The 70,415-nt window shown below is 35.2% G+C and overlaps 4 protein-coding genes across 5 annotated transcripts; all 4 read left to right on the top strand.

The window, feature by feature from the left end:
- Positions 1 to 10,612: 10,612 nt before the first annotated feature.
- Positions 10,613 to 19,355, top strand: LOC131167658 (probable polygalacturonase). Its single transcript, XM_058126470.1, has 3 exons — positions 10,613 to 11,361; positions 13,115 to 13,446; positions 18,595 to 19,355. The coding sequence occupies exons 1-3, from the start codon at positions 10,760 to 10,762 to the stop codon at positions 19,116 to 19,118; spliced, it is 1,458 nt and encodes a 485-aa protein (XP_057982453.1). The 5' UTR covers positions 10,613 to 10,759; the 3' UTR covers positions 19,119 to 19,355.
- Positions 19,356 to 24,341: 4,986 nt separating this feature from the next.
- Positions 24,342 to 28,345, top strand: LOC131167657 (putative pentatricopeptide repeat-containing protein At3g13770, mitochondrial). Its single transcript, XM_058126469.1, has 2 exons — positions 24,342 to 25,041; positions 25,934 to 28,345. Exons 1-2 carry the CDS (start codon positions 24,558 to 24,560, stop codon positions 27,376 to 27,378), a joined length of 1,929 nt encoding a protein of 642 aa, XP_057982452.1. The 5' UTR covers positions 24,342 to 24,557; the 3' UTR covers positions 27,379 to 28,345.
- A 1,837-nt stretch (positions 28,346 to 30,182) lies between these two features.
- Positions 30,183 to 30,996, top strand: LOC131167656 (uncharacterized). Its single transcript, XM_058126468.1, has one exon. It carries the CDS (start codon positions 30,406 to 30,408, stop codon positions 30,751 to 30,753), a length of 348 nt encoding a protein of 115 aa, XP_057982451.1. The 5' UTR covers positions 30,183 to 30,405; the 3' UTR covers positions 30,754 to 30,996.
- Positions 30,997 to 51,256: 20,260 nt separating this feature from the next.
- LOC131167655 (uncharacterized) lies at positions 51,257 to 60,954 on the top strand. Of its 2 annotated transcripts, none has more exons than XM_058126467.1 (8): positions 51,257 to 51,500; positions 53,867 to 55,149; positions 55,248 to 55,527; positions 55,883 to 56,092; positions 56,277 to 56,450; positions 58,400 to 58,591; positions 58,698 to 58,811; positions 60,314 to 60,954. In XM_058126467.1, exons 2-8 carry the CDS (start codon positions 54,062 to 54,064, stop codon positions 60,656 to 60,658), a joined length of 2,403 nt encoding a protein of 800 aa, XP_057982450.1. In that variant the 5' UTR covers positions 51,257 to 51,500; positions 53,867 to 54,061; the 3' UTR covers positions 60,659 to 60,954. The 2 variants fall into 2 exon arrangements, with proteins under 2 accessions (XP_057982450.1, XP_057982449.1); XM_058126466.1 differs by lacking the exon at positions 51,257 to 51,500 and adding an exon at positions 51,583 to 51,944.
- Positions 60,955 to 70,415: the final 9,461 nt, after the last annotated feature.

Below are 70,415 nucleotides of genomic sequence, written 5' to 3'. Positions count from 1 at the left end.
TTTTCAGGAGGTGCTGATCCTGCAGTCGCCAAGAGTTAGATGCAGGAGATTGAAAAGGTGTTGGCAGTATTGCAATGTATGAAGGAGCAGAGGGTCCTTTTCGCCACCTATAAACTGACAGGGGAGGCCGAGAGGTGGTGGACTGTTGTGAAACTCTTGGAGCAGCAGAGGACGATGCCGATAGCTATGACATGGGATCGATTTAAAGAATTATTCTTTGATAGATATTTCCTAGCCACTGTCAGAGAGGTCAAAGTGGAAGAGTTCTTGAATCTGAAGCAGGGACAGCAATCAGTCCAGCAGTATGCGGCGAGGCTCATAGAGTTGTCCCACTTCACCCCGTATGTTGTTCCTAATGAAATAAAGAAGGCGAGATAGCTTGAAAGAGGATTGAGGCATGGAATATACAAGCAAGTAGTAGTGTTGAAGATACATGATTTTGCTGAGTTGGTTGACAAAGCAGCATTGGCTGAGGCTAGTAAGTGCATGGATACAGAGGAGTAGGGACAGAAGAAGAAATCTACACCTTCGGGCTTCCAATAGGGATCTAGGCAGGGCTAGTGGAGGAGAGGAAACTATGGTAGAGAACAGAGGCAAGAGACTGGAGGCCGTGAGTTTCAGGTGGTGCAGAATTTCCCTTTTTGTCAGATCTGTGGAAAGAGACACTTGGGAGAGTGTCGATAGGGGAGAGTCGTCCGTTATTGCTGCGGCAGGTAGGGACATATGATGCGAGATTTCCCTACACCACCTGTGTAGAGACCCAAACCCGTAATAAGCTAGGTTCATCGACGAAGGAGTCACGTTCGTCAACGAAGTCCTTCAGAGCCTTGTCGATGAGCAAATACCGAGCAGGTAAGAGAAATTTCTAGAATTGGGCTCAGCAACGAAGGAATGGCTTCGTCGACGAGCTATGTGGCGGATTCGTCGACAAAGACGCCGCCTCGTCGATGAGTTTCACTCGGTCAAAGGCCCTATAAATATCCATTTTGGTTGCTTAGAAGTTAAGTTTCTCCCAAAGCTCTCTCTCTCTCTCTAAACCAGCGAAATTCCTTTCTCTCTCCAAGATTCTTCGCCATTTGACGTCCGTTTCTCCTGTGGGCATCAAAGGAGGAAGTTCTACAACTTTAGTGGATCAGATTGTTGTTTCGAGGATTTTTGAGTTTTTCCAAAAATCGAGGTAAGGATTTGATTTCGATTTCAATTGAATATTTGGATAGTAGTCAAAATTATAGTAAGATTATGTTCTGTGGTTTTTAGGTTTTGAGGATCCTGAGTTGTCGGTTTGGATCATTTCCGTACGTAGTTTCGTTTCAAGTTTAAGGTAAGAGGAATTTGATTACAACAGTATTTTGTAAAAACTAAATCACTAAAAAGTTAGGTTTTGCTTATATGTATGATTTAACTGTTTATTTGCTAAATTCTACCAAGTAGAAATGCCAATTTTACAATTTTTTGATTTTTGGTAAAAATATGGATTTTGGCGTATGGTCTTCAAATGTTTTAAAATTTCTTTATTTGTATTATTATGTATGTAGGAGATGCCTAAATCCCTTATTTTTATTTAAATGGTATTTATTACATTATGTACTATATAGCGGATTTTTGTTTAAATTAGTATGACGTATGGACGAAAATGAATTTGTGAACATTCAATATTATTGACATGGATTATGGGAACGGAGTTCCAACTAGTTATACTGAAAATGTGGAAAACAGAGGTCGGTTATACACCGAGTTGTATTGGTGAAAAAGGGTAAATCGAGAGGATGTGTGCTGGTTTATACCCGATGTGATTATTTGAATTTGTGAAAATATTGGAATTGCACAGGTTACTATATTTTGTTATAAACTGTATATATGACTAGAACCACAACTTGCTACCAAAAGAAGTTGAAAAAAACTTCAGTGATGGGGTTGAAAAATACTCTAAACTATTATAAGCACGGTTCCGATACTGGCAGTACAGTGCAACCACACATGAGGGATCAGTGTGGGTACTTAAGATAGTCAACTTGCGTGGAGTTTGTAAACAGCTGGTAAAAATAAACCAGGGGGCGGTTGGACTACAGTAGATGCTCGGCATTGTCTGTACGAACATGACACTGTCAGAGGAATCAGTGCACAACCCGTGCCACGGGGGTAAACAGGCAAACTGGTCATACCAAGCTGGTAGTTGTTCTAATATTCATATGCATGATTTAAATACTTGAATGTGCAGAAAAATCCTATATGTTACAATATTATAAAGAAATGTTCCATATGTATGAGTTTTTATGAAAATATGCATATATGCAGTCACACACTGTTGTAACACTTTCTTCCTTACTGAGAAGTGTCTCACCCCATTATACAACCTTTGTGTTCAGGTCCATCAGGTCGTCAGTCCTCGTAGCTAGAGGGACCTGGGGGATTGTTTTTGGTTTAGCTTACGTAAGCGTTCAAATCATGTATTAAACTTAGATAAAGTTCCTTTTTGCAGGGTTGTAATAACATGTTATGTTCTATGTTTGGATTTATGTAATTGAGGATGTAATAGTAAGCTCTGGTATAAGTCTAGCAGAAATCCCAATAAATGTTTATGTTTTTCCGCAACATTTACATTGTAATTATGTGTGGTTTACACCCGTATGTCCCTATTTAGGGCAGGTTGTCTATGTATCTTGAACAGGTACATGTATTTTATATTTGGGTTAACGGTACTGGTCCGTATAAAAGGCCGGGTCATTACAACCTGGTACCGCTCTTGCTCTAGACCTTACCGGTAAGGCTATCAAGCGCCCCGTGGAGGCCAGCAGAGGAATGTAGCTCTAACGAGGGTCTATGCTTTGACGCCTGGAGATCCCGAGACTGCAGGCGACGTCGTGACAGGTACCTTTAATGTTTTAACATATCAAGTAATTTTTTTATTTGATTCAAGTGCCACCCACTCTTTTGTGTCTGCGGCCTATGTTAAATTATTTAGAAATGAGACTCAGTTATTAGATATAGAATTGTCAGTAGCTACACCATCAGGGTCAGTGATGCAATGTCGTAGGGTGCTCAAGGGTTATCTGATAGAAATTCAAAGGAGAGTACTACCAACTGGCCTTATTGTGCTTAATATGCATGGATTTGATGTAATACTAGGTATGGATTGGCTAGCAGCTAACTATGCTAATATTGACTGTCTTTTGAAAAAGGTGATTTTCAGACCACCGGGGAAGCAAGAATTCAGATTTATGGGATCGCAGGTGAGTTCCCTGCCACAGTTAGTGTCAACCATGCAGGCGAGAAGATTACTTCTGCACGGTTGTCAGGGGATTATGGCCTTTGTAAAAGAGGTGTCAGAAAATGAGTTGAAGATGGGCAATACACTAGTGGTTAAGGAGTTTCCGGATGTTTTTCCAAAGATCTACCTAGGTTACCTCCCTATTGTGAGGTAGATTTCGCTATTGATCTACTTCTGGGGATGACACCGATTTCTAAAACTCCTTACCAAATGGCTCCAGTAGAATTGAGAGAATTAAAAGATCAGCTGTAGGATTTATTGAATAAAGGGTTTATTAGACCTAGCGTTTCGCCCTGGGGAGCACCAGTGTTATTTGTAAAGAAGAAAGACGTGTCTATGAGGATGTGTATTGATTACAGGGAGATAAACAAGATAACAATCACGAACAGGTATCCTCTACCCCGTATAGATGATTTATTTGATCAACTTTAGGGCACACAGATCTATTCCAAGATTGAACTCAGATCAGGCTACTACCAGGTGAAAGTAAAAGCAGAAGATGTCGAGAAGACAGCTTTCAGGACCAGGTATAGGCATTATGAATTCCTCGTTATGCCTTTTGGTCAGACGAACGCTCCTGCTGTGTTCATGGACTTGATGAATAGAGTTTTTCATTAGTATTTAGATCAATTTGTTATACTTTTCATTGATGACATGCTGATTTACTCAAGGAGTTTTGAGGAGCATGAGACGCATTTACGACCGGTACTTCAAATGCTCAGGGAAAATAAGTTGTATGCCAAATTTAGTAAATGTGAATTCTAGCTAGAGAAAGTGTCGTTTCTAGGGCATGTTGTTTCAAGGGATGGTATCAGTGTGTGGCAACATGGGTATTTCATGTGTCATAAGCATATACTGTACATAAATCATATCTGAGAAATTCGTCTGATAAATACTAAATAAACATATTCGAAAGTAGCATACATGTCATGCTATATATCTGTACATGTAAAACATCTTATATCACTGTATAATACATGAAATAAATCACAGGATGGATAGCTAACTGATGCCATGTATTACCCCTGCATGACTGGATTGTTTGGCCCGAAGGTGGGACCTAGCACTGGATGGCCGACCATGCTAGATTAATATAAGTCTGTAAGTACGATGGGTTTGCCCCACCCTGGTCCGGACTGCCAGGGGGATGTCTACAACTCTGCACTAAAGCCACATTGACTGCCAATCTCCCAGAGCCCCTTGCGACATGTGGTAGCACTAACATAATCTGAATACATATATAGCTACGGTACTGTGCTGCTGAACTGAACTAAACTAAGTCATCTAGGTACTAATATCGTATACTGTATTTCATATGCTAAATATAACTGTTTCACCATAGTATCTAACATAATAATATTTTCATAAAAATAACATATCTTTCATTACGACCCTTGCGCTGACATTTCATATCATATCATATAAATTATTGGCCCTTACGCCATTTTATATAAACTATGACTCTTGCGCCATTTCACATAAATTACAGCCCTTGCGTCGTTTCATAAATTATGGCCCTTGCGCTATTTTATAAATTACGGCCCTTGCGCCGTTTCACATAAATTACGAAAAATATAATTCTTATACCGTTTTAACCATTTCCCAAAAACAATAATAGCATGAAGATTCCGAAAATATAATATTTTGCCATCACATAAATCATAAGATTTTATACCCATGTCACACAAATTAAACCATTTTTCCTGATAAAATATATATAAACATTCCCTATAAATAGCAGTAATTTTTCCAAACATAATTTTATATATACATAATTTCTGAAATAAAATGCTGTAGAATAATAAGTATTTCCATGAAAATTTTGACTTAATTTATTCCCTTACCTGATTTCTTGAACTACGCCAATAGGAATCCCAAACTAATGCCCGCAGTGCTCACTCGGACCCTGAATCAAAAATCCTAATTCCATTAAATCAATCCTAAATAAAATACTATTTTAATATTTCCTAGGCCCATAAATTCGAAATAAATAATTATACTCTCAAATATAACTAATTTACCTAATTCCCTAAATCCTACTCTCGTTTTGGAGTGGGGCTTAGGAAACCCAAATTGGAAATTTACTCTGACCAAAATGACGATGATCACGACTAGGACCCCGTGGTGGTACCTGATCGTCAATTTAGCGGCAGATTTAAAGAGAAATTGAGAAAATAGGGAAAAAAATACCTTACCCCAGGAATGGTGCTTACGCCGCTCCCACGACAAATCCGCTCTAGTAGAAATGTCGGTGACGGAGTTAGGAATCCAACAATACCTTCTGTTTCCCGATCAACTGAATATCTGTCGAGAAATTGAAGAGAGGGGGAGAGAGAGATGGAAGAAATGAGAGACGTGAGAGAGAGAGAGAGAGAGAGAGAGAGAGAGAGAGAGAGAGAGAGAGAGAGAGAGAGAGAGAGAGAGAGAGCGCAACTCTCTCTCTGGATTTCAGAGGAGACATCTCCTTCAAGAGGAGTTTATAGTATTATGTAATATTATATATATATATATATATATAAGTAATCATTTTATTTATTTAATTGTTATTATCATTAATTAATCAATTTTATTAATTTATTTAATTAATCAATTAGCTAATTAATTTATTATTAATAATTAATAATTTATTTATTTATTTTTATTTTTTTACATTCCCAAGCATATCATTTTCTAGAGTGTTACAAAGAGTCAGTCTACGGCCTAGGCTTTTAAATTAAACTCAAAAATTTGGCGTTGGTCAACTTATCTAAGGTCTTTTGATTTCCCTACGGTCTATCTACGGTCATTATTGAGCTTTCATTCATACTATGCATGTCATGCATTATTACACACCAAATATAAAAAATTAAATGCAATTACAAAGAGAAATAAAGATCTTTTTCTTCTTCTTCTTTTGCTCCTTTGATCATGGAATACGCCAGGCGGTATGATCTTTATATTCCTCAGGCTTCCATCAATCCTCTTATATGTGTGAGTTCTGAAATATTAACCTGTTCAAGTACTAAGTACACACATTAGTTTCAAGTGCTTTGTTAGCATCAAAACAGGGATCAGACTCAAAAAGTCAACATGCACCAGAGATTCTCTGATTAGGGCGGGTTGCAGTATTTATGGTATCAGAGAGTTTATATGTTTTATCTAGCACTCCGGGCCCACTCTCGGGTTCGGGGCGCTACATCAGCTATTCCTGATGATTATTTGGTATATCTGAAAGAATCTAACTATGATTTAGGGACTAGTAAGGACCCGGCTACGTTTTCACAAGCTATTGAAAGTAATGATTCTGAAAAGTGGATCAATGCTATAAATGATGAGTTGAAATATATGGAACAGAATAAAATCTGGGACTTTTGATTTTCCTGAAGGTTTTACAACAGTTGGGTGTAAATGGATCTTTAAGACCAGACACAACTGTAATGACAATATTGAACGATATAAAATTAGGCTTGTAGTAAAGAGTTTCACTCAAAATGAAGGTGTTGATTACAAAGAGACGTTCTCTCCTGTATCGAAAATAGACTCTCTTAGAAACATAATGACTTTGGTGGCTCTTTTGATTTGGAGTTACACCAAATGGATGTGAAAATAACTTTTCTAAATAGGAATTTAGACGAAGATGTGTATATGGATCTTCCTAAAGATTTAATGATTAAAGGTAAGGAGCATATGGTTTGCAAATTTAAAAAGTCAATCTATGGACTTAAACAAGCTTCCAGACAATGGTATATTAAGTTTAATGATACCATCACGACATTTGGATTTAAGGAAAATACCGTTGATTGGTGTATATATCTAAAGGTTAGTGGGAGCAAGTTTATCTTTTTGATTCTATATGTTGATGATATATTGCTTGCCAGCAATGATCTTGGTTTACTGAATGATACCAAGAGATTTCTTTCTATGAACTTTGAAATGAAAGATATGGGTGAGGTAACTCATGTGATAGGAATTGAAATTTATAGATCACATGGATTGTTAGGACTTTCTCAGATCGGATATATCAATAAAGTTATGGAAAGATTTCATATGGCTAAATGTAAGCCAACTCCTGCTCCTATTTTTAAAGGGGACAAGTTCAATGCAAAGGATTTTCCACAGAAAGAATTAGAAAAGAAAAGAATGGAAAATATTCGTTTTGCATCTATTGTTGGAAGTTTGATGTATATGCAAATTTATATGAGACCAGATATCAGTTTTGTAGTTGGAATGCTCGGGAGATACCAAAGTAATCTCGGAATGGAGCATTGGAAAGCTACAAAGAAAATTTTGAGGTATTTGAAAGGAATGACACACTCCATGCTCATATATCAAAGATCATATCAGTTAGAAGTGATTAGTTAATCCGACTCAGATTTTACTAGATGTGTTGATAGTCGAAAGTTAACTTTTGGTTATTTGTTCCTATTACATGGAGGAGAAATATCATGGAAAAGCGCTAAACAGACTATCATATCAGCATTTATTATGAAAGCTAAATTTGTGGCATGCTTTGAGGCCACAATTCATGCTTTGTGGTTGCGAAACTTTATATTGGGACTTGAAATTGTCGACAGTATAGCCAGGCCGCTGAGAATTTATTGTGATAATTCCGCAGTAGTTTTTTTCTCCAAAGACGACAAATATTCTAATGAAGCTAAGCACATGGAGTTCAAATATTTGGCCGTTAAGGAGGAAGTTCGGAAACAAATTGTGCTTATAGAACATATAAAGACTGAGCTCATGATATCAGATCCTTTAACTAAGAAGTTGGCACCAAAGACATTTAGGGAATATGTTTTTTTTTATTAGTAAATGATAAATTATATTGATCAAATGGATATGTACAGAAACTCTGGGCATACCCGAGAGGAAGGAAGCCAAATAAGACTTCCATCAAAAGTTTATCACTATTACATCAAACCTGGGCATTCCCAGGGGCAATAAGCCATCAAACCAAAACCAAAAATTTACTAAATACCATAATTCAATCAAAAAGGGAAATAAGATACCTTAGAACTCAAGTTATCACTAGAAAGAATGTCATGAGATGATGGATATCCACTTCAGAATGAATCAAGGCGTAGCACCCTCCAACAGCAGGTGTTGTAAGACGATGAACAGCAGAAGGATTCCCAAATAATCAACAACTTAGCCCGGGAACACCATCCACAAGAAAGAAGACCGAGGCGAAGCTGAAGAACAGCACACAACCACCTCTATAAGGTTAACCATGCTGATACTTGAAGACCAAATTACCACCTGGACACTTGAACCAACACCAGCACAAACCTTAACAGAGGTTCAAACCACCTTTCATAGAGAATCAACTCGAAACCTTGCTGAAGAATACCATCCCATCACAAAAGCTGCATCAGAATGTATCTCATTCCATCTCCAGAAGGCGCACCAAAAGAAATAGATAATAGTTCGAAAACCATTGAGAGAAAAGAAGGAGACAAAAACAAAGAGACTCCTACCTTAGAAAAGGCCGGATACCCATTGAAAGGAAAGAAGGAAACAAAGAGAATAAGTTATTTATTTATTTATTTTTTATTTTTTGAGCACTACCCTCCAGGAAAAAGGAGAGTAAAAGCCCTCAAACTTAAGCAACAATCCTTAACTTAGGTTGGGTACACAATCCACAATTAGAAGGAAGACCAAGACCAGTTGAAGATTAGCAACTCGATCACCTCTAGGGAATATGTTGATCACATGGGTCTTTGTTGTAATCCTTGATGTATGATTGTGGATTTTTATGTTTTGTTCTATAGCATGTATAATGATATCAATAATGGTCTTTCTAAACATTTATTCTTGTTTACCATCAATTACGTAATTATGGAGATGAATTATTGTTAATAGGAATGGTCTTTGACAAAAGACATTACAGGGGTATTATGGTTACTTCCTATTATTGATTATAGTTAAATGATTTGCTAGCATTTGTAGTACATGGAAGGAAAGATGTCGTTTCAATGATATTTACCGCCATGACTCTTGTTAGAGAGTTATTTAATTATAATATTATGGTAATTTCACAAAAGTATAATGTTATGCGCATGATCTGGTTATCTTGTAAATCCAACTTATTGTGATTCATATGGACCAAGTGGGAGAATGTAAGAATATGTCTATGTCCAACATGAATATTATATGTCTCATTTGATAAAACATAATGAAAGGTCATAGAATGAAAGGTTATAGTGGATTAACTAAAGAGTTAATGTGAGATTAAAGGTTGAAAGTTGAAGAGTTTCCTATGTATCTATATGTAACTATTGTTATGGGGAGTAGTGATATAGAGATATAATTCTGTATGGAAATATAATAAAAGTAGGGCATATAGGAATTGTCCTCTCTTAACCTTAGCTCTCTCTTCATCAGCCATATTCCTATAAATTTGATGAAGTACGGAAAGAGATCGGGGTGAAGCGAGAGAAACGATTTCTACGGTTTCTACAAGCGTTCTTCTCGGTTGACATACACCTGAACGATTCCGGTTGTGACTTTATGGCTTTCTTATTTGTCCGCATAAAGGTAACATATATGTGAGTATCATGATGATTTAAAGATCCCGTGTCTATAGCAAATAATAGCATATAATTTCTTACATTCTACACTTTTACAATCCAAAGTTTATTTTTTCTAAGGAGATTAGAGCTTGATAACAATGTTATACACACACACACACACACACACACACACATATATATATATATATATATAATGTGATAAAACATTGTAAAATTCACTTTTTACATTAAATTATTAAAAAATAAAAAATATATATAACAAATTAATGAATAAATATTTAAATTTATACATCAGTAATATTTATTCTTTAAATTATAATATCTCTAATACTATAAATGAGATTTGCCAGTTTGATGTTTTTTTTTTAAAAAAAATATCAAATTTATTCTTATAACTACAAATAATTATTTCAAAATACTCTTTAACTACTTACGACTATTCCAAAATACTTTTATAATTTTGTTAAATCTATCCCTATAATTGCTCATAATTACCCAAAAATACCCCTATAACTATCTACAACTATTCTAAAATGACTTTCTACTAATTAATCATTTGTTATTTTCTCTAATCTCTAATATTATAAAAGAAATTCTTCCTTTAATGTCTTCTTTCAAAAATATCAAATTTATTCTTATATGATTACTTCAAAATGCTCTTTTAACTATCCATAACTTTTTCAAAATACCCTTATAATTATACTAAATTTATTCCTATAACTACTCATAATTATATCAAAATATCCCTATAATTATCTATAAAAATATAATAAAGAATAATTTTTAATACAAATTTCGCAAACTCCAAAAAACAAAAGTCGTTTAAAAAAGGTTGTATTAATCTTAAACTTATCCAAAAAAGACTTTTGGCGCAAACAAGGTTAAATAATAATTAATAACTTATCCGAGCAGTCGTCACTCTAACTCTACTGTCGCTGCTAAAAGAGGGAAGCACGAAGGGAAGCAATCAATAGAGACCATGCCACGCATCAACACGACCAGTTCGCTTCTCCAATCAGCGGTCATCATCCTCTTGTTCACCAGTACCCAATCACAGACCCCCACGTCACAACGCAGTCCACCGGCCGACGGCGACTGCCACTCCCGCACCTTCTCCGTCGCCGACTACGGGGCCGTTGGCGACGGTGTCCACTACGACACACGCCACATCCAGGCTGCCGTCGATGCCTGCTCCGCCGCTGGTGGCGGCCGAGTCGTGTTCCCTCCGGGCGCCTACCTGACGGCGACGATCCACCTCAGATCCAGCGTCGTTTTGGCGATCGAAGAAGGAGCGAGGGTGTTGGGGGGTACGAGGATCGAGGACTATCCGGCGGATGCGCGGAGATGGTACGTGGTGCTCGCGGAGAACGCGACGGACGTGGGGATCACCGGCGGGGGGGCGATCGACGGCCGGGGATTGAAGTTCGTGGTAAGACTCGATCCAAGGAAGAACGTGATGGTGAGTTGGAATAGAACGGGAGCGTGCGAAGGAGACGAGTGTAGGCCGAGGCTCGTGGGCTTCATCGGATGCAGGAATGTTCGGGTTTGGAACGTGACCTTGACGGAGCCGGCTTACTGGTGGTGCGCACTTAAACCCTCTCTCCCCCTCTCATTCACCGGTGGTTTTGCGCCGGTTCTTTTTCGTCCGTGTTGCATCCTTCTCTTCAAGACAAAACGACGTCGTTTCATGTGAGGCATAATCCTCCACTACGACGGCGTCGTTTTCATTGGGGATTGGTTGGTTGGTTGGTTGGGTCAGCTTGACTTTTAGGTTTTGAAGTTTGAACTAATTCAAATTTTCACAGAGCGCGATTGGCCCAATTATTTTGCCAGAAAGCATTTTCCTTGCACTTTCTTTAGCATGAATGAAAGGAAAATTGTATAAATAGAATTTCTTTTGTCTTGTTTTGTTATAGAAAAATAAGAAAGAAAATAAAATACAAAAAAAAATTATCTTATAAAATAAAATATAGAAAAAGATTATCTTATAAAATAAAATATAGAAAAAAATTATCTTACATGTCATTAAGCTTTGATTATTTTTCTTCTAAAATTTTAATTATGTTTGAAACTTTGAACTAATTTTATTCTTATTGGGTATGTAAGTATCAAGATAGAATACAGTATAGAAAGTTATGCTCACTTTCATTTCTTCCTTTTTTGCTCCCTTGCACTTTTTTTGTAATAATTTTTTTTGCCCTTTTTGGGAGAGATTTTAAATTTAAATTTGTATAGATTTGAATAGAATATAATACCAAATTGTATTGAGTTTCGTCTAAATCTATTAAAATCTAAAATTTAGGACCCAAAACTCAACTTCATAGGGAAAGATTTTGACCAGCATCTAGTGGTCCTAGCCTAGAGACACAGCTAGGAACCCTTTCTATTCTTTTGGAGCTAGACCTGTAATTTTCTTTTATACCAAATGCTTTGAACCTTCAGGATGTGTTCAAAAGGCCCAAGAGTAACAGATTGCATCAAAAGGATGGCCTTATTTTTCATGTTTTTTTGGACTGTCATCAATGGTAATCTTTTGTAAGATGCCCCATGAAATGAAAACTGTTATTGCAATTGTAGGTTTGATATAGCTCTGGGGTAACCACTGATATAAAAATTAGCTGTGGAGGAAGGTTTAGTAATCCCCCAAAGTCATTTTAGATTCAAAATCAATTTGCTGCTCTGAGAATGTGACTTTTCAATTTTGTTAATGGCTAATCTAAAACTAGTTTTATGTTCTTAAATCACTTTTGTGCGAAAGCTGTTCTGAACAGACATTGAGTGATGGCGTATAATTTGAAATGGCATATTAGCAATGAACAGTTTGGTATCATGTCACTTCAAATTATATACCATCGCTTACAATGATACATTTTTTGTCTCTGGATTATTGTTTAAGTTAGGCTGGCTGTTAGTAAATAAGATTTTAGCTATCCCATTTATTCTATGGCAGAGATATCATTTCAAAACTTGGTCATTTGGATTGGCAGAATGAGAACCAAATTGGTCACAAAGCTTAATGAACAGCTCAAATCATCAGTTATGAGTATTGACCTACTTCATCAGATTGTCTAGTTGCAGTTTTTAGTGTTGTGGGTTGGATGAGAATAGTGCTTGTTTTGTTGCATTGTATTGCTGGTTGGCTTACCTAGCTATAAGGACTTGGGTTTTTAAACAATGGTTTTCCATGATTGTTGTTTTTAGTTCTTCATGATCTTGTGATGTGTGTACGCTACGCCCAAAAGACAGATTTTGTAATTGAAATTCTTTTTACTGGTTCCCTTTTAGCATTCATATATTTATTTGGCATGTCTAATAGATGAGATGTGAACTGCAGCTTGCACATTGTACGGAGTGATAACACATCCATTCATGATGTTTCAATTTATGGAGATTTCAACATCCCAAATAATGATGGGATAGATATAGAGGATTCGAACAATACAGTCATCACAAGATGCAAAATTGATACAGGAGATGATGCCATCTGTCCTAAGACGTCCACCGGACCCCTCTATAACTTGACAGCTACAAACTGTTGGATCCGAACAAAATCTTCAGCAATCAAACTTGGTAGTGCTAGTTGGTTTGATTTTAAGGGTCTTGTGTTCGACAATATCACCATTGTTGATTCTCACAGAGGGCTTGGAATGCAGATCCGGGATGGAGGTACCACCACCTTGATTTTTGCTTGCAGTTTTTTATTTTATATTTATATTTATAGATTTTACATCAAATTCTCGTTTTAGGCATTATTATGAATCGAAATAAACTCTTTGGATTTCAGAAAATGATTGTTACCTAATAACCTTCTTCGGTACTAATGAGAAGTTTTTCCTGAGTTTTTAGCACTAATGCTTTTTTAAGTTGAATTGTGCTACCCCTTTAATATTGAATGTGTTGCTGTCTAGTTTGTATCTATTGAAATCCCGAGTATCCGTGGTAATAGTGAGTAAATTAGGAAAGTGGGTAAAAGTAGAAGATTGTATATTATTTTGTAGGGAATTGTTTCCTTGTTTAGAATATTTGATTGTATTATATATTGTAAGATTGAGATGTACATAATTTAGAATTCAAGGAATACAGAAATTGAATTCCGTTTACATGGTATCAGAGTTAGGGTTTCTCAACCTTAGCTAACTATGGCTAGTGGCACCGTCAATAGCAGAGGGTCAACCTCTTCTAAAAATATCGACGGCGACTCAGAGGCCACATCCGTTGGGGTTCGAATGGGCTAGACGACACCACCTTTCCAATCTCAGTGGAGAAACTAAACGGAAAAAAATTTCCGTGTGGGCTCAATCCATAAAATTAGTGATTGAAGGAAAATGTAGGCTAGGTTATCTTACTGGCAAATGGAGGAAACTAGACTCTACCGATGTTGTAGCCTTGCAAAAATAGAGGACCGAAAACTCTATGGTCATTGCTTGTCTTGTCAACTCGATGCAGCCTTCAATCGAGAAAATCTACTCGTTCTTGCCAACGGCGAAGGACGTCTAGGACGCCGTTTGTGAGACATATTCCGACGTCGAGAGTTACTTGTAGATCTTCGAGATCAAGACGTGATTGTGGTAGATGAGGCAAGGTGAGAGAGGCATTACTAAGTATTTCATGGAGATGACTCATCTCTGGCAGGAGCTCGATCTGAGCATCGAAAAGGAATGGGTGTGCTCCGGCGACAGCGCACGATACAAAAAACGACTCAAAAACGAACGGGTCTTCGAGTTCTTGGCCGGCCTTAACCGAGATTTGGACGACGTACGGGGAAGAATCCTTGGTCGACGACCTCTGCCATCAACCTGAGAGGTGTTCGCTGAAGTAAGGCGAAGGAGAGCCGATTACGTAGGATGCTGAGGCCACAGGCGGATTGTTTCGGGCCTAAAATACCAACCCTAAATTCGAATGGGCCTGTTGTCTCGGCCTTAACTTCAAAAAGCCCTACGGGATCTGGTCAAAAGTCACAAAGAGGAAAATTATGGTGCGAGCACTGTCAAAAGCCAGGTCATTCAATAGATACCTGCTAGGAGATTCATGGAAAGCCTGCAAACTGGAAGCCGAGACAATATCAAAAAAATTGTGGCTATCAGGCTACTACTGATACTTCAACTAAAAAGTCACAAGGTGATTCACAGTGATTTGTGGGGGCCCTCACGATCCCCCAATCGCACCCATACGAAATTATTTGTTACTTTTATTGATGATCATATTCGTATTTGTTGGGTTTACTTGTTGAAAGATAAAACTGAAGTCCGTTCCATTTTTGTTAGTTTTCACTCCATGATTCAAATACAACTCCAAACTAGCATTCAAATTTTACGTATTGATAATGGTATGAAATATTTTAATAACATTCTAGGAAATTATCTTCAAGAAAATGAGTTTGTTCACCAGAGTTCTTGTGTGGATACCCCTTAACAAAATGGGGTTGTTGAACAAAAAAATGGACATATACTTGAAGTAGCTCGGACATTAATGTTCACTACAAATATGACAAACTATTTTTGGGGAGATGCTATCTTAACAGCTACACAACTTATTAATCAAATGTCGAGTCGAGTTCTTTCCTTTGCCACTCATCTCTAGAAATTCCAAGAATATTTTCCTACCTCTCGACTCCACTCCAGTCTTCCTCTGAAAATCTTTGGATGTATTGCATTTGTTCATGTTCATGCTCATAATTGGGGTAAATTGGAACCTCGTGCTGTTAAATGCGTCTTTATTAGTTACTCTCCTACCCAGAAAGGCTACATTTGTTATGACCTTATCTAAAAAAAAATGTTTGTTAGCCTTGAGTCACGTTCTTTGAAACCACTCCTTATTTCCAAAAGCCCTCTCTTCAGGGGGAGAAGTGGAGTGAAGATCGGTTCTTTGATTTCTTTACTACTAACTCTGTGCCATCTACTGCGTCTCCCATTGCTTCATTCCCTGACCCATCTACTGAGTCTCCTATTACATCATTTCCTGACCTGTCATACACAAAAGATCACTTAACCTCAGGGGGAGATGTAGAAAAGCAAAACTTGTTTACTCAAGAAAACCGAATACAAAGAATAGGGAGAATCTCATACCTGAGGCACCAAAAGCGTTGGAATCGGTGATAGCTCTGAGTAACCATGAGTCCACGCCCAATCCCGATCTAGTAATAGATAGTCATGAGCTCTCTTCTGATAAGCCTGTACCTGATGACATCAATTTACCCATTACAGTTAGAAAACAAACTAGGTCGTGTACTCAATATCCCTAGTCTAAATACATGTCTTATAAAAACTTGTCTAAAGGATATTGTGCTTTTACCTCTAACCTTGACAGGATAAAAATTCCAAAGAATATTCAGGAAGCCCTGGAAATTCCTGAATGGAGGGAAGCTGTCATGGAGGAAATGTGGGCCTTGGAGAAAAATGGAAATTGGGACGTAATGAATTTGCGGAGAAGTACGAAGCCAGTTGGTTGTAAATGGGTCTTCATAGTGAAATATAAAGCTGATGGGACAGTTGAACGATATAAAGCCGGACTCATTGTAAAATGATTTACACAGACTTATGACATTGACTACACGAAGACATTGCACCAGTGGCAAACTTGAATACAGTTCGGGTCCTCTTGTCCTTGACAGTCAACTTAGATTGGCCACTATAGCAACTCGACATTAAGAATGTATTTCTAAATGGCGAGTTAGAAGAAGAAGTCTGCATGACGTTACCACCAGGTTTCAGTGAGAAAGGTGAAGAAAACAGAGTATGTAAACTCAAGAAGTCCTTGTATGGACTCAAGCAATCTCCTAGATCTTGGTTCGACAAATTTGCAAAGTAATAAAAAAACCAAGGATATCGACAAAGGCAATTAGATCACACTCCGTTCTTCCAACAGTCTGAAAGTGGTAAGAGAACGATTCTGATAGTGTATGTTGATGATATAATCCTAACTGGGGATGATACAATAGAGATTGAAAGATTAAAGAAAGTCCTAGCTATTAAGTTTGGAGTTAAAAACTTGAGACAAATGCGGTATTTCTTAGACATGTAAGTTGCTAGATCAAAAAAGGGTATTAGTGTCTCTCAGCGAAAGTATATCACTGATCTCCTAACCGAAACTGACATGCTTGGATGCAAACCTAGTGAAACCCCAATTGAAGCAGTAAAGAGGGTCGAAAATTGTGGAATACCAGTTGAATAGGAGAGGTATCGGAGATTGGTTGGTAAGCTAATCTACCTATCACATACCAGACCCGATATTGCATTTGCGGTAAGTGTGGTAAGCCAGCAAATGTATTCACAAAAAAAAAAAGGCTCATCTAGATGCTGTGTACAAGATCCTTAGATATCTCAAGGGCTTTCCGAGCAAAGGACTCTTCTTCAAGAAATGTGAAAGTAAGGAAGTAGAAATTTTTACAAATGCAGATTGGGCAGGATCAGTGGAAGATAGAAGGTCTACCACCGAATATTACACCTTGTATGGCGAAATTTGGTTACTTAGAGAAGTAAAAAACAAAATATAGTAGTTCGAAGTAGTGTTGAAGCTGAATTCAGGGCAGTTGCTCAAGGAATATGTGAAGGACTGTGGTTACGGAAACTCTTGGAAGAGTTACAAATTCTGTTGAAATTTCCTATCAAACTCTATTGTGACAACAAAACAGCCATCAGTATCTCTATCAATCCAGTTCAACATGACAGGACTAAACATGTGGAAGTGGACCGACATTTTATCAAAGAGAAGGCTGAAGAAGGAACCATCTGTATGACTTATGTACCTACCAAGAAACAAACTGCAGATATCTTTACTAAAGGGTTAGCACAACAGAACTTTGATGGTCTAATAGTAAGTTGGAGATGATTAATATCTATGATCTAATTTGAGGGGGAGTGTTGAAATCTCGAGTATCCATGGGAATAGTGAGTAAATTAGGAAAGTGGATAAAAATAGAAGATTGTATATTATTCTGTAGGGAGATTGTTTCCTTGTTTAGAATATTTGATTGTATTATATATATTGTAAGATTGGGATGTGCATAATTTAGAATTCAAGGAATACAGAAATTGAATTCCGTTTACAGTATCAATGTGCACCATACTTGCATAGGAATGCTTTGACTGCTGTCTAGAAAAAGAAACATGGCAAATTGCTTTCAGTATGTGAATTTCCTAGAAACAGGAAGAATATCCTGATGCTGTCAATCTTCAACAACCATGGTTGCTTCACGTGCGCTTCACGACTCTAGAAAAAGGAAGTGAGAGAATAATGGGCCTTATAGGACGGAACTTATTTGATTATCTGGACTAGTATTCCATTGCCGTTGTGTGGGGAAGTGGGAGCTGTGGGTGGATGGCTGAGTTTTTATGCTTAAACTTCCTTTCAAGCGTTCAAAGAAGCAATCAAATTTGAATTTTGAAATTACCTTTGTTCTTGATTTACATTGCTAATATTTTCACCTAGAATTTTTTTAGGATTCGAATATTAATGATGGTGTCGTGGGGCAAAGAGGGGAAGACATTTATACAGAAACCTTCAGCGAATTCTTATAATTGTAGGATCGTATTGTGTATATTTTGAGAGCATGAAAACTGCAGGCATTAGACTCGCTTATGATCATTTTCACCAATGATAAATTTGGTTCTTGAAGACGACAAGAGATTGGCATGGATACATGTCCTTTTTTGGCCTGATTCTAGTTTGTCGTGTTTGTGGACTCTCTTGCTCACTTTTTCAAATTTGATTTGATAGCCAATCTCCATGCTAACTAATGAATATAGTAACATCTTTTGTTTTTGCCCCCTTAACGAATGAACACAATGGGATTACTCACTACTTACCTACGAGCAGGACATGTAAGAGACATTACCTTCTCGAACATGAATATAAGTACAAGATACTATGACCCTTCATGGTGGGGAAGGGCAGAGCCTATATATGTGACAACATGCCCAAGGGACTTCAATTCAAAGGTGGGATCAATCTCTAATATACAGTTCATCAACGTTACTGCAACATCCGAAAACGGTGTCTTCTTATCGGGTTCTATTGGTGGGCTGTTGAGCAATTTGAGATTCATCAATGTGGAACTCACTTACCGGAGATGGACAAACTATGCAGATGGGTTGGCAGATTATAGACCAGGATGCCAGGGTCTTGTTCATCACAGCACGGCTGGGTTCATCATGGAACACATTAAGGGCTTGGAGGTTGAAAATGTAAACATGAGATGGTCCAATCATCGATCGGGAAGGTGGAATAATCCGTTGGATTTCAAGCCTTCAACTGTAAATAATATTTCTTTGCTTGGTTTCCATTCTGGTCTGTACAGAGAACCAGAGAAAGGTCATAGAAATAACTTCAGCTTGAAATAATTCCTGGACGCACTCTAATTCAAGATTTTGCCCATGATTGTTTTGATGCAGCGTGCTTGTTGGTGTTTTGTGCAGGAAAACAAATTGTGAAATGGGTATTGCCCTTAAAATGGCAAGTTCATGTTTTTTGTACTGTACTAAGAAGTTGCTTTGAATGGATTACAAAGTCTGGCAAGGTGTATGAGAATAATGTTCCATTTTAGTGTATAGTATGTTGAGATAATTTACTTTGATAAACTTTCAAGAATAGTGAATTATGTTTTAGTATTTTAGTTAAAAATGTTTTGAGTGAAATTGCAGGGGTGAGTTAACTTTCCCCTTTTATGGCACGTCCATTAAACATGTAACTATTAGGTTACGTTTGATTTGCGGAATACTGATTCTCAAGAATAGATTAGATTAGTAGGTTAGTTACAATTAGTTATATAAGAAATTATGTTATTACTATAAAACAAATAACTATGTAAAACATTTTATGAGTTCATAATAACGAATAGATAAGAGATAACTATTTTCAAATTTTATCGTGGAGATCCTATTTTTTATTACATATTAAATGAAATAATTACGAATACGTAAAGAATAATTATTTTCTTAATTTTTAAAATTTAATGTATATTTCCTCTTATTTGAATGAATAACTATTTTGTCAAATCATTAGAGTCAAGGTTTTGACTAAGTTGAATGTTGATAAAAATATATGGTATTTTGGATACAAGAGGGAATTTAGAATCTTAGACGTGCAAAATTTGAATGACATTTTTTTAATTTAAAAAAAAAAAATTTGCTAGGTTCATTATTTTTAATATACAACATATTCCAATGTTGAAATTCTAAACTCGACAAATATACCATTTTTTTTATTTTGAATTTGATTTCGTGACTTATTTTTATTTTAAAGATATCATGACTTTTGCATTCCTTTTATTTTTCCTAGAAAATATCACATCAATAATAACAAGTTTTAAGCTTCATTAGGTGGGGTCGGTTATATGAATTCTTTTTCACCAATTCACTCAATGCATTTTCATGACCACCTCATTCTAAGTAATTTGAGGTCTATCCTTACTCTTTTTCATGTCAGAAAATATTGCATCACATTTAAAAAAAAAATATGTAATTTTTTCTAAATACATTTCATATTGCATTGAATTTAAAAAAAAATGAAAAAGATATAAAATAACACTGGAATATTAGACACTGAATTTTGTATTGAAAATTTTAAATGCCACGCGTTCCTCTCGAATTTAATTCTTTTGCCATTCAAACCTTATCCCTAATTGATTGTCAATCAAGTAAACATATACTTTTAAATCCTTTAAATTTCTATTTATTCTTATAGAAAAATTTTTAATTCTAACACTAAAAATCCAAAAAGTAAAATTTATGATAACAAGGCAAAATTATCATTTAAAATTCTGATTTTTAAAAACAAAGTCCTTAGTAAGTTTAAACTATATATATATATATATTGCATAAGAGTAAAAATGTCATTTTAATTATTTGAAATATCAGTTGCACATTTAGAAACTTCTGGGGTTAAGTGTAATAATAATAATAATAATATGGATGCATACAACATTTTTAATAAATGTAATTTTCAAAAAATATTTATTTAATTAATGTTTATAATAAATTAAATATGGCAAATAATATTTATGATTTCTAGTAATTTTTTTTAGTTTAAGATTTAATAATTTTTTTTATTAAACCTTTTTATTAGTGACTTCAAATGATCTTTAAGGGTAATTATTGTAATCCTATTTGTAAAATATAAGCTATTACCAATAAATTTGTCTTTTTTTTTTATTATTACTTTTGACCCAACAATTTAAAATTTTCAAATAGTTCTCTTATTGTTTCTCATTAGCTAAATGGAAAAAAAGTCAAAGATATTTAATTTTCCGCAGATTTGATAAAAAGACAGGGACCTTCTCTGATGTTTCAAAAATTTTATTGATGTACTTTGACATTTCAAGAATTTTATGAATCTCCCTTTAGGTTTGTTAAAAAGAGCAAACATCTCCTTGTATTTTGTTAAAACAAGATAAGTCTTTTAAAGGAAGATTTGTCTTGTTTGGACAAATCTCAGTATAAGTCTGTGACATTTTTAAAATTTCATGAAAGGTCTAAGAAATTTTTGAAATTTCAGGAGAGACTAGTATCTTTTACCTTAAAAAAAATTAAAAGGGTACAATAATAAAGAAAAAAATTAATTATTTTAAATTATGCCCTTGTTTTTTGGAAATTTGAAATCCACCCATAATTGCTCCTTCTTTATTCTCTATTAGCCGTCGGCATGTGTGATGCGTGTACTTCATTGCTTTTGAGTGATAATTATAATAAAATAATTCTTTAAAAAATAACAAATAAAAATATTATTTTAAGAAAGTTATAGAGTTATTAGAGTTATTTTTTGGAATATTTATGGGTAATTATAAGAATATTTTTAAAATATACACGGGTAGTTATGGGTTTTAAAAAAGTTTTATGAATAGTTATGGAGACATTTTTTGGAATATTTTTATAGATAGTTATAGGAATAATTTTAAAATATATATAAATAGTTATGGGCACCTTTTTGAAAATTTTAAAGTAGTTAAAAGAAAGATTTTGAGATGTTAAACACTAAAGGGATATATATAATATATATATATAGTTTTTAAACAGAAAAAAAAATATTGAAATTTTGCTTATGGATCCCTGACAACAAGGTTTTAAATGGCTATAGCGGGTAAGGTAACGTCACGGGAAGCAAGAGTAGTGAACTTGACATAACGAGAAGCAAGTGTAATGACTATGAATTTTTTTCAAGCAAAAACAACCTTGTGCATGTAAGTGTACTTGTATGTTTTAGGTCATAGTGTATTTTGGATCCTTTAGTTCAATTAAGTTATTTGGTAAGGGCAAAAAGTTTACATTTGTTTTAAAGCACTATTGAAAGAAAAATGAGGTGTGTGTGCATATTTATACTTCTCATTATTTATGTGTGATAAATTTTCATGTGTGCTAAATTAATTAATTAAAAAAAATACATTATGCACTCCGTTAGTCTATTAGATAGAAAAGACATACGTATAATACAAATATAAAATAAATAAAAAAGGAAAAAAAGATTGAAGTTGAAAAATACATAACACAAATATCAAATTACTTGTTGGAACCCGAACCAAGAAAAAAAAAAGAAAATAAATAAAAGAGAAGGAAAAGTAAGGAAAGAATGGAGATGGTTTGGTTCTACACCAAATCGTCGACGGTTTGAGGCCATCTCAGAAAAGCGTCGACGGTTTCGTCAGCTCAGGAAAACCATCGACAGTTTCTCACGGGTCAACTTCTTTATAAATTGGTTTTAGCTCATTTTTTTTTAGAAAATTCCAAAACCTCTCTCTCTCTCTGCTAGGGTTTCGATTCCCTCTTTTTCGCGCGCGTCTCTCTCGCTTCTAAGGTCTCTCAAGGCTTCGGCTAGCCCTCTGATCATCTCCCTCGTCTTTCTCGATTTGTCGGCAGCTTTCTCCTCGCCGTATTTAGGAACTTGGGAATTGTTCGAGGGAACGGGAAAACAATTTTTCAGGAATAGGTAAGGGAAATAGATTATATCAGTTTTTTCTTAAATTTGAATCGATTAAACTCGAGTATATGAACTCAAGTATGTTATATATGATTTTTTGAATGATTCAGGCATATGAAACTATTAGTTTTACTTATTATACGTATTTGGTGAAAAATCAAAGTGAGTACGATTGATCATCTTCCTTTTCCTTATTAAACAGGTATTTTGATTTGAGTAAAAATTATGAAGATGACTGACCTAGTTTTCAGCAAAAAAATATATTTTTGCAAGTAGTTCAGTATATCATGATTTATCAATTAAAAGTTGTGTGACATGAGAATTATTTATATGTTACTGCACAAGTGAATATGAGTTTTTACGGTATTATACGATGGAAATGTAATTTATACGGATTGATGGAAATACTGGAAATGGTGAAAATTGGATATGACGGCTAAATGCCGGGTTTTGATATGATGACTGTATAAGAGTTTTGATACGACAGGTTTTATACTGAATTACGAAATGAGTTATATAATAGTTTTTATTACTTCAATTGCATTATATGGTTTAAGAACCCTAATGACCAGATGTGATGAGAGCACGGTACCGTAACTAGTATGTGAGATAGTGCAACCACACTATTCTGGATAGAAGTGTTGGTAATGAAAAGTCGATTTGGCCACAAAAGGGTTGTGTACCCGTTAGAGTCTAGACCAGGTTGGGTAGGCAAATCAGACTTGCAGACATGAGGTTTGACTTAGCCTGGTGGTAGGCCAGCTAGGGCTAGGTCCAGTCTTCGGACTGCACAACCCGATCATGGAGGTTTATACATGATGATGTTGTATGTCCAAAGGGGGTTTCTTCCACGCATATATGTGAATTTATGTAAATGTGGTTAGTTATCGAACTTATTTATATTATGAAAGAAATGTGTATTTTCAACTATATAAGTGTAAGTTATTTTGTACAAATGTCATATCTGTCAAATAAGTTAAAGTAAAGAATGTGTTTAAGTTCACTAAAACTCATATTAGCCACACATTGATAGTAATCTATTCTGTCTTAATGAGAAGTTTCTTACCCTAGTATATATATAAATTTTCAGGACCTACAGGAAATCGAGTCTAAGAGTTCCGGGGTGAGACCTAGATGATCTAGCCAAGAATGGGTTTGGTAGGATACTATTTTGTTATGTTTAGTTGTTTTTTAACATTCTGAGTTGTATAATGTTTTGAGAAATTTTAGTAAGACTGGTTGAGAGTAGTATTCTGGTATGTATGGTTGTATAAGTATATTTTACTTCCGTTGGCTGCATGTTTATATTAATTATGAATGTTTATATTGTGGTATCAGAGTTTTATAGGAATATTTATGGAATATTAGCAGTCTGTGCCCGCTGGTTCAGGCCGCTACATTACTATTATTATCAAACTATGTAGTAAGTTAGTATTTTTGAAATTATCAATTAATATATTTTTTATTAAAAAAATAATAAGTTTTATATCATTATCATCCTTATTATAATCTTTCCCCTACCTCATCACATAATATATTGAAAATGATTTATGAAAGGGAGGAAAAGGTGGGAAGAAAAAGTTAAAAATAAAATAATTTTTTGACGTAACAATCTGGTAGCAGTTACATAACGGCCTTAGTCGCCTTTAATCGCCGCTATGGCCGTGATTTTTCGCGGTGTGTGCCATAACTCAAAAAACCGGCTGCCACCATTATTTAAAACCACGCCTGAGATTGGGGAGTCAAGCTCAGGGAAACTCTCCATAGTATAACCGGGGAGGATTCCATTGTAGTTAACGGCCTTTGCATGTCAGTGAGCTGCAAAGGCTAACTCGCCAAGAATTCGTGGACTGTCATGGTTATTTATCAACATGAAAATGCTCAGGACAATCCCTACATTTTTCCATCAACCCAATCATGCATTTTCTTCCGTCTCAACTCAATTTTCTCTACAGCCAAACATCCCCATGTTCCCGCCAGCCCCACCAAATTTGAAAATCCTGTGCTCCAACGGTCAACTGAAAGAGGCCCTTCTAGAAATGGCCGTGCAAGGTCTTGAAGTGAACTTCAAAGGCTATGATTCAATCTTAACGGAGTGTGTGAACCAACGAGCCATTAGAAAAGGTCAAAGAGTCCATGCCCACATGATAAAGACGCGTTATCTCCCGCCTGTGTACCTCAGAACCAGGTTAATTGTCTTCTACAGCAAATGTGAGTGGCTGAGAGATGCACGCAGAGTGCTCGACGAAATGCCTGATCGGAATGTAGTTTCTTGGACTGCCATGATTTCAGCTTATTCTCAGAGGGGGTATACCTCTGAAGCTTTGGATCTTTTTGTACAGATGTTGAGATCAGGTATTATTGCAACTTATATTTCTATTCCATGAAGAAAGTGTTTGGGTAACACTATCGAATTTTAGCACAATCTTCATGGGAATTTGGAATTTATTTTTCTATTTCCTTATGTTTGGGAGAGGCCTTGGATTTGGATTTGTGTGGTTTTGAAAAATATGTAATAAAAAATTGTATGAATTTTTTGTCCAAATCCATCCTTATCCAAATCATCTGAAATCTATACTCCCAAATGCAGCTTTTGTGTACGCAATGGTATTTGCAGCTTCATTTATTTATTTGCAATTTAAGTCATGCAGAAGAGTATAAAACAAAAAATATGTCATTTTCTAGACCCTAAGGCTGTACTTGGATCAAGGATTTTGTTTGAGGAAAGAAAAAAAAAGGAAAATAAGAAGAAATTTTTTCCATTTTATTCTCTCTATACTCGATAATATAAAAAGTGAAAATTTGTTCTAATACGATTAAAAAATAATAAAAATCAAATGTTAATGATATGTAAAATCAATATTCATTGACTTATTGTATATTTTATTTTGATAACCAAACATGAAAAAATGGATACTTTTCATATTTTGTTTAAAACTTTTCCGAGTTCAAAACGAGCTCTAAAGAAAACAATGATCATATTTTAAGTGAGCATATGCAAGCCAGACATCTGAATTCCAATTCAATTGCCATGAAAAGACAATCTGAACTTGTGTGTTTCTTTCAGTTTCTGAATCCCATCAACAATTTCGGCTGTCATGTCTAAACCTCATACAGTCATATCTAGTCTGTGGTGGGATGGGCTTCAGTTTCCATTTATGCACCAATGGCTACTAGACATTGGAGTGATTTTTACTTATTGTTCCAAAACAATATGCTTAGTGATGTTTACATTACATTCTTACAGGTACAAAGCCAAATGAGTTCACTTTTGCAACAGTACTTACCTCTTGTTTGGGTGCTTTTGGGCTGGATCAGGGAAGGCAAGTCCACTCTTTAATAATCAAGAACAATTTTGACACGCATATGTATGTTGGCAGTTCACTTCTTGACATGTATGCGAAATCTGGTAGAATCCATGAAGCTCGGGAAGTTTTTGAAGGCTTGCCAGAGAGGGATGTTGTATCTTGTACCGCCATAATCTCAGGCTATGCTCAATTGGGACTTGATGAGGAGGCTTTGGATCTATTCCGTAAGTTGCAGAAGGAAGGAATGATTTCAAATTATGTTACTTATGCCAATGTTTTAACAGCATTATCAGGGCTTGCTGCATTAGATCATGGCAGACAAGTTCATAGTCATGTACTTCGATCTGAACTGCCTTTCTATGTGGTTCTGCAGAATTCTCTGATTGACATGTACTCAAAATGTGGAAATCTCAACTATTCAAGGAGGGTCTTTGATAACATGCCTGAGAGAACTGTTATATCATGGAATGCGATGCTTGTCGGTTATGGTAAACATGGGATGGAAAGAGAGGTGGTCAAGCTTTTCAAATTGATGAGAGAAGAAAATAAAGTTAAACCAGATAGTGTCACTTTTTTGGCTGTTTTGTCTGGTTGTAGCCATGGAGGAATGGAAGATAGAGGGGTGGAAATTTTTGAAGAAATGGTGAATGGGAAAGACGGGGTTGAACTAGAGATTGAGCACTATGGGTGTGTTGTTGATTTGCTTGGACGTGCTGGCCAAGTAGAAAAGGCTTTTGAATTTATCAAACAAATGCCTTTCGAGCCAACTGCTGCTATTTGGGGCTCGCTGTTGGGTGCTTGTAGGGTTCACATGAATGTTCGTATTGGGGAAATTGTGGCTCATCGGCTTTTAGAAATTGAGCCTGAAAATGCTGGGAATTATGTTATTCTGTCTAATTTGTATGCTTCTGCAGGGAGATGGGAAGATGTTAGGACTCTAAGGGAATTGATGAAGAACAAGGCTGTGGTGAAGGAGCCAGGAAGAAGCTGGATTGAGCTTGACCAAATGCTTCATACTTTTCATGCCAGCGATCGATCCCATCCAAGGAGGCAAGAGGTATTTTCAAAGGTGAAGGAATTGTCTATCAAAATCAAGGAAGCTGGATATATTCCTGATTTGAGTTGTGTTTTATATGATGTGGATGATGAGCAGAAGGAGAAGATTCTCCTAGGCCATAGTGAAAAGTTGGCCTTGGCTTTTGGACTGATTGGTAGCCCTGATGGAGTCCCTGTTCGGGTCATGAAAAACCTCCGTATTTGTGTGGATTGCCACAATTTTGCCAAGTTTGTGTCAAAGGTGTACGGTAGGGAAGTATCTTTAAGAGATAAGAACCGATTTCATCATATCACTGGAGGAATCTGTTCATGTGGAGACTACTGGTGAGCTTTGTTGTCCTGAGAATTAATTGATGCGCAGGTGATGTCCTTGGACACTTTGAAGATGCAATACAATTATTGCATGATGTTGTTTCTGGTTTAGGCTATATTTGTTGTGTCAATCTTTCCATGAAATGATGACTTCATAGTGGCATCTATTTTTCAAAAAACAGCAGTGGGACGCCATAAAAACTGACACATTTTGGGTGAAGATTTTAAGAGCCCTGGGTAACTGGTGTATGTCATGCGTAGTTGGAATGCCAACATGAACAGAAGGCATAGACAAGTATATTGGCTGTGGAATGAATAGGAGAACAGACGTACACCAAATTCTTCTTTTGTGGCTTGCTGGATTCTGACAAGATCATCATGATTGGTGCTAAGTAGAAAATGCTTTAAGCCATGAAAGCCTTATATTGAGATACTTAGAAGGAGATTGATTAAGGGAAGCTATATTCAACCAGCCAATAAGATCAGTTATGTTCGATCAGTAATGTGATACAGCCTTGTAAGCCACCTGCTCATTATAATGCATGCTTGTATTGGAAGCCTCGCTCATTTGGTGAAAAAAGAATTGCATCAAGTGGGTGGATGTTGAGGAGTCGTCAAAATGCGGAAATGGGCTGATCCATATTTATTGCAGCTACCTTGGAATTTCAATGCCAGAATTGAGAATTATATTGTGAGATACTATTCTGAAATGGCAAAGCCATAGAAACTCATAAAATTAGTGTTGCATGCAGAATACAATTGCGGAAAATTCTAGCTCTTGGCTTCTTCTTCTTCTTGAAGTAAATGAGGAAGCAATTTTTCAGAGCTTTCGGAGTTGCTTTTTCTCACGGTGTAATTGTTCAAACATTCAGATGCAGCTGAATCATGTGAAGTGTACAGCACCTAATTGAAATGGTTTTGTGTTTGACAGTAGAAATTTTTGAATGGGCAAAATATTAATACAGACTAATTATTTTTGTGTCTTAAATCAATTAGACCTCACAGAAGGCTTGCTCGAGCTTGTTTTTGTACAAACAACTTGTGATGATTGATCTCATCTCAACCTAGAATTGAACCATGGGACTCTGTTATTTCATTTCCTAGGCATTTGGTGGAGAAAAATTATGAGGAATTTATAGTAATAAGGTATGCCATCCGAACCAGTGTGACTTATTCCCTTTTCATTTTATTAAAACCTATATGGCCTTTCATTCCATTACCCCCCAACAATCCTCTGCAGCATGAATACTAGTGATACCATGAGCCTTTTTTTACACAAGTTCATTTTCACTATTGACTTTTAACTAGCTGGTTAAAATTTGGAACTTATATGTTAGAGGTTTTTGATTGAATTTATAAGAGTAGGGAAAGTGTATAGGATCGGAGATGTGCTTTCTCATGTTGTGGAGTACAAGTTCCTTGTGAGTTTCAAATTGACAAAAAAAGGAAAAAAGCCTCAATGTTCATGTGATTCAAAGCACTAAATTTGTTCAATGTTCATGGGGTTCAAATAACTAAATTGGTTGTCTCTCCTATTTGGGGCTCTTGCCATAACAGTACGCCAAAATAGTCGATTTATGTAATAATTTCATATTTTAATGACTGTTGAGTTGTGCCTCATATTTAGAAGGCTCCCGGTGTAGGAATAAGATAGGAAAATATTGCAGATTAGAAAATACTTCAAAGCACGTTATAATGTCGTTTTCCTTAAAACGTTATTTGCACCCACTAGATCAGTGTATATTGAGTCAGCAAATACATTTCTAGGATACAATGAAACCCATAAAATAATCTGATATCAGTTTGGGTTATACACAAACGAAAACTGACCACAAATACCTTTAAAATAATCTGAACAAATTTTCTGGAATTCTATCTCTGTATAAAATAAAATCCAAATTTGAAAAAAATATAATTTATGAAGCTTTATGTAAGAAAGAGAAGGAGAGAATGATGAATTTTTTGTGTATTTTGTGGAGTTAATTCTATCTTTAAATAGATAGAATTATGTCTTTTCAGAAATGTTGCATCTGTTCAAATTGTGAAACAGATTCGACCTAGTCGCGTCTTGGTTGAGACTCTCAGGAAAATCAATGTTTAGTCGATGGTACCGCATCACTTGATCTTAAAAGATATAAGATTATTTTTCAAGTCATCTAATCATGATCAACAGTCATGATCTTGCAACGATGCAAGCATGCTAAGTGCGTTGCTAGCGCCCTACAGCCCACACTATACGTGCGTGCGGACGGTTCGCACCGTCTTAGGGTGTACTAGAGTACACACTAGCACTATCTCTTAACTAACTTTAAGAAATTATTTCATCTTATCATTTATTAATGACTTTTCCTTTTCCTCTTTTTTCAATGTGGGACAAACTCATATAACATTAAATACTCCTCATGAATGTTTTAGAAAATTCATAAATTGAAGACTTTGAAAACCCATAAAATCATATATTTTAGAAAATATTTCAACGCCGGGCTCTCGATGCACACAACCTACCTAATAAAAATCCATGCAAAGGTGTTACATTATAGTGCTTTTGAGTTAGTGCGTAGCGTGATGATATTGTATAAGGTATTTTATGATTTTCTCATGGAGTTGTAGTTGGTAATCTTGAGATAAATTTCTTGATTTGGCGATTGTGTAGAGACCTTGTGAACATAGGCACACTATTGAAGTATAAAAATTATTATGTTATTAATTCTTATGTTTTTGTCTCAATTTGTTGCATTGTGTGCACAACTTTTGAAGGCTGTTCATGACAAATAGAACGGGTGTATATTGTAGTTATTGCCTTATTGGGGTTTCATTTGGTTTCAAGATTTCAATTTGGTCAGGTGCCTTCCAGCAAGACTAAAAAGTCACAATGCCGGATGAAGACGGCAGGTTCCTAGACGAAAAGACGACGTCGTTTACGACCTAAGCACAGCAAAACGACGTCATCCCCGAAAAGCGAGTTACCCCCTCCCCTAAACAAAGTCGCCCACTCCACTCCTCCTCCATCTCTCTGCCTCGCTCTGTCTCTTGCCGAACATCCATGGCTTCCCAAAAGCCCTTGGCCTCTGCGGCCACCATGCTCCGAAGCCGCCTGAGTACATCGCTCCGAACAAGGGGAGGCGGCGAAGGAGTGAACCGGTGGACTAGCCCCGGCCACCAGGAGCGCCCCAATGGCTATCTCTTCAATCGCACTCCTCTGCCGCCCGGCCAGTCTCGTAAGTGGGAAGACTGGGAGCTTCCCTGCTACATCACCAGCTTCCTCACCATCGTCATCCTCGGCGTCGGCCTCAACGCCAAACCCGATCTCACCCTTGAGACCTGGGCGCACCAGAAGGCCCTCGAACGCCTCGAGGCCCAGAAGCTCGCATTATCCGAGGAATCCGAGTGATCTTTGATCTGGGTACGCTGAATTGGCTCTGCCCTTTTGATATAATCTCGCGTTTTCTTTGGTGGGGTTTGGGGTTTTGATTTCGTATGGGTTTAGATGATGGCGAACACTCGTGTTGATATGGTGCGGATGGCGTAGTTCAATAAGATCCTAGCTGTTGATCTCTGATTTTTAGTTGCTTTGTTTCTCATCTTGATGTTATACAGTATAATGTTTCGAAGAAATTATAATTTTGTTTACTCAGTCTTAGGGTTTATGATGCTCATGTGGGGGATTCCTAGTTAATTTGGAATTATATTTAGAATTGGGTGCCTTTAAGATTCATTTAGTTATATATGTCAATGGATGATGAAAAAACTTCGTTGCGGGTTCATTATGGTTCCAATTTAAATGATGTTTTGTTTAAGCATCTCATTTTGCTTCGGTGTTCACTGGTGAATTGTTTTGGAGTTTAGTTGTCAGTTGTTAACTTCATAGTTTGACACAACAGAATGCGATAGTCCCTTTTATTTGCATTAAGGGTTAACTTATTCTACACAGGGTTGTAGCCAATTATATTTGAGGTTAGTTTTGTTTACTTATATATTTGTTGGTGTCTTAATTCTCAACATTTTGAAGCACTTTTTTTGAGTTTAGTTTACTTGGCTTCTTTAGATTAGTTACAATTGCAGACTTTGAGCACTTAACTGTTGATTAGCAGATCACTTGATCTCTAACCATGAATGTTTGTGCATGCTACATCGACCCATTAATGGTGTTGCATGCCGCGTGAAAGTGTCTCTTGGTGTTGAATTTGTTGAACCCTTGAATGTTAAAAGATAGTAACATGGTTGCATTTATGAACCAAAACCGACCTTTCTGTTAGGGTTAAATTCTCTCTATGTAACGGACTGTTGACTTGGGTGCTCTACTCATTTTGGAGCATCCTTGCAACATTTTAGCTCTTTCTTTATCTCATCCTAGGAACAGCAACTACAGCAAGAGATACTCTGCCACTTTCTTTGCTCCTCATAGATTGTAGACCGTAGACTACTTATTTATATCTACTATGGATTGTCTGCCTTGTGGGATGAAACTAATGCAAAATTTAATATGTGAATGGAAGGATTAGTATAGAAAAATTTATCTTAAAAAATTAATCCTGCCATGCTAAACTATAAGCTTTGGGGATAAGGAAGCTTTGGTATAAAGTGAACATAGTATCCAGGTCATCTAATAGAATGATTGTTAAGCTGCCAGTTCCACATATGCGACCAGAATTTGTCATTTAAAATTGTACAACAACAATAATAAGCCAAGTCTTAAGTCCCATCAGGTGGGTCAGCTACATGAATCATTTTCCTTCAATTTATATGATCATGGACATTTTGTCTTAAAAAATAAAAATTTGTAAGGTTTTGCCAAGGGTTAGTGTTACATTTTAAAAATTTTCAAGTCCTTATAAAAAATAGAAAAAAAATGATTTAATGAAAATCAATGATTTCAACAAGACTTAATTAACCTTGTTTTAAAAAAAAAAGGAGAATGTATATTGCCCAATAGAGTTATTATTTCAACTTATCATTACTTGAGCAAGTGTGTAAATATGCGCCTAGATCTAAAAAATAGATAAGTAAGCATGCCTATTGTCCAACTAGGTGATCAAATAACAAAGTGAACATGTTTATTGTTCAATAGAGTTGTTTATTGCTTCTTCTTATCATTACTTAAGTGAGTATGTATATTTGCTCATGGATTAAGATGTTCGCACTAGAATAAGCATGTAATAAGATTGAATCGAGTGTTTTAAATCATTTTTAAAAAATTAGGAAATGCTTCAAAGAGCGTAAATATATGTTTTTTTGCATCATGCTAGAGAAAAAATAGAAGATAGAAAAAAATTGAATAACGTTTAGGAGTGGACAAAATAAAATCAAAGAGGTTGTTCTTAATTAGGTGGGTAGATCGTTTATGATTGTAAAGTTATTCCCGATGAGAGTTCAACCACACATGTATTAGTGTTAAGTATATGCATTAAAGTCTGAAAGAGAAGGGGTAACATAGATCAAGTAAGAGAACTTGGTGGTGGAATTTAATGGGAGAAAATATATTAAAATTTAAAGGCTATATGATAAAGAGGGTGAATGGATAAATAGGAGATATTGAGCACATAAAGATTCATTGGAGTAGGATAGCTAGTTCATTTAAAGAGGAAGCGAAAGTGGTTTTAAGTGAATTTGGAGGAAGAAGCATGACTAGTAAAGAGAGTAGGTGGGATCAAGATGCCCAAAGAGCAGTTAAGATAAAAAGAATAAGGCCTACGTGATAATGGAGTAATATTGTTGACTAATTTATTTTAAAACAATTATAAGAGCTAAGAAAAATGCTTAATGGAAGGAGGGAAAGCACTTTAATACTACCAAAGTAAAGGAGATACTCAAATAGTGGAGCTTGGGAAAGAGTGTTTTATGCCTAGGAGGTCAATTACAAAAGCTATATAACTATTCAAAAGATTAATGGAAAAGTTTAGGAAAAAGAAGAGGGATTTGCATGTGGTTTTAGTTAACCTAGAGAAGGCCTATGATTGGGTATCTACTATCTGGGGAAGGTCTATGGTGGGTTTTAGAAAAGAAAAAAAAGTATGTAGGAAGTTAGTGTGTGTGTATGTGTATATACAAATGTTGAATGATAATATATATATATATATACACTATCATTAAGGATTTGTACAATAATGGCTAGTGATTGGGTGAGAGTTCATGGAATAAATTCCCAATCATATGGCTTTCTTTGAGCTGTTGTCTGTTTGCATTAGTGATTTAGTGATGTATGAACTTATTACAAATAACTGAAATCAGATGTAATGTCGTAGTTGCAGATGATATAGTCTTGACTGATGAAACTAGAGGTTGAGTAGAATCTAAATTAGAATGGTTAGAGAAGCTTTAAAATCTAGAGGTTTTAAGATACATATCATAAATTTAGTCATATGGGGTTTCTCCAAATTTTTGAAAGGGTGTCGCGGCTTAAGATTAATTTGCGTAAGAGTGGTATCGAGGCTATTAATGTGCCTGCTGAGAATGTTAGTGAATTAGCTATAGATTTACCCCTGCTTTATGCATTACATTTTTTCAATTTCTCCTCTAGCTTGCAGGCATGAAATAGAGAGATGATTCGGCGGCATACCATTAAAATCAAAATGAACGTTCTATAGGATGATTATAAGACTATGCTATAGGGATTTGGAAGTTGGGTAACTAACAAATAAATTTACAAAATGTAAAAATTGCTGAAATGAGAATGATAGGGTGATCGAGTGGTATAACCAAAAAGATAAATTAAGAAATGAGTACATTCGTGGTGAGGAGGGGGCTATTTAATGTTAGTGGTAGCTTTTGGGGGGGGGGGGGGGGAGGGATGGTATGGATTTAATAACTGTCTTAAGTATCAATGAAGGTTCATGTAGAGGTACTTAAGTATTGGTGGTTGTTATTAGAGAACAAATAGAGTGACATCATGGAGAAAGTTTTGTGGTTCAAATATCTTTAGTTAGAAAGGTACATTGAATCATAAGGGAAGCATCAGTCATAAACTGGTTGTTGTGGACAAGTTGTGGGGGATATAAATATTTATAAAATTAAACAAAATAAGAAAGGAGTTGTAATGTATCCATGGGTATTCAAGTCAATTGCTAAAAATATGTAGGTTTGAAGTTGTAATGCATCTACTGTTATTTGATCACCCACTAAAATATATATAGGTTTGGAGTTGCAATGCATCCATGAGTATTTTAAATTTGGCCCTAGAAAAGATAGAGGTTTTCAAAATTACTCGAGTCAGATATTTATCTGTGAAATCAACCATTTTTTAAGAGAAAAAAACTCCTAGTTTTTATGTAGATGACCAAACCTTGTAGCTGACACCATCTTACATGAATTGGTGCTGCCACTAACTTTTTACAAGTATCTACATTTCACATTTTCCCCTTCTGTGGTCACATCAACATACTTAATTCAGGTATGACTTGCCATATCTTTTTATGATAAGTCTTAATTTGATAGGTATTTGTTGATTAATTGACCACTGTAGAAGCACTTCTCTATCCCATCCTAATTTGTTGTGAAAAGAATGGTTTCTTTATATTCTCCTTGTTTCATGTTTTAGGCTGTGTTATGAATTAGAAAATTTCTGTAAAGCACATTTGATTTGAAACTAGTGTCTGGCCATGTGAAAAAGTAAGTGCTTAAAAAGGGTTTGAGTTGACATCCAAAAATGAGCAAGATATGGAAGTGGTCAAAATGAAGCTTTTACTTGTAAGTAGGTTTTGCATGTTGATGGTGTTTGAGCATAAAGAAAATGATGAAAAAGACCTTAATGAACTTGCTTTTTTTTTTTTCCCCGTCTTTTATTTTTTTTCGGTTTTGGCTCTGTTTTGTTTTGTTTTGTTTTTTTTCTTTTTTTTGTTTCTGTTTTTTTTTTTTTTTTGCTTTGTTTTGTTTTGTTGCGTCTTTCTTTTTGCATTATTCAGGGACAAATGTAATTTTGTGTTTCAAAAGCTGTTCTTTTGGATTAGTGCCCAAACATAATACACTAAAAGAGTACCTTATTCAGTTGAAATTACTTGCATAACTATTTACGACAGTTCCCTATATTTTTACAATCATGTGTATAGATGCATATATGTTTTTGATAAGCTGTGCAAGCCTGCCCCTAATATTGGTTGACCTGTTTATGTGTACATTTTGAAATGAAAAATAATCACTCCATGGTTTACCTGGCTACTTTTGTGCTATTCAAAGCTTACTATATAGAAAATCACTGTTCTCATTCTGCACATGTTATTGATACTGCATTGCCCCCCGCCCTCCCTGAAAGCCTACTATTAATTTTGTCACAGATGAAAAACCACACGGAATCCATTTCAGAGATTGAACCTATGATCATAAGCTGTTAAGAAGTATCATCTAGCTTTTATCTTCTGACATGAAGTTAGATGGTTTCTATGATCCGGTTATATGTTAAAAGTGTTTGTTTAGTTGCTCTCTTCTAGTATTTTGTGGCGTGCCACAGCTGCGTAAGTCTTTTCTCCTAACAATTGGCGCAACATCTATTCTCTTCTCAAATTTTATTTGGAGTCATAATAGGACGTTCTTTTCCTGCCATTTCTCGTTGAAGCAGTTTTGCTTGACTACACATAATTCCAAATTCAAGGCCTCAATTTGATGCTCCAAAGCATAGTGTGAATAAATTTGCACAAACATCTGGTAGCTTCCTAGTGTCAACAGCACATTTGTTATCAGAGGTTGTGGTGACCTCCATTTTCGAAGAATGAAAAATCATAAGATATGCAGTGGATACACGATTCATATCAAAATCTATGTAGGCTGTTTGTTTAGTGAATTACATGCATTTTCAGGAAAATTCAGACTACCTGTGTGAGCCGTCTGTGTGTGGGGTGTGGTTTTTGGGCCTGGGGAGAATATATTGTAGGCATAATTGGCTCTGATGGAATCTTTGGTATCAGCCACATTGAATTGCTGAAGCAAACCAAACAGTAGTAATGAAGATTCTCCACTCCCATTCTGGGAAATCCTTACAGGAATGAGTAGCCCAAAGCAATTGCTATGGGTTGATTGTGTTCTCTATCCTGTAGCAGCGTTGCTTGCTCGGGAAACAATTGTTAGTGTAAGCTTCTTCTTCTTCTTCTTGTCTCTATTGAGTGAACAAAATTAAGATCACTTGTGTGCTAGTTATTGTTTCTAATTTATTACGAAAAAGGAGAGATGTGCATTGGCTGTTTCTGATATAATGCTTGAATCCATTCAAATATGAAGGGGGATTCGCCGAAGCAAACTAAATCCTGAGAACATTTTTCTCGGGGCTGTAGTATTTTAAGTACCCAATTTATTGAATATATCCTCAATTTTTACTGGGGGTGTGTAGGAACATGTATTCTCCATCTGTGCTGTAATTCAATTAAAGCTTTGTCTAAGGCGATGGAATCATCTGGCACCTCTTAACTAGAATTACGAATGCAAATATATTTATCAACACTAGCTGCTGCTTTCAACACATATTTCAACTTAGGGCTGTGCTTTTGTAAGAATTATGTCATTTGTGTGAATCAAGGGTTACAAGCCGGATCAGTAAGTTCAATACCCAAGCAAAAATTTCTTTAAGATGTAATCTCTTGTACAAAATTCATAGAAATTTAAATTTGAATTTAAAGCATGCTTCTCAAAGATGAGATTGTTCTTGGGCAAGTGAGTTTTGTAGATTTATAGGTTTATGGTAAAACTAATTAACTTTTATATTAATTTTAGCCTTGGTCACCTAGTGAAACAGAAATTGCTATGGGCATCTCAACTTTAATCATTTAGGGCGTCCAAGCACATGAATTTTTGTAGGAATGAATGAAATTAAGGAGAATGGAATCAGATTTAGCATTTGAATTTCAAACTTTCATTTGGAGGCATGGATTTGAATGAATGTAAAATAAAATTGTATTTTGTCAAAATTCGTACAAATTCATATTTAAAATAAATATTGAGAAGCTAGAAAATAATTTTTTTAATTATTTAAAAAATAATAAATAAAAAATATTTTCACTACTAAAGATGACCTCAATTAGTTTTTTCAAGTATGCTGTCTACTAATAAAAACTATTGTGAATTACAACAATAGCAACAACAATTATCTACAACAGTGATAAACCAAACAAGTTATGTTTTGATTAAGTTTTTGAGCAAATTAGAGCTCATTTGGTATGTATTTGGCTCACGAATAAAGATTCCCCCAATACAAATAATTGTAATATGACAAGGGACAAGCCTTCTTATTGTTCTTCCCAACCAAAATGAACCCTTGGTAGTTTCTAAACTCTCAAATGGGATGAGAGTGGAATATAAGGATAAAAATTATTTCATTTATATATATATATATATATATATATATTGAAAGAAAGCAAGAGTGAATCTATTAGCTTTAACTGCAGACTACAAAGATTATTGATCAGAATAAGAAACCACTAGAAAACTGTTACAAAGATTATTCATTAGAACTAGAACCTTGTTGTTTATGGTGTGACTCTTATACTTGGGGTTTCATAAACAAAGGAAGGAAGAAAAACATAAGGGTGCAGTCAAGGACTTAAATTTCGATTTCGATGGAAATTTCGATGGTCTCAATTTACGGAAATTTCGATTTCGATTTAAAGAAATTACGGAAATTTATAGTAAATGATGGAAATTTACAATAAAACTTTAGGAAATATTAGAATAGATGATTATGCTTAATATGGTATCAAAATACATTAAAAAAATGCATATATGACAAGTTTCTAGTGTGTAGGATATTAAACTGCATATCGCGAAACAAACTATGAACTGAAGAACATTCAAATGATTATAAAGTTTTGAAGCTATTCCTATAAGATTTAAGGCAACAAATTATCATTTAAACAATGACATTTTCAATAAAAATTATACATTTAATGATCTAATACCACATGGACTTTCTTGGTGGCTCAAAGTTATCTCTCTTATCCCTATCATTAGGATTTCGAGATGACATATATTGTTTACAATAATCACTCCATGTCATATAATTTCCAAAATATTGAGTATAGGTGTACATGTGTTGTTCATACTCCTCCGTAGTCATCTGGTTCATGGCAGTTTCTACTCGGTCAGAAGATCTTCGTGTGCTAGGATTTCTTCTTGCATGTTCTACTTGTTGTGTATGTCCATAGGATTGTTTTGCATTTACATACTGGTCATAATCATACCCATATTCTTGACGTGTTTGTCCATACCCATAGACATGTGGTTGCCAATTTCCATATTGTTGTGCCTGCTCATTTGCATGTGAAAACGGTTGGCCATATGTAGATTGTGAGGAGCTGTTCTGTGTAGATTCATAACCACCATAACTATTAGAGTCGTGCTCTGTTCCTATACTCATAGATTCCATACTAAGGGAAAAGGTATCCTCTTCTATTTGATGCATCTTCCCTTTTCCTTTTCTACGACTGTACTGCCTATCAACTGGACGTGTTTCTCTTTGTGGACCCTCATCTTCTAGTTGGGAAGGACGTGTATATTCCACTTCTGGTCTATAATCTTGCCATCCTTCATTTCCTCCATAGTCCCCACCATCACCACCTTGCCCACTGCTATCGCCGGGGTTAGATCTGTCACCACCAGCATCATCGTCGTCATTATCATCATCACCACCAGAGGGCATAGATGAAGTTCCATATCTAGATCCAAGATTCATTTGAGAATCATCACTACTAGATATTACTTCTTCTACCATTACTTGATTAACATCGATGCCAAAGTCATCTTGTGCATGCTTGGCCATTTGTGGATGGGGACTTCCGTCTCGTTCATCAAGATGAGATGGCCTAATCCATTGAAAAAGTGGATACTCATCCTCATCACCCAATTCAACTGATATGTCAAGAAGGTCCAGGGGATCTTGTTTAGCCACTTTGTCCATTTCGGCCTCCATATCTCTTATTCGAAGCTTCATGTTGTAATAACAAAAAACAAGCTGCTGAAATCTGCTGTAAGCTAGTCTATTTCTTTGCTTTGTGTGAATGAGTGCAAATGTGCTCCAATTTCGTTCACAAGCTGATGAAGATGCGGTTTGTGACAAAATGCGCAATGCTAGCTTTCTTAGGATTGGAGCACTTGATCCATACATCATCCACCAATCAGCTGTGCAAGATGTTTTAAGAACACAAGTTAGTATTTACTACTTAGTAGATTATACTTGAAGTTTGTAACTTTGTATTGTACATTTATATAAAAATACTTACTAGGTGCCATGGTTGCCCTAGCTGCTTTAGCAGCTGCTTCTCCAAAGCTTCTTTTAGCATCTCTAAATATAATAATCTAAAAAAAAATATTGTTATTGAATAATTAAACATAGATTAAGACTTATTTTATTTAAAAATATACCTCATTCCAATTTGATCCAGGCCCGAGGAATGTGGCTCAAGGGTGTTTAAAAACTTTGTGAACTGCATCAAGAAAATAAGGATCTTCCCCAACACCTTCTTTGTATTGACATTTTGGATTTAAGAAATAAGCTGCCAATTAAATAAAGTAAAATATAAATATGTAATAAGTATTTTGATATATGAATTTCTTGAAATTTATAAATATTTATACCTGCTGCATGAAGAGGATGTTCAAGGGTTCTTTCCCATCGGTCATTGATGACTTTGAGAACCCATCTTGCACTTCTTGCACCTATTTCAATGGCCTCTTTCATCACCCTTATTGCTTCAAACACAACTCCTAATGTTGGCCACACTTCACTGTCAACTATACGCAATACTCGATATATAGGCTCATAAATGTTACAAACTTTTGCCACTCTATCCCAAAATTGATGGTTAAGAACTGTACTTTCAATTTCTCTACCCATTTTTGTTCGACTAAGAGCATGCTCAGCCCATTCAGCAGATGTGACTAGAGATATTAACCCTACTCTTTTTTCTTGTAGGCTATCAAGTGCAATGTAGTTTGTAGCAAATCGTGTGTCCCCTGGACGCACAATATCCCCTTGACAGTGCTCCCTCATTTTAGCAAGCAACCATCCATGATTATATATAAAATTAGTGATATGTCTCCCCTGCAAGATCACTATGCTTATTGCCTCTCTTTTTCCGATCTCTTCAAAAATGAGATCAATACAATGAGCGGCGCAAGGAGTCCAATACAAGTTGAATTTTTTCATTAATTTTAGAACCGCTTTCTTGTAGGCACTACCATTATCGGTCACCACTTGGACAACATGTTGCTTTCCTACCTCTTGCACAACATGTTTTAATAAGGAATATATGTATTCATGGTCTTTTATTTTGTCAGAAGCATCTACCGACTTTAGAAAAATTGTGCTTCCTTTCGAGTAAACCATGAAATTTATGATGGATAATTTTGTAGGGCCTGTCCATCCATCACACATTATAGTGCAGCCATACGTGGCCCACTTTTTCTTCACTTCTTGTACGTGGTCTTCCATTTCTTTTACCTCTAAATCAAGGTATTTTGTTCTGATTTCATAGGGTGTGGGTGGATCGACTCCCGTTCCAGCTGATTGGCAACCCCATACCATGTTTTTAAAATGAGGTGATTTTGCCTTCTCAGGTGGAACATTATCATATATAAAAAACTTCGAAATCAACCTATTCATTTCTTCTTTTATTTTACCTCCTTTGAATAAATTTTTCAAGTTTCTTTGTTTTGCTGCATCTGACTTGTAATGTTAAGAAGGCTTTGAAATATATGGCTCTATTTCTGGCTCTCTCACACTTTGAGATCGCCTCATCTGAGGTTGCCCTGCACTAATACCAGCCCCTGAACTGCCTCCTTGTTGCCTACCCGCAAACCTACGAGATTGGTCTCTTTCCCATTCCGTCTGTTTTGAAGCATAGAATGCTTGACGATATGCAGACCTTTCATAGGAAGAAATGTCAGGCGGGTATGCAATATTGTCAACATCATCAACTTCATCAATTTGTTGTGATTGCATCAAGTTCCCACGCAATTCATTTTTTATTTGATCCATTCTTTCTATTTTTTTGGCCTTAGCTGTTGTTTTTCTTTCTAAAACAATTCTCATTTCCTGCTTAACTTCTGGAGGTACTTTGTCGCAGAATTTAATATTATGCTGCGGGTCGTAATTTGCTAGGTGCATTTTTAATCTTGTTGCACCACCACTTTTCATTTGTATTCCGCAGTATTTGCAAATAAATCCATTCTTGACATTGGGCATCGGGTATCCATGTTCCCATGCTGGATCTTGTTTTCTTCCTTCAGACATTTTTGTAGATAATTTTACTTTCCTACAAGGTAACAATGAATCAAAATTAGGTGTTAAATTAGTCAACAATTTTAAAAGAAAATTATTTGAGATGTTTTATTATCAATATAATCTCAATAAATAAGACAAACATTAAAATATTAAATTAAATTTACAAAATTTAATGATAATGTACAAAATTACCAATAAATTATGGAAATTAAATTAGTCAAATAAATGAAATAATTTAAACTATATTAAGCTAATAAGTACTTTAATTTATTTAATTACTAGACTATATTGATTAGATGTTAAATTACTCTAAATTTGTAAAAAAAAAAAAATTATTTGGATGTTACTCTATAATTTTAAAATAAAAATATTTCGATGCTAAATAAAGATAAATTAATTACTAAGAGAAATATTAAATTATTAAATTAAAATTACAAAATTAATGATAATTTTTAGAAAATTATTATTAAGTAATAAATTTTAAAATGAATATATTTAAATAAATGAAATAATTTTTTAATTTATACTATAATAAGACAATAATAGTAAATTATTCTAATTTTATTTAATTATTAAATTTACTAGTTATTAACTAATTATTTATTATTCATTTATACTAACTTATTATTTAGTATACTAGTAAAGTAGTAAGTAGTAAGTTAGTAACTAGTAAGTTAGTAACATTAACTAAGGGGTAAATAGTAAATGAGAGAGGAGGGCATTGCTGTAAATATATTGGGGGAAAGGGAGATTTTGAGTAAATGTAAAAACTTAAGTGTTAAGACATCTAATTTAAAATATAAACCAGCCTTTAAGGTAGCCTTTTTATTTTGTGGAGCTGCTGGCTGCTGCTGCTCGTGGAGGGAGGGGCGACAGAGGCTCCAACTCTCGTCCCTCGTTTCTCTTCTCTCGGTTTCTTGCTCGCAGCTCAGCGAGGGCCTCGGCAGAAAGGAAGAGTGCAGGCTGGAGTTCTTGCGGCTGGCTGCGACTGTGTGTGACGCCGACAACGATGGAGGTGGAGGGTGAAGCCGAAGGCTAGAGGCAGAGGCTCGAAGGGCTGGTAGGAGGGGATTCGAAGGCTAGGGCTTTTCGGAGTTCGAACTTCAAAGGTGGAGGCAGGAGGCAGCAGAAATTTGGAATCTGGGGTTTTTTTTTTTGAAGTTTGAAGATGGAAGAAGAAGAAGAAGGCTTTTGAGAGTTTGAGCTTGAGGTATGTATCCGAATGCATGTTAATTTATAGAAATAATTTGTGTAGTGGTCGATGGAATTATTTGTTTGAATAATGGATCTGCAGAGTGCAGAGAGTATCTCTGCGAGATTTTTTTTTTCACTGTATAAGCTCACGGGTTTCACAACGTGTACAATCACGTGGGAAAAGGCAAAAAAAAATCTGAGAATACTCAGAATAGTGCTGAAATTCCTCCCTCCAATTTATTTTTTTTTTCTTCCACATGAATTCCAGGAAATTTCGGAAGAACAGCCGAAATTTTCGAAATTTCGAACGAAATTTTCCAAAAGCTCGAAATTTTGGTCGAATTTTTTCAAAATCAAATCAGTCTCTCAATTTCCTTTCGGGACCCCTCGAAATTCGAAATTTCGGTCGAAATTTCGACATTTCGACCGAAATTTAAGTCCTTGGGTGCAGTACAACAGGGACTCGTCGATGAGTGCCCTGTGCTTGTCGACGAGTAGATCCCGAGAGTAAGGAAAATTCAAAGTTTATGAGATACTGAGAGTAGAATTTGAGACTCGTCGACGAGTGACCGTACTAGTCAACGAGTGGTCTTTTGTGTCTCATCGACGAGTATCATGTTCTCGTCGACGAGTGTGCCTGGGTTGCGAGAAATAATTTGAATTTTGAATTGAAACATTGGGGTGGGGAATTTGGAAGGAAAACCTCCGAAATGTTGTTATATATGTCTTTATGGACATGTATTGAAAGTCAGTGAGATCATTGTGAAGTGTATTGTATACTTTGACATTTCTTAGTGAAATTTTTGTGTCGATTGCTTCCGTAGATGTAGACTTTGCCGAATCACGTTAATCTTCAAGTTGTTGTTCTTGTTTCTTATTTACCGGTTGTGTTTGCTTTGCTTGTTGTATTATATTCCGCTGTGCATCCTATATTTGATCATTATACAACAAAACCATTAGAAAATTGATACAAAGATTATTCATCAGAATAAGAAACCACTAGAAAACTGATTATTAACTAGAACAAGAAACCACTAGAAAACTGATCTATATACATGTTTCATAGCGTGTTCTTTGGATTTTAAAATAAAATTTTTGAATAGCGGTCTTGGAGAAGCCACTTCATTCTTGAACATATAGCCATTTCTAGCTTTTCATATGTGATAGACAAGAGCAGACCATATTAAACTATGCTTTATCATCTTCCCTTCCTTTTTTCAGATTATTGAGCCATTATAATTCCTCTTACCAGTTGGAGTACATTTTATGAAATTGGAAGAAATTGAGGAGTCCATTGTAGGCTTCATTTCAATATGAACATTCAAAAAACAAGTGATTTTTACATTCATTTCCACTGTTGCATTGTATACAAACTATTCTTGTAGCTTCCCCCAGCTAAAGATTTCATCAAAGGTAGAGAGCCTACTTTTTGTGGTCGGCCAATAGATAAAGTCATGTCTTGAGAACCAAACCAGACTGCAAACCACCATGGTACTTTGGGGTTTGATTCTCTGGTCTGGTTCCAAGCTGAAGAAAATGCATAGCCACCTAATGAGCTTGCACTATATTGTATGCTGCCTTCAACATTAGAGTCGAAAGTCCTTCAGTTTGATCAGTCTATTCTGCTTCTGAACTTCTTCTTGGCCAATTCCATCTCTGTTCATTAACAACATCAGAGACCTTAACTTTCAAAGAAAGCCCAAATTAATTTTGTGCTTTATGCAATTATACATATCCTCCATTGCTTTCAAAACTTTTCTCTAGCTCTAAGAAACATTTGGTGGAGGCTTCATTGCCCATGAGCTTTTATCTTTAAGCTTATAAATTGAAAACCATCTCACCCAAAGAGAGTCAGAGCCCTAGAGGAGCAGATTTTCCATATTAGCTTGGTTACAGAGACTAAATTCCATTATGATAAAAGCTTGATGCCCAGATCTAAGTTATTTTGAACTTCTTAGATAGTGAAATACTAAAACAGAACAACACAAATTTTGCAGGAATGCATTTGAAACCAAATAGTACATGAAAGAGAATCTCGATTCCATTCATTTAATTTATTTTTATTTTTACATATACCAAACATGTTATTACTATAAATGAGAAATCATTAAATTATGCTATCCTGTCATGTGATAAGCTCTAGTAAAGAATATAATATAAAATTATTTAATTGATTTTCATACTCCCAAATGCATTAGAAACGAATAAAATATAAAAGTATTTATAATTTTGTTCAAGTTCACTCAAATTTAATTTTAAAACTTAAAAAATTCATACTCCCAAACGTAACATAAATGAAATCTGGATTCGTTCTTCTTTAAGCATTAAATTCAGCATGTGGATCAGATCCACCTCCCCAAGTGTATGAACAATTTAATATGGAGACAGGAAACCCTACATGTCTTAGATCTCTGCCAAGCAAAGTCAAAATTTAATATTCTGCATTGGCCTGTCCATGTTCTTGCATTTTCTAATGCTGATGATTAGGTAAAAAAACCTCATACTTAAATGGCCATGGTTGGCTTAATTAATATGCAGTCGTAAAGTTGTATGCTACATATTATTATTAATTATCTTATTCTTATGTTTAGAGGAATCCTAAGATTTGCTTCCTGATGTTTTTACACAGAGGTACTCCAACAAGATGCATGTATGCTGTTTGCTTCCATCTTGTTTGTGATTTGAATATGATCCTAATTCCTAAAGTCCCATTTGGAACTTGAAAAATACGAGACGAAGGAAAGGAAAAGACAAAGAAATCTAATTTCTCATGTTTGGTTATCGAAAAAAGTGAAAAGGAAAATAAAAAATATGTCAAATCAATGAACAAGAATTTGGTTTCATACACCATTAGCATTTAATTTTTCTTAATTTTTAATTCTAGTAGAATAAACTTTTATTTTTAGTCGTATTTGATATAGAGAAAAAAATGTAATGGAAAATGAGTTTCCTTCTCATTTTCCTTTCATTTATTTTCTTTGCTAAAATCCTTGATCCAAACATGCCCTAAAAAAACTCAAATTTACTTGTCACAAACATTTACAAAATAGGATAGAGTTTGGATTAGTCATTGGTTTTTCATTTTAATCTAGTTTATTCAAATGCACCAATCAAGATGGGTTCTAACTTACTTTAATTTACCAATCAATTACTAAAGGGTTCGTTTGGATCAAGAATTTTATGTGAGAAAAGGAAAATAAGGAGGAAACACATTTTCCCTTATATTTTTCTTCTCTATTAAATACCATAAAAAATGAAAGTTTGTTTTAATATGACTAAAAATTAGAAAAAAAAAAAATACTAATGGTATCTAAAATTAAGTTTTAGTTTATAGATTTAGTATATTTTTATTTTCTTTCTCATTTTCCTTAATAACCAAACATAAAAATAAGGACTCCATTATATTTTCCTTTCTTTTCCGTAATATTTTATGAGTTTCAAAAGGGGCCAAAAAGTTTAGGACTTGCTTTTTTCATTTTTATAATTACAAAATGGTTACTTTATTTTTTATTCAATATTTATAAAAAAATTAAAAATATCTTTTCATTATTTTTAAATTCTTGGTATAAATTTTTAATATTGAAAAAAAAGATTAAATGATTTCACAATTATTTTTAAATTTAAAAACATGAAAAAAATATTTGTTTTCACAATTAAATGAGCCCTTAATTTTTAAACATTATAATGATTGTCATTCATCATGCTTATGTTGTGATTCAAAAATTAACTTGGGATTTGTGTTGGGTTGTGATTGTGTCAAAGTTGTCTATGTTCAAAGCAAGATCCTTATTTTTCTCATCTTCAATGTTGATTTTTCTACTCTATTGTTTTCACTATATTGGCTACTTAATGCTTGTCGATAGGGCGTATGAGTGTGAATTGTCATAGTTACATATTTCGAACTATATCTTTTCATAACTCATATATGATTAGCTATTTAAAATATGGTCGAACTTTACAATTTCTTGTTTGAGGGGTAACGTAACTTTCTTTCTTAGTTGGGCAGGCTAGGGATACTACGAATTTGGTGATGACAAGTACGTGCCCCGATGTGGAAATTAGAAGAAAAATGAAGGCATGGAAAAGAGGTCTTTAGGGACATATTCGAATCCAATGTAAACCTGAAAAAACCCAGAAAGGATCATCATATAATGTATAGTTATAGTAAAATGAGATAAATAAAAGAGATAATAACTATTTGAAATTTAATTTTACTTTAATTTTTTCATGAGGGCGAATATCAAGCTTCTAATTTGGATTTGCATGAATTACAAAATTCAGTATGCCTTTTTGTTATTTTGTTTTGTTTTTTTTAAGATTTTAACTACTAAGCTCCTAAACATACAAAATGCCAAAAAATAAAAAATTTAAGTTAATATCTGAGAGTATATTTTTTAAAATTTTGATTTAAAAGGATTTAGATAAAATTAGATGCAGCTTTATATTTTATTACGTTCAAATTACACATAGTTAAATTCAAAATTTGACATTTATGCCCTCGTAATTCTATAAATTATTTAGAAATAAAAATAAAATGCCAATAAAAATTGTAGAGTAGGGTTTGAGTTTAAATTTTTAGCTCAAGATTTTCAATCTTGAAAAGAAAAATTAAATATTAAAAAAAGGCAAATAAAAACAGCAATTGACGAAAACAGCAACCTATAATTAATTAATTAATTCGAAATTCAGCAACCTATAATTAATTAATAAATTTGAAATCCAGTAGCCTATAATTAATTAATTAATTAATAAAAAATCCATCAACCTATAAATAATTAATTAATTAATTTGAAATTCAGGAACCTATAATTGAGCCCATCACTAACGAAGCTGGATTTTGTGATTTTCACAATCTGCTGCTGTGCATATGCACCTTATAAGTGGGCCCCACTAACCAGCTGGATACAACTAATCAGCACAGACCTGCGGAATGCCTTTGTTTTCATTTTTTTATTCTTATTTTTTTGGGTACTCCTATGTTATGTCACTTTATAGGTCTACGTGGCAAATTGAGAGAGAGCATAGACTAGCCGCAAGAGTTCTAAAAAATTAGACGATCTAATTATTTCGATTGTCTAAAATATAAATTAAATTAAGTTGCATGGTGTCAAACGTGCCTTAATTATAATAAATAGTAATAAAAAATAATATATACATTTAGCATAATTCGACAGTATGCTTATATCTATAGAAACGTGCGGTGATTGGATTTTACTATTTCAAAGTAGAATTACATTATATGTATTTATACTAATCTTAAGCATACAAAAGTATTTGTAAAATTCCTTAAATACCCTTATACCGTAGCGCAAGCCACATATTACAACATCATAACTTGGTAATTTCTCTCTTTTTTATTTTTTAAATTTTGCTTTTGTCATGTTAGTGATGTTGAGCATTTTTTTTTATTAAGCTAAATTATTTCTTCATAATAAGGAGTGTATTTGAATCGAGTTTAATGGGCATAATGGGATACTTGAGAAAGTATAGCGATGCAAAGAACAATGAGGCTAGTTGTAGGATCCAATCGTCGACGGTTTTAATCTGCAGCGTGAATAGCTCTCGACATTAAATCGTCGACGATTTACCTAAAACTGTTGACAGTTTCGTTCGGCATAAATCACAGAATTTGAATTGAAGATCAGTAGATTGGAGGGTTGTGGAGGATTTTCCTCTTGGAATTGTTACAAGCCGGAGTGATTTAAATAGGTTTTAAGACTTCTGTACGCATAGGGTTTGTATACATACTATATTTTGTAACCGTTGATGTAAGCTTGACATTTTGATAGTAAAAAGTTAGTCGCTGCTCTCGTAGACGTAGACAAATTGCCAAATCACGTAAATCTTGTGTCTTTGATTATTGTTTTCGTTTATTCTCTTTGTGAGTGATTGCTTGTTTCCGTATTGTTCATCGTTGAACGCTTGCATTACTCGTTCCGATTTGATTCAAGTTAATTTGCGAGTTTACTTGAAGAATAAATGTAGGTGACACCCAATCGAACCACTATAAATTTATATATTCCTCAGTTATTGTTTGAATATTTTGTCTCTTATAATTGATTCAAACGCATGCATAAACTCAATACTGATTTATACTTAAAAATAACAAATTTTTATCACCTAATTCCCCCAGCCTCTTGAGTGCTATTACCAAACCAAAAAATACAAAACTTGAAATCGATTCGTTAAGTTACTTGAGTGTGGCTTGAATTTGGGTAGAACCGAGTCAAGTAAAATTACAAAGTGAATCAACTCAGAGTAGTTAGTGAGTAGGAAATGGAGTAGCACTTGCGGCATCTCCCCTTTTGCCCTTTTGCCCTTTTTGCCTGTGTGATTTGCCTTCTGAGTGAGGAAGCGCCATACTCTCGTGGCCGGAAACCAAAAATAGTGGTGAAGTGTTTCAAATCGTCGTGACTTGTGAGAGAACAGTCGTCACCGTCGGCGCGGCCCCGCCGTGCGGAAAAGGACACGTGGTCCATGCTGTCTGCCTCACTCCTAATCCAGTAATAAAATAAAGCCCAACACTTATCTCACTTGACAAAGCCAATGAAGTCGCGGTGAATTAGGCAATTATGGGGGTAAGGAAATCACGATTCATATTTTATTCATTTTTAAGTTTGGGATTTATAATGGTTTGAACGGGACAATATGTGAGGGATGACAAATAATTCGTCAGTTGTATTCCTAATATAATTTTTTTTATTATCTGATAAATAATTTATTTTGTAATATAATAACTGAAATAATTTTTAAAATTATAATATGATAATAATTAAATATTTAATGACTAATTACATAACTATAATTTTTAAATTTTTAATCATGAGAACATTGAAGATTTATTTTTTACAAATAAGGAAGTAATTTGCAATGACCTAAGTGGACTCAAGGTCTATTCTAATATGGTTGTTTTGGATAAAAATTCTTTCACGGCGAGAAAAGCAAAATCATAAGAGGGATCACTTTAGGTCTATTATATTTCCATCCCTTGACCTGATGTAACTCGCAAACAAGAAAATTAAGAACCCAATAATGCTTTAATAAGAGGACAAGGCAAAATCTAAATGCATTATTATGCTCCTACCTCACCTATAAAAGAAATCCTTCATTAGAGAACGAGAGGGTTTGTTTTGGTTTGGAAGAGCTATTGCATATTTATGAACACTCATTAAAGTCTTGCTCCATACCGTTTGCTCCTTAGTTTTATTAGGAGTAATTGAAATTTTATCATTTCATTCCTTTTCAACTCATTGCCAATACCTAGTGAAGCAAATCTAACTTTAAAAATATCAGGCTTCATATATTCGAATCGCTATGTTTCTAAATCAAGAATAATCCCTGAATCCACGATGATTGCATGCACAAGCAAAATCGAGGGTTCCATAGAGTTTCCTTGTCCATTAAAATTTTGTATTCTTATTTTTTAATTATTTATTCATAAAATTTTAAAATAAAATAAAATACCATATATTTATTTATTCATTCATAAACCAATAAAATAAAAGAAAATATTGTATTTTTTGATTTATGGTGTTTTTTTTCACGTTTTTTGTTTTACGAGTAAAGGGAGCATTTCTATAGTTTTACCTATTTTCAACCCTAGTTTATATTTAATTCAGGCAATTCATTTTCACTCGTGCTACACGTTTAGAAATTTAAATTTCGATTATCTCATAGTTATTGATAAGTGGCCAATCAATATAGGTCCGATTTTTGTGAGTGATCGAACCATGCTTGTAATTAAGTATTCTTTTAGAACGTCTTAAAAATTAGTATTTATTATAAAAAATATTTAAATTAAATAATTATATTAATATCTGGTTTACACTTAAATGAATATTTATTATAAAAGGTATTTTTTTGAATTATTTTTTAAAAATACTTATAATAAGCAATTTCGTACTATTTATAAATGCATATTTTTTTCAAATAAGTGTTTTTCTTTTTTTTTTAAGTGGTTTTTTTAGATTAGTTACGAACTATAATGTGAGAGGATGAAGTATTGTCTACCCATTAGGTTTACAAATGTATCCTATAAAAAACGACTCGTTGAAATTATTAGAGGGCCGGTTCTACTTGGTAATATTAAAATAATTTTAATATAAATATATTAATTTTAGGCTCAATTGTCGTCAAATTGACTGGGGAGTGGGTCCCAACAGGCTATAGGAGTACGGGCCGGGGCATGGTTCAAATCAATAGTGCAGAAAATGTAGACTTGATGTTTGGACCGTAGCAAGGTGGGCCCACCAATTTAAGCAGCTCCAGCCCAGTCCAGTGGGCCCAAATACCATATCCGGCCATTAATGATGTCATATTATTGTTTTACAATCTGGACACCGACGGTTGACGGACTCGGGTAAAGCCACTGGCGGTGACTTACTTCCTCGAAACGCGCAATGCTACCGGTATTTACCCGTCATCTCGCCCACCGACACAGAATTACCGGTGACTGCCCGTACACCACCACAGCTCATTTAAAATGGCACCTCTTCCCGCACTAATCATCATTGGTCCCTCGTCACGTCGCTCTCCTCCCTCCCCCATTTGCAGAGAGAGAGAGAGAGCGCTTTTTAGAGAGAGAATGTTCGAGCTCTAGCGCCATTTCGGAGAGAGAAACTGTTCGGAAGAGGGGAGAGAGAGAGAGGACTGTTCCGAGGACTTGCTGCAACTTTTGGCTGAGCGGAACGAGGCCGGCATTTGAAACTTCTTCGATCTTCGAAGAAGTAGAAGATAATTGAGCTTCGGTAACTTCAAATTAATTGTTTGTCTTCGTCTTCACTCTCTCTGTGTATATCTTAATGCTAGATTACAGCTTTTTGCTACTATTTTTTTCCTTCGTTTTTTTGTCGTTCTCTCTCTGTGTAAGATTTACTTTTTTCTTTTTAAAATTTAACTGCGCTGCTTTCGAGAATGGCAACTCGAAAATGCTTATATATGGATTGAAATTTCCGGATCCGAAGCTTTCTACAGCTAGATCTTGTCGGAGCGCGGAACATTTGGCATTGTGTTGTGCTTCGGTCTTTCTGAGGGTTCGAACTTATTTTTTTGGCATTGGATTCGAACTTTTTTTTCCTACTTGCTTGTAGCCAGGTAGTCGGTACTAGTTCTTTTTCTTGATTTTATTCTTGGCGAGATAGCGAATTTTGAGGTGATCGTGTTCTTATCCTGGTTCATTTGCCAGTGACTCGGTAAGCGTTAGAAATTGTATACAGTCGAGCATTTTGACCGATTGTACGGCTGTTTTCTTGTTGATTTAAGTTTAAATATTTTACTTCTTTGCCTTTATTTTTTCATGGGGAACCAAACCTCGTTTCGATTGCGATCAATTTTTGCTGGGTTTGGTATGCTATGTACGTAACATACAGCACATGCCTTCTATGGCATCGACATTCATGCTTGTTATGTGAATTTCTCGGAATGAAGTCTCTTTCAAGCTCGACTTCCATAGCTTTAATATCTTAAATGAAAATTCCTGTGTCATCACTTGTGCTTCAGTTGTGCTTGATTATTGGTTAGAATCTTGTATAATTGGAGAATAAAATCTGCGGTTTCAACATTGCCCAGTACCTGTTCACTCTGAATCCTCAATTTAGACGCCATTTTAGATAGAACACCTATTTATCTATTCCATCCATTTATTTGCACGGCTGGGAATGGGTTTCACGGGCACATGCTGCGCTCACAAACTCATCCTGATTTCTCTGCTTTACTCTATCTGGGGTTGTCCTTTATTTTAGGCCTCTCTCGTGTTTGGTTGATCTCTATGATTTTTTGATATGCCAACAGTATGCTGAGTATTTATTGGTCTTTAAGATTTCTCTGTATACTCATAGTGGAGAGGCAGATCTTGAGCTGGTGGCAAATCCATTTCTGTTAGAATGTAACGTTGATCCACCCAACAGATTTTAGATAAGTTATGTGAGGTTTAAATAATTGTTTCAACCTATGCCAACTGTAGAACTTTAGAAATTCATGTCATATAGGGGCTTTGTTTGTATTATTATAGTCCTCGTCTTGTTGATTAGCAAAACAAATAATTTTGTGATAAAGGAGATGAAAAAATTGTTTGGATAACCTAATGTTAGGACTGAGGGAGTTCTCATAGGAAAACTTGATACATATAAATGAGCATCAACTTGACCCAAAAACTTTAGCAATTAGTTCTTGGGCCTAACCATGTATATAAATACTCATCCTTCACTATATGTTTTCAATGTGAGACAAATTTACAAGTAGAATTCTCAAGAATTTGCTCATCACTTCTGACTTCCAATCACTATCACTTGAAGGGAAGCCATCATTTGTCATGCAATTAAGAGTCATTACTCAAGCATGGGAGAGAGCACGAAACCATGGGAGTTTGCTCATTTATTGGTGACTTCTAACCACTCCCTTAACCTCATTACTTGACATGTAACCAATTAGGAGTCATTACTCAATCATGGGAAAGAATACGAGACCATGGGAGTCAATTCATCTATGAGATTAGCATCCAAGGATCCATTGTTCCCCTTCGGGAGCAACATTGGCAGGAATATATGCATGAACACTCGAGCTCAATTCGAACCATTGTTAAGAATACATGCATGAACACTTGAGTCCAATTCAAACCATTGGTCACTTGTTAGGACTGAGGAAATCCTCATGGGCAAACTTGATATACATGGTTGAGCACCAATTTGACCCAAATGTTCAAGCCATCAGGTCTTGGGACCATCCATGTATAAAAGCACCCCTCCTCCACTGTATTTTTGTAATGTGGGACAGACTAAGAAATGAATTTATTGACACCTAACACCTCAAATTTTGGTTATAGTGTGCGGAATAGGTATCATGAATGTGAATGAGGGGTTTTTCTTGAAAATATTATTGCATTCCTATTTAGTATTGAGTGTATTTAAAGTTTTCAATGTAGAAAATCTCTTAAACTCTTTCAAGTATTTGCAATCATTATTCATAAATTGCTCAACATGAATGCTTTTGCCCTGTTTGCAGCTTTCTTTTCCAGCTGAATTTTCCATATATTTTTTACCTGCAATGGGCCAGTCTAGCTCTTTATTTGCCTTCTCTTTTTTTCCATATTGCTCAAGTCTTTCAGCTATGATTGCAGAGGTATCCAGGATATACACAGGCATCTGAGGAGAGGATGAGAAGAGTCGGTGCATGATAAGTAGGTGCACCTACATGTCTTATGCATCTGCTAGTGGCCTTTCCTTGAAGAACTTTGTTGGTGCACCTACATGTCTCTGTTTCTCTTGTTTGTAGTTGGGAAAAAGAAGGTGGAAAAAAGTGAATTTAATCTAGTATGAAGGAGATTGACAAGAAGAAAAATCCAAATAATAACCAAGCAAGACGCTCTGGAAGGACTGAAAAGAGAGAGAACAAGCAACGGCAAGAAAATGCAGGCAAAAAATTAAATGCTAAGGAAATTGATTCTAAAACTTCTTATGCTGGATCAGACTCAAGCGTCATAGTGAGTGATTCGAAAGTCAGCACAGAGCCCCCTGAAGTTTATGAAAGCATGGTTATACATTATGTGGATGATGTCAACAGGTTTGAGGAGGTACCTCATGGTTTAAAAGCCCATGAAATGGTTGGAAAAGAGAACAATGATGAAACAAATGGCCATTCTAGTGATTTGGACAAAGAACCTAGACAGGGGAAGGGCGAAGAATCAGACTCTGAGACAACAAAAGATTCTTCATCTTCTCAAGGAGATTCACAGATAGCTGAGGATGAGAAGTTAGAAAGAATTTTGAAAGTTCCCAAGAAGGTTTCTAAAAAAGGTGTTTCTGAGAGCAGCCCACATGTAACAAAAATGAGATCTGATCGTGAAGCAAAAACACAAATGAAGGTAGCTCAGAACACTCCAAAGAGATCAACAAAATCTAACAAAGGTCCTTCTAAAATGATCTCCAAAGATACGTCTGATAGTAACTTTAATAATATGAAAGTTCCTTCAAGGCCTTCATCAGAATCATCTGAAGGAGCTGATGATAAGTCCCTTGAAGAGGAAAAGGAAATACATTTCTTGGATGCGACCTCAAATGGGGCTCAGAGTGTTGTTACTGATGATGAAACAGTTAATGCTGAAGAAAATGGTGAGCATGAAGAAAGGCCAGGTTTGGATCAAAAGATTGAGGAAATGGAAATGAGAATTGAGAAACTTGAAGAGGAGCTTAGAGAAGTTGCAGCTCTTGAAATTTCTCTATATTCTGTGGTACCAGAGCATGGGAGCTCAGCACATAAGGTGCACACGCCTGCTCGGCGCCTTTCTAGGCTCTACATTCATGCTTGCAAGCATTGGACTCAAGATAAGAGAGCCACAATTGCTAGGAACACTGTGTCGGGGCTTGTTTTGATTGCCAAGTCCTGTGGCAATGATGTTCCAAGGTACACAGTTACCAATGTAATTAGGTTGGGTGTTTCAAGATACTTTTGACTGTTATCTGTACTAATGGATGTTCCCTTTTTCCCCTCATTTAATTCAGGTTAACTTTCTGGTTGTCTAACATCGTTGTTCTGAGGGAAATTATATCTCAAACATTTGGGAATTCATGTTACTCTAGCCCAGTTACAGGGTTTGTTGAGTCAAATGGCAGCAAAAGGAGAGGTGATGAGAAGGCTTCAACGCTGAAATGGAAGGGTGTAAACAAACTTGGAGTTATGCATTTTGCCGATGATTGGCAGGAGACAAGGACCTTGACGGCTGCCCTAGAAAAAGTTGAGTCATGGATTTTCTCACGGATAGTTGAGTCAGTATGGTGGCAGGTAAAAATTGCAGAGCCTGCTACTTAAGTTTCTAATTATATATGCGTAGTAATTTTTGACACCTATTGTTGGCAATGGGAACCAGATGGCACAATCAAGAAACATATATAATTTTCATTTTTGGCTGGAAATGATAGACTCAAGCATACGACATCCTGGTTGAAATGTAAATGTTGCATGTCAATGCTTAAGTTATAGGTTCATGCTCATATCCACTGCTCATTCTGAAAATAAAGTAAAATATTTCAAATTTGCACGCCAAACAAGTCTATATAGTTGTTATCATTTCTTGGATAGATTAATGCAGTTGGCTTTAACGTGGTTTTAACTGTTCTGCTGAAATTCATGGTTTCAGACCTTAACCCCAAATATGCAATCTCCAGTTGAGGATTTATGTGCCAAAGTAACTGTTGGGAGGTTCTCAGGACCTGCCTTAGGTGATCAACATCAAGGCAGCTTTTCAGTTGACTTGTGGAAAAATGCTTTTCAAGATGCTTTTCAAAGACTTTGTCCCGTTCGAGCAGGGGGGCATGAGTGTGGCTGCCTGCCTATACTAGCAAGAATGGTACGTAATCTTCAATATGTTTCACATTTCTCCTTAGCTTTTTATTCTTTGACTGAGACTGCAGGAGTATGAGCTCTAGCCTCGAGGTTCTTTTTTTGTCATTAATCATTGTTTCTTTCAGAATTTGATTTATTTCAGTGTTTATTTGCTTTAGAGGGCTAATTAGAATTCTCTATGTCATTAGGTGATGCATCAGTGTGTTGCCAGACTAGATGTGGCAATGTTCAATGCTATTCTCCGAGAGTCGGCCCATGAGATCCCTACTGATCCTGTTTCTGATCCTATTGTTGATTCCAAGGTTCTGCCTATTCCAGCTGGGTGTTTGAGCTTTGGATCTGGCGCACAACTCAAAAATTCTGTATGTGTCATAGTCCATTGCATGTTACACTGCTTGCATAATTTATCCAACTATCTTTTGGAAATTGACTTCCTGCTTGATGGTGAAGCTTCCTTTCTCATTTGCCAACATAACTTTAGGGACCTTTTGGTGTCAAAATTTGCCTTTTGTTTTCTGTTTTTGTTTTTGTATGTAAAGAAATATATGATAACAAATTGTTTGTTTATGTTGTTTTTTTTTTCTTTTAATTTTTTTTTGTTGGTTTTCGACCGTGAAAATAAGATTTTATGGTTTTTCCTTTTCAGTTGTTTTTCCAGAATAGGTTAAATTTTCATGTTGATAACAAACATTGATCTTTAAGAAGAATAGGCTGTGATGTTGGGAAGAAAAACTCTAGAATTAAAGGCCAAGGAGATGTATAGGCCGGGTTAGCTAGTTTTTATTTAAGAAGATGCTCTTCTTCCCCTGTTTGTTTGTGAATTGAGTGTACTACCACTCATATACAATAAGATTGTCCTTGTAGCATTGAAAAGTAAGTTTTGAACTATATTAGTTAATTAAAGTAATTATGATAATTTCCATTTTTATTATAATATTTTTTCAGGAGATGGATAGGCCAGGTTATCTAGTTTTTATTTAAGAAGATGCTCTTCTTCCCCTGCTCCTTTGCAAATTGAGTGTACTACCACTCATATACAATAAGATTGTCCTTGTAGCATTGAAATGTAAGTTTTGAAATATATTAGTTAATAAAAGTAATTATGATGATTTCCTTTTTTATTATAATATTTTTTTAATTTCTATTTTTTTTATTTTTATTGTTGTAATCATATGAACATTTGTTCAATCAAGTGTTTTAATAATAGTTTTGGTTTCTAGTTTTCATTTTCATAATTCTTGACTATGATACCAAACGGCCCCTTTGATTGCTTAGGAGAGGAAGGAATGAAGGATAGGCAATGAGTTCCTTGGCTTCCTTCCTTTGCAAGACATAGCCAAGAAAAATATATTGAAGGAAATGAGCTACAAATAGCATGTTTTATAATTGAGCATGTACTAATTCGTGGATAAAAATGGTGAAAAAAATCTAGGCTGCTGATTGCATGTACCTAAAGTTAGCCTATTTAATGAGGGCCATGAGGAATCCATTTGAACAGAAAATTTTATGTTAAAGTTGAATTCCATAGTAACTATAGGACCTTTCTATGGAAAATACTTCATGGTTGAAATTTGTGTTGGCATCTTAAATCGTCAATTCGTCATCTTTTGTAGACCATAGGTTTCCGTTCATCAGTTTAGTTAAACATATTTCATAGAAATGGTGAGCAATTATTCCTGCCATTTTTGTTCATTGTAAAGGGAAATGCACATGTCACTACGAGCTTCTTGTCTCAAGGCAGTGGCACATGGGAATTGATTTCTGTGTAGCTTTCATTTGTTGATGACGAAATTATTTCTTGAACTAAAAGTTTCTGAATGAGTCATAACTAAGGAGACAATAAAAGAGGATTGTATTGAAAAGATCTTGGAGCACAAAGATAAAATTAATTGGCTTATTTTAAGTGCCATGAAAATGGTATGGACTCTTTGAAACCCCCAATAAACTCATTGGAGATGCTTTCACTCCTTGTGATGTGGGAATGAATATTTGGACTAGAACAAAAAGATTTGAAGTTGTATTTAAACAAGTCATATCATTTACTCGTTTAAAATTCCATGAAAATGGCGTCTTGGATCTTTGTAAGCCTCAGTGAACTCATTCAAGATGGTTTCACACCCTTTGTCATGCATAAACACCTTCTGACTGTCGGAATAATCATAGGCTAGCTGGAAAACATGAACAGGAAGTTTGCCATTCAGATATCTCTGAATTTATACGATATAATGTCAGGCTGGAATACCTTTTAGGTTTTATTGGCGATAAACATCTTTAAATGTGTCAAAAAATGAGCAAATTGCTATCCATGCAGGTTGGTAATTGGTCTAGATGTCTTACTGATTTGTTTGGCATGGAGGCCAACAATTCTTTTAGAGAAGATCAGTGCAGCAGCGACGATGATGTCGCACAGAGTGAATCAAAATCCTTCCATCTTCTTAATGCCTTGAGTGATCTTTTGATGCTTCCAAAAGACATGCTTATGGATCGATCAATCAGAAAGGAGGTTGCGGCATTATGCTTATAATTCACTATTGGTTATATGAAGATATCTTCAATATTTTCTTGTCAAAATACTAAACTTTAAAATTTCAATTGTTATATTTTTGTAGGTCTGCCCATTGATTGGTCTTCCATTAATTAAACGGGTACTCTGCAACTTTACTCCAGATGAGTTCTGCCCAGATCCTGTCCCTGGAGCTGTTTTGGAGGCATTGAATGCTGAGGTATAATATTTGTACATATCAAATATTTACCAACCATGTCTTTGGTGATGTTGTGATTTTGACCTTAAGGATTATGCAAGCATGGAAAGAACAAAAAGAGAGAATATACTCACGCAGTGTCCCAGCAAAATTTTTTTCGATTATATTGTGAGCAGGTCATAGGGTTTAACCTTCAGCTACAAATATAAATAGCCTCCATTTAGAAAAGCCCAAAACACACGCATAAATATATATGGAGACTACACAATGGCTTAAAATACTACACCACATTAAGGCCCTTAGGGCACCTCACTCTCTACAGACTTTTAAGTGGTTCACCTTCTGAATATGAACCAACAGTGAGGTTCTGTTTGGTTCACGAACTACCTGTTCTGAGGAATAGGATGGAATACAATTAGAATGTAAAGAAATGTAGGGATGCAATAATTAGAAAGAGGTCACTCAAGCATGGTTTTATGTTATTCCATCCAACAGAGAATATAAAAAGAGTAGGCATTCCCATGTTATAATTTGGGTATTGTTATTCATTGTCTCTATTATCATGGATTCATAAAAAAAATTTACACTATTATTTGTTTTATGGTAATTACACACTTTCTTTTATTTTATTTTATTTTCTTTTTTTTGGAGTGTAACTATCAAAATCTTTAACATAACCATTCTATTTCAAGGAGTAGTCATTCTGCAAAGCAAATGTAATGGAAAATCTGGACATCCTGTGGTGGCTTCAGAACTACTTTAGTGTATTCATTTTAGACCACAGAAACTAGTGTAACATCAGAGTCTTCATGATTTTGGATTGGGTTCTGAAACTTTCGGGAAAGATTATCACTCAAGAAAAAAAGTGAACAATTACATGTTTGCAATCTCCATGCATAATAAGGTGCTTGTAAGGCCTGAATGTTTAGATTTGAAATATTTTCACCTATATAAATAATGAAAATTGCTCATTGTTAGCAATTGTACTGCTGTAGTTTTGGTTTCTGCTAATTTTTCTATTAAATTTCTGATTGTCAAGCTTTGTAGTATAAATTATGCCTTATGCATTACAGCAAAAACTCAACGAAGCATCCATCCCCAGTTATATGGGACCTGCATTGTAGTTCCTTTTGGTCCATGGAGGACATTACTTTTCATTTTTTTTGTTAATTATTAACTGGTGCCAAAACTTCAGTTTACTTACTTTTGGTCTCCCCTCATTCTCAAGAGTACCTAAAATTTGAACCATGCTGCTGCTCACTATTCATTTGACCATACTATTACTTAATTCATTATTTGTAGCCGAACTTAACTGCCTATCATGGCCTACCTTAGGTGTTGCCCCAACTTCCTATATATGCTTTTCATTCTAATTCCTTCTTTTTCTTGACATGCATCTCAACATCTGCATTTTTGCTATGGTAACATTATTTTTTAATTTTTTATTTATTTTTATTTCACTATGACCCAATATTACTTACCATAAAAACAATTAGCCATGTTAATTATTTGTATTTGTTCAGAGTATTGTGGAGCGGAGGTTATCTGGAGGTTCTGCAAGCAGCTTCCCCTACACGGCTGCCCCAGTCATATATGCAGTTCCTTCCTGTGCAGATGTGGCAGAGAAAGTTGCGGAGGCTGGGGGGGAAAAATCTCATTTAGCAAGGAATGTGTCGATTGTCCAGAAGAAGGGGTATACCAGCGACGAAGAGCTGGAGGAACTGGATTCTCCTCTAGCATTTGTCGTCGTGAAAATGCCACCTTTTCCAACAACCTTGGCTAATGGAAATGGAAAACACAAGGAGCAAGGAGGTTATGAATGCACAAATTCGAGGTACGAACTCCTTCGCGAGGTATGGTCCATGTGAATGGTAATATGAGTCTAAATATTAATATTTACGTTTGGATTTTGTATCAAAGGAGAAGTGACAGGAATATGAGAAGCAAAAAAATTGTGAGAATTAATAGTTGCCTAGGAGAAAAAAAGAGGTTAGCTATTTGTACATCCAGCTGGAGTATATTTGTTGTTAAAAATGCGTTTGGTTTTTTTTCCCTTCCATTGCAAGAAATAAATGACTTTTCAGTCATTGAGGAGTGTACAATCCATTTTACATATCAAAGAAAAATAAAAAGATGAAAAGAAAAGTACAATCCATTTGTGTGATGATTTAACTTGCACCAACATTGATATTCACCATTGTTTTTTTTAATCTATGAGTTAGGAGTTTTTTGATATCATCTGTTGTTTTATATTTTTCTTTTGTTGTAGTATACATAAAAAATATTTCTATTGAGTGGTGACTTCTCAAGTTTTCACTTGTTGCAACAACCTATTGTCATGGTCTTTTCTGCTATCTTATTCAATTAATCAATAGCCCTTTAAATAGGCAATACATCAACTAATAAAAGCTGAAAAATGGCGACCACTTTTGACCGCTAACCCATGATTTGCAACACTAAAAATAAACTAAGAATTGCAGAATTGTTGTGGCTTTTGTCTCTTGAAATGAAGTTCTTCAAGAATTCTCTTCAACCATATGGCTTGACGTGTACATGAAGTTGCAGCAACAAACTCAGCTTCATTGGTTGATAGAGTGACGATTGATTGTTTCTTTAATGACCATAAAACAGTCCTTGAATAGCTTGATCCCTTGCATTATCGCTGACTTCTCTCCCCTCTTATAGAACATCCCAAATTCCTTAGTACCTTGCAAGTATGGAAGTATCCTTGTGGCAGCTAGCAGAGGCATCTCTATCGGATTCTCCGTGTATCTGTTGATGAGACTCAATGAATATATTATATCTAACCTTGTTGCTGTTAAATACATTAAGCTTTCCACAATTTACTTGTAAAGAGTGCCATCAACCTTTTATGACTTTTATTTAGCTTCAAACCAAAATGTTGGTCTATTTATTGAGTTGCAATTTTTCATCTAAAATCAATCTAAAACTTCTCGCACATGCTTCTTTTGAGAAATAAAAATTCTAATATTTTATTGAACTTCAATGCCAAGAAAATATTGTAGCATTCTAAGATTAGACATGTCAAATTCAATCATCATGGACTTTTTAAACTTTTCAAACATGGCTGACTCACTCTAAAAATGAGCGGCTTGGAAGCTATTCCAAGTATAGGAGTTTAGTCGTGTAATAATTAGTCCAAGGGTTAGTCGTTTTCTCAAGGAATGCAGTTTAATTTTAAATTTTGTGTAATTTTAAAAGAAAATAAGAAAAGAAAGGTTTACTGAACATAGTTCAGATTTGGTTCCTGGGATGTTTGAGATTTTTGTAGTAAAAGTTAAAACAACTTAAACCTTAAATAAAAATTTAACATGCATGAAAATAACTATTTAAATACTAGAATTAATACCTGAATAACGAAGTAAATAAATCCTGTAATCGTCTAACTGAATAAAAATAACACAAGTTCAAACAAGATTAAATTCTAAGAATGTAGAGTCACTAACTTTAATAATAAAATCTCCCAAGAAAATATTTAAATTCCAACGAAAACTCTAAATAAGGAAAAAAAAAACAAATTGATTTTTATAATAAATAATAACCTAAACAAATATTTAAGATTCAAAACAAGACTTTAAAAAGAGCAATCTAAACTTAATTATTCAAAAGAACCCAACTAAATTAAAATTCCAACAATGACTTTGAATAAAAAAGAAAAGACAAAGGCCTTGATGGCCTTTGTTTAACACGTTGAGCATGTGAACCTGCTATAGCATCATCTTGCTCATTATGTTCCGCTGCTACTGGTGAAGTTGCAGTTGTTGTAGAAACTTCATTTTGAGGATCTTTAAGAGTAGACACTACCGGAGCTTGTTAATGATAAGACTGTTGTGTTTCTTCTTCATTTACATCATCAAAGTTTGCTAGTATTGTCTGTCCAACGCCACTGCTGCTCCAAGACCAGATTCTATTTTCATCAAATACAACATCACGACTAATGACAATTTTCTTGGTGATATGATTGTACGATTTGTATGCTTTTGATTGATCACTAACACCAAGAAAAATGCATTTTTCTTCTTTGTTATCCAACTTTATTCTCTTTGCATTTGGAATGTGGGCATAAGCAATATACCCAAAAATTCTGAAATAATCTACCGCTAGTCTTCGTCTGTTCCATGCTTCCTCCGGTGTCATATTTTGAGCAGTGTGAGTGGGGCTTCTGTTCAATATATGAATGCTCCAATTAATTGCTTCAGGTCAAATTTTTTTTCGGAATGCTACTCCTTATCAAAAGACTTCACACTATATTCAAAATAGCGTGATTTTTCATCTCGTAAACTCCATTTTGTTGAGGCGTGTACGCTGCTGTAACAAGTGCTTTAAAGTTTTGAAAGGCCACAAAAGCTTCAGATTTTTCTTGCAAAAAAATATGCCCTAGTTTTCTGACTATAATCATCAATGAAGGTAATTATATATCTTTTACCTCTATTAGAGGATGGATTTATTGGTCCACAAAGGTCGGAATGCACCATCTCCAATGCTTTCTTTGCTCTCCATGATTTCCCTTTTGAAAAAGGATCACGATGTTGTTTGCTAACAATACATTCTTCACAAACTTGTGAAGGACTTGAGTATTCGGGAAGGTCAATCACCGTATTTTTCTGTTGCAGCGTCTTTAATTCACAAAAATTTCAGATGTTCGTAGCAAAAGTGCCATAACCAAGTTTTCTTCTTCAATCTTGTAGAGAAGCATGAATGTGTAGTGTTGTGAAGATACATTGAAATTATTCTGTTGGAGATGTGGTTCATATTTGAGTGGAACACATGTGCCCGGGAAGCATAGTGATGCAAAGAACAAGGAAGGAGGCTGCATGAGGAAAACCATTGATGGTTAGTCTACGGTTGCATCGACGGTTTACTCTTGGTGGTTAACCGTCGATTGTTTCAGTCGTCTGCATGATAAACTGTCGACTATTTTGTTCGGCGTAGGTTACAGATTTTGAAGCGGGAAATCAGTAGATTGAAAGATTTTGAAGGATTTTCCTTCTAGGATTTCTACATGAGTGTTTTAGATATAGTCTAAGTTTTCTGTACGCATAGGGTTAGTATATAAACTATATTTGTAACCCTTGTTTGATGAGATGTTGAAAATCATCCGCTTGCTTTTGTGGACGTAAGCAGATTGTCGAATCATGTAATTTCTTGTATCGTGTGTTCTGATTGCTTGATTTTATTCTCTTTGTGATTGATTGTTAATTTCCGTATATTCATTGTTGAGTGCTTGCATTACTTGTTTCAGATTGTTTTGAGCTTGTGAGTTTTTGTTGCGAATTTGTATCAACAATTGGTATCAGAGCTATTGGTTGCAATGGTTGGGATTTCTTCTACGAAGTTTGAGATTGGTAAGTTCGATGGAAAGGGAAATTTTTGGCTTTGACAGAGGAGGGTTAAGGACGTGTTGGTGCAGTAAGGTATGGTGAAGACACTATATGGAAAGAAATCGGAAGGCATGGACGACACAAGTTGGAAGGAGTTGGAAGCGAATGCTGTGTCTACTATCAGGCTGTGTCTGGCCAACGACGTGATGTATCACGTCATGGATGAGGAATCGCTAGTGGCAGTTTGACTGAAACTGGAGAGTTGGTACATGTCCAAGTCTTTATTAAACAAGTTATATCTTAAGAAAAGACTCTATGAGCTTAAGATGGTAGAGGGTTCAGACCTAAATCAACACATCAATGTATGTAATCATATAATTAGCAATCTGAAGCGGGTTGATGTGAAGTTGGAGGATGAAGACAAGGCATTGATGCTGCTGATTTCCTTACCTACATCTCCTACGTACGAGAATCTAGTTACGACTTTGACATGGGGAAAAGAAATCCTGGAGTTGGAGAAGAAATCCTGGAGTTGGAGGATATCATGAGTGCATTGTTGGGGTTCCATAAGAGGAAGAAGGCTAGCGATGAGAGTTCACAAGGTGAAAGACTCATGGCGAAAGGTAATCAGGATCGTGGGAGAGGCAAGTTTTGGAGCGGATCGAGTAATAATAAAAATCAATCGCAGTCCAGGAGGAGGAAGAAAGTTTGGTGTTTTAAGTGCAGGAAAATTGGGTATATAAAATTGGAGTTTTCGTAGTGGAAGAAAGGGAATGTAGAAACTCAAGAGGGTTTTTTAAAATTTGCAAATGTAATGAACGAAGAAAATTCAAGGAGCAGTGATTGTGATATGCTTTCTATTTCATCGGGTTCAGAACGCCTCACAGATTCTTGGATCCTAGACTCGAGATGTTCTTTTCACATGACGCCCAACAAAGCTTGGTTCACCACTTACAGATTGGAGAGTTCTAGTTTCGTTCTGATGGGAAATGATGTTGCCTGAAAAGTTGTTGGAATGCGGAATATCAAAATCAAGATGTACGATGGTGTGGTAAGGACGTTATATGATGTAAGATATGTACCTGATCTACGAAAGAATTTGATTTCATTGGGCACTTTAGATTGTAAGGGGTATAGTTACAAGTTTAAAAGTGGGATAATGAAGGTGTGTAGAGGCGCCTTGATGGTGATGAATGGACAGAGGTTAGCAGGGAATATCTATGCACTACTGGGTAACATAGTTGTAGGTGGAGTTGCAACTGCAAATTCTGAGTCAGGTAATACTGTTTTGTGTAAAACAACCACACGCAAAGTAAAGAGTATTCTTAACTACATTGTTTTGGATATTTAGGGACCGGTGAAGGTAGTATCACAGGTTGGACATAATTACTTTGTGAGTTTGTTACGAAAGGTCTGGGGGTACGTCATGTGGCACAAGTTGGAAACGTTTGCTAGGTTTAACTTGTATCTGAGGTGGAAAATCAGACCGAGAGAAAGACACCGAGATTTTACGAGGTTCGGCTATTCTCGCCTACATCTTCGCCTTAGGCAAATCACCCAAGGATTTTACTATACCACTCCTTTAATTGGGCAGAGCAAACCGTTTACACACTCTTTCAAGTAGGATAGAGCCCTCCTTTCCAAGCAATACCCTACACTCGATAGTCCAACGATTCAACAATCCTGAATCATAAAAAAAAACAAGAGAAATAAGAAACAACCTTGTGTACAAGAAGCACTCTCAGTAAGAGTAGATTAGTACAAGTGAATATTACAATATACTTTAATCAAAATCAATATAGAAAGAAGAAGCTCAAGAATTTATCACCGGAGTTCTTTCTTAGATTAAGAAACTCAGTAGAAACGCAAAGAACCGTAGATTTTAATTAGCAAATTCTCAGTAGAAACTTTAGCAAGAGTTTTAGTAAGAAAGCTTTTGAAAAGTAGAAAATATTAAGCTTGAATGCTGATTGTATGTATTAGTATATTTAATCCTTTGATATAACTTGTATCTATAGATGGAAAAAGGTTAATTTTTGTGTTCCCCAAGTTACTTGGAGTGTTTCCCAAGTTTTCATAAAGTTTGGGGGCCAAGCCATCTATTTTGGAAACATTATTTTGTTGTTTTATTTTGAATTTTATGAAGGTTAGTAGCCTGATCTGTCAAGGTCAGTTGACTGATCTTATTTTGTTTTAGCAAAAATTCAAACTCAGAATGGAGTCAGTTGCCTGATCTTAGAGGGTCAGTTGATTGGGCCTATTTTGTCTGCTCAATTAATTAAACATAAAAATGTTAGTTGATTGATCTATTTTGGTTAGTTGACTGAACTAGAAAATTCCCACAATGTTTAATTTTAAAGATTTTGGTCCTTCAATTTTTGAAAAATTTCAACATAACTTAAAAAACATTTTCCGGGGTTTTCAAAAATTGGTCTTTAAGTCAATAAAAGATTCCTAAGAGCTTTATTCATTTATATTGAAATGTTTGAAGTACTTACGTCAGACTTCTTAAAAACTATGACTCTTCTAATCACTAAGTCTTCATGTATAGCTTCCATTCTTTACATTGAGCTTGACTTTGAGCTTCATCTTTAACTTCATAAGATTTTGTGTCATTAAGTTCAATCTTTGTCAAGCACTTTGATATTAGTCACTTGGGTCACTTGAGTTTGATACTTGATTTACTTGAAACATCATCACTTAACCAAACATGTTAAGTTTCCTTGATTTGTTATTATCAAAATAAGATTCATAAGCCTTATTAGGCCAACAATCTTCCCCTTTTTGATGATGACAAATAAGGAGCAAAAGTGAGTAACCCTTAATAAGGCCCCGCCTTACAATAAGCATACTCTTAACAATATTTGAAAAATGAAATATCAGATGTTATTTGAATCAATTTAAGTTCATATATCAAGATCAATATCTCAGCCATGTATAAGTGTTTATGAATGTTAGCAATGTATATGTGTTAATTTGAATTATTTCTTTTATCTTAGTTTTTCAATTCTTCTAGCATATCTTATATCTTATCTCATATCTTATCTTATATCATATCTCATATCTCATATCATATCTCAATTCTCAATTTTGCTCAAAAATCTTTCTCCCCCTTTTGACATCAATCAAAAAGAGATAGATATTAAAAAATTAGACAAAAAGCAAAGCAATAAGCAACCATAAGCATATGATATAATCATGCATAAGCAATAAATCCAAAAGGAAAAAACACACATAAATATGTGTTTATACAACCATAAAGTCAAAAAAATTATGCCGTTCGAGCATCTACATCATCATCATCTTCATCTTCTTCGTCATCTCCTTCTTCATCATCATCTTCTTTGTCTTCTTCATCATCATTACCAGCATCAACTGAGCTTATATCCATTGGAACTTTGCCATTGGAAGAGGATGAACCAGCCACGTGATGTTCAATTTGACTAAGCCGTTGATCTAGTGAAGAATAGTTGACTTAATGAGATGCGAAATTATCTTGAAGTGAGCTAAGTCTCGATCTCATTTCTTCACTAAAAGCAGTAAACTATTGGTGATAAGCCAAGAACCATGATGGTGCAACATCAATCGGAGGAGCAGGTTGCTGGTCTTGAGGTTGTGGCTCAAAAGTTTGTCTTGGCATCATCCGCCTTTAGGAAACCAACCTTGCTTATGTTTCTCATACCCCATTTGTTTAAGTGTAATAGAAGAGAAAATATCATAATGGGTACATTTAACAAACAAGTCATTTGGAGATGAAACATGAAGATGAGCAAAAATGAGGTTCAGAATTCTTCTAGAGGGTAGAGTTACTTGGCGAGCTTCAATATGAGAAATCATCCATTTAAGGACTAAGCTTGATAAGTCCAGCTTCTTTCTTTTTAACAAACACCATATAAAAAAACAATCCAGGTATGCTATATAGTCATGAGAACCAACCTGAGGGAGGATGTTGTATGTGATGATCTTTTGGAGGATCTTGGCTTGGAGATCCAGTTGCTTGTACAATGGACGATGTCCAAAGTAAATAGGTGCTTCAACCATAGTTAGAGGTAGAAATTCTTTGGGGGTAAATCCTTGCTCGATGATCCATGTTTGTCCAAAAGGAGGACATTCGAATTCGCCTTGGCGGATATTGAAGATATTAGCCAGAGTTTGTGGTGTGAGTGCGATGGATTTACCCAAAACTTCGATAGTGGTTACCGACTCCCCTTTAACCAAATTGGCATAGAAAATTTTTACAAGTTTAGGATAATAGCCTTTGGCTTGGTAGGTAATGAAAATTTTCCAACCAAGGTTCCTAAACATAGGTAGGATTTTGGGAAAATCTTCTTCTAAAAATGAAGTATCAAGAATTTTACCGAGAATCGAATTCATCGAACGGAGATGATCTTTGTTTAGACGCTTAGCATGAGGAGTGACAAGCCATTGTTCGATGGAGGAGTCATCATCAGCTTGCGATGAAGTCTTATGCCCAACCGTCTTCGTTCTAGGCATCGTGAGTTCAAATTTTAGGGTTTGCGCACTGTTCGTATTTAAATTCCGTTTGTCAGTTGACTAAACTTGAGGTTAGTCGCCTGACCTTTAGGTGTACTTAAAATTTTTTCCAGAAAGTAGCATGTTAGTCGACTGAGGATTAAGGGTCAGTCGCCTAACCTTGCTCATCCTGAAAAATTGATAAAGTCAGAAAGGGATCAGTTGACTGAGGCTGAAAGTTCAGTTGTTTGACCTCTTCTACTTTTGATTTCCTATTTGCTAACTTCTTTTAAATAACTTCTCTACTATGTAACAATCCTAGTTCTCTTCTTATAGATATAAATCTATCTTCGGGAAGAGGTTTGGCAAAAATATCTGCCCATTGGTCATTTGTATTCACAAATTCAAGTAAGATATCCTCTTTTTGCACATGATCTCTTAAAAAATGATGTCTTATGTCTATATGCTTGGTTCTTGAGTGTGATATAGGTATCGCTGAATACTCTAAATTAAAATTTTTTTAATTGTTGTTTCATATAAAATGTTTGTGCACAATAGCTCCCTACTGCCACATACTCAGCTTCAACAGTAGACAAGGTTACATAATTTTGTTTCTTGGAGAACCAAGACACAAGAAACCTTCCTAGAAAGTGGCTAGTACCACTTGTGCTTTTTCTATCAATCTTACATCCAGCATAATCAGCATCCGAATAGCTTATCATCTCAAAGCCGGTGTCCTTAGGATACCATAGACTTAAGTCAATAGTACCTATCAAGTATCTTAAAATTCGTTTTACGGCTATTTGGTGAGATTCCTTAGGGGCTGACTGAAATCAAGCACACATGTATACACTAAACATAATATCCGGTCTACTAGTTATCAAATATAGTAAACTTCCTATCATCCCTCGATAATATTTCATATCAATTGATTTTCCCTTTTCATCTTTGTCAAGACTTGTGGATGTACTCATTGGAGTTCCTATAGGCTTACTACTTTCCATGTCAAACTTCTTAAGCATGTCCCTTATATACTTAGATTGATTTAAGAAAGCTCCATTCTTGGCTTGCTTAATTTGAAGTCCTAGGAAGTAATTTAATTCTCCCATCATACTCATTTCATATTCATCTTGGATACATTTTGCAAATTCCTTACATAAATATTTGTTGGTAGCACCAAATAGATTTGAATGATGAGCATATATTCATTTTTAGATTTAGTAAATAATGTGCTATCTATATTTCCTCTAGAAAATCCTTTTTCTAGTAAAAATCCACTCAACCTCTCGTAGCAAGCCCTAGGGGCTTGTTTCAACCCATATAAAGCTTTTGTTAACCTAAACACATGATTAGGGTTATGGATATCCTCAAATCCCGGAGGTTGTGCCACATCGACTTCTTTATTTATGAATCCATTTAAGAATGCACTCTTTACATCTATTTGATAGAGTTTGAATTCCTTGAGGGATGCATAGGCTAATAACATTCTTATAACTTCCATTCTAGCTATGGGCGCAAAGGTCTCATCGTAGTCTATTCCCTCTTCTTGGTTATATCCTTGAGCCACAAGTCTAGCTTTGTTACGTACTACTGTTCCATTTTCATCATTCTTATTCCTAAATACCCATTTTGTTCCAATTATTGAGTGATTATTGGGTCTAGGAACTAACTTCCATACTTTCATTTCTTTGAAACTGATTTAGCTCTTCTTGCATAGTAACTATCCAAGAATCATCACTTAAGGCTTCTTCAATGTTCTTAGGTTCTTCTTGAGATAAGAATGCATAATGATTGCACATATTTTAAGATT

The sequence above is a fragment of the Malania oleifera genome, chromosome 11, assembly GCF_029873635.1.
Source record: "Malania oleifera isolate guangnan ecotype guangnan chromosome 11, ASM2987363v1, whole genome shotgun sequence".
Classification (NCBI taxonomy): Eukaryota; Viridiplantae; Streptophyta; class Magnoliopsida; order Santalales; family Ximeniaceae; genus Malania; species Malania oleifera.
Note: the sequence above shows the minus strand (reverse complement) of the source record. Positions and strands in the feature narration are given on the sequence as shown.

Bases quoted from the DNA above. Each gene is read 5' to 3' on its own strand.
- LOC131167658 (XM_058126470.1), top strand. From the start codon at position 10,760: ATGCCACGCATCAACACGACCAGTTCGCTTCTCCAATCAGCGGTCATC. The intron at 11,362-13,114 runs GTGCGCACTTAA...TGTGAACTGCAG, and splicing joins ACGGAGCCGGCTTACTGGTG to CTTGCACATTGTACGGAGTG. The intron at 13,447-18,594 runs GTACCACCACCT...ACCTACGAGCAG, and splicing joins AATGCAGATCCGGGATGGAG to GACATGTAAGAGACATTACC.
- LOC131167657 (XM_058126469.1), top strand. From the start codon at position 24,558: ATGAAAATGCTCAGGACAATCCCTACATTTTTCCATCAACCCAATCAT. The intron at 25,042-25,933 runs GTATTATTGCAA...ACATTCTTACAG, and splicing joins TGTACAGATGTTGAGATCAG to GTACAAAGCCAAATGAGTTC.
- LOC131167656 (XM_058126468.1), top strand. From the start codon at position 30,406: ATGGCTTCCCAAAAGCCCTTGGCCTCTGCGGCCACCATGCTCCGAAGC.
- LOC131167655 (XM_058126467.1), top strand. From the start codon at position 54,062: ATGAAGGAGATTGACAAGAAGAAAAATCCAAATAATAACCAAGCAAGA. The intron at 55,150-55,247 runs GTACACAGTTAC...CATTTAATTCAG, and splicing joins TGTGGCAATGATGTTCCAAG to GTTAACTTTCTGGTTGTCTA. The intron at 55,528-55,882 runs GTAAAAATTGCA...TCATGGTTTCAG, and splicing joins TTGAGTCAGTATGGTGGCAG to ACCTTAACCCCAAATATGCA.